Below are 72089 nucleotides of genomic sequence, written 5' to 3' on the forward strand. Positions count from 1 at the left end.
CGTGGCTGTGTGTCAGTGATCAGGGCTATGATTCACAGCCAGGGTGTTCCGCGGCTGTGTTACAATGATCAGGGCTATGATTCACTGCCAGGATGTTCCGTGGCTGTGTGGCAATGATCAGAGCTACGATTCACTGCCAGGGTGTTCCGTGGCTGTGTGTCAGTGATCAGGGCTATGATTCACTGCCAGGGTGTTCCGCGGCTGTGTTACAATGATCAGGGCAATGATTCACTGTAAGGGTGTTCCGCGGCTGTGTTAAAATGAACAGGGCTATGATTCACTGTAAGGGTGTTCCGTGGCTGTGTGGCAGTGATCAGAGCTATCATTCACTGTAAGGGTGGTCCGCGGAGATCATGTAAATAAAGCGACAAAAATTCCGATTATATCATGAGCATAATAATGAATCAATATCAAATAGTGATGATACCAGGTGTTTGCGAAAAGGTGAGCGTATGGCACCGGTGGCACCCGTCACAAACACATACAAAGGCAAGTCAATTGTTCACCTAAAAAAACATGGGAACATATGGCACTAGTCAAAATTTGATGCGTCAAATTTGGAAATGTTCTCCACGACTACCATAAAACATTTTTTTGAAAGCTTTACTGAGGCCTTGAATGGTGTAACCTTGATCTGTGGTATCTGTGCCTTGAAACTACATTACCACCATTGATACCTTACACAGGGATGTCTGCAACTAGCATCACAGAGATAACAGTAGACAGTGGTCATGTATCTGTAGTCTCATGTTAACTTGTTGCCAAGTGATATCGGTATATGAAGCCTTATCGGGACAGCATAATGCAGCATTATCTGCAGCCTCGTCGGGATAACATAATATAGCGTTATCTGCAGCCTCGTCGGGATAACATAATATAGCGTTAACTGCAGCCTCGTCGGGATAACAGAATATAGCGTTATCTGCAGCCTCGTCGGGATAACAGAATATAGCGTTATCTGCATTCTTGTCGGGATTACATAATACAGCGTTATCTGCCGCATAGTCGGGATTACATAATACAGCGTCATCTGCCACATCGTCGGGTTTACATGATACAGCGTTATCTGCCGCCTTGTCGGGACAGCATAATTCAGCATAATCTGCAGAACAAATACACTGAGCAATGTAGGAAATTTATTAGTCGGCCTCCGTTAATCAGAAACCCCTCTTACATGGTGAGTACCACTGGGAACGTTTACATACGGAAATAAGAACGACAAAATTAAACCCTTACCATGTTTATAAGAAACCTCCGACCCCCTCCAAGGCCTTGGGGTAGAGAGCCGCCCGCAGAGCGGAAGGTTCAGTGTTCGATCCCCGGCCGCGTCATACCAAAAGACGTAAAAAGATGGTAGTTGTTGTTACCCTGTCTGGCGCTCGGCATAAGAGGGGCTAAAACAAGGACTGGTGGGTGGTATACAGTGTCTGCAGCATGGTAGCTCAGTGGGCTAGCACTATAAATTTGGCATTATTTCGGACCAGTACAAGCAGCCACACACACACACACACACACACACACACACACACACACACACACACACACACACACACACACACTCACGCCAGTGCATGCACGTCGCTTAATAGTGCAATAATCTTGTACGCGACGTAAAAACCCTTTTCACCTCACCTCACCTCACACAAAGTATCTCCGCCAAAACCAGTGGATTGCACGATTCCGACTATATCACAAACACGAGTTCATGAATCCCTGTCAAATACTCCTTATCCCAAGTGTTCCCGAAAAGATGAGCGTATCCTGTCCCACCGTCACAAACACACGCAAAGGTAAGTCAATTGTTCACCTGAAAAACAAAACAAAACACGGGAACATATGGTACAAATAAAATGTTCCTTAATCCGGATATTCGTTAATCCGGACGTTTTAACGGAAAACGCTATCGCCCTGATTAACAGGGTTCTTCTCTGCAGGTATTACTGCACGGTTTCAGCTGTGCACAGAGCCTCGTAAGACGTGTGCAAATGTACCAGCTATATACAATACAGCGCATACATTCCGTTCTGCTAAATACTCACGGTGTATGATGAGCACAACAGATTGTTCAAGTGTAAATAAAGACAATCTTTTTGCGAAGCTCTTTTTAGATTCATGCGTACATACAGTTCACTGATCGCCTACAGCTGAACAGGGTATTGTGAATCTGTATTGGTTTGTCATCTTGCCATCATGATTTTTATGCATTGCTCAAGGATATCGGCAATACCCACAGGAGAAGGGTCTGTCATATTTGTATGCATTTTACAAAGATACTAATATTGCCGAGGGAAGACGACCTGTCATCAAACTTTCATACTAATTAAACACTCCAGAAATGTCAACCTTTTCAGGGAGAGGTTATATTCTGATATGTTTCCATCCTACTGTGGGCACAACAGAAACTGATAAATCTGAGTTCGAATCCCGGTTCGCCCCGATTGTGTTTGTCATCACCAAACCCAAACTGTGGGTTCCACCAGACCTGCATCACTTCGGGCTTTCTTTCCAGAGTAAGCTGACACGCCGTGATATAACTAAAATAGTGTTCAAAGCGGCGTTAAACCTAACTAGCTCACTCACATTCGAATTTCTAAGTGTGTGAAGAACTGATAGGGGTACGTGAGTTGTATATTCATACATAGAGACATCAACTATGTTCCAATAAAGTTTACACTTTTATGAAGAAAAATAAAAAAAATGTGAAATCAATAATAATTGTTGAATTCAAATCACAAAAAATATTTTTAGCTATCTTTAAATCGAATGTGTGATATCAAACAATCAGTTATCACTTAATGATTTTTCGAAATGTTTTGTTGATATTTAAACATCTAATTTGTGATATCAATTTTGTAAACATAAAGTCTAATTTACCAAAGTAAATAGATCACTTGTCAACAATAGTGTCTGTTTCTTCCATCACGAATTAATGTAGGGACATATTTCTTATGTGTGAATTATTGATAGTAGCTTTAAAGACCTTGTGCCATTTAACAAACTAAACATGACATTCGTAAATTCTCCACTTTTCCGCGCAGTCACGGAATAAGTAGCTATTATTGTCAAAAGGCAATTGATGATATCACAAATTCGATTTATTGGGATTTATAATCATTTAAAGATATCCCAAAATGAATTATTCTTATCCCAATTTCGATTATATCACAAAATGAATTATTGATATCACAAATTCGATTATAAGATTTCACAAAATTGAATTTGTGATATAAACAATTCTTCAGATTTTTTATATCACACATTCAATTTTTTAAATAATATTTATAAAAACTTCACTGTTCAATATCATTATTGTATTGATAGGTGTATCTAAACATCGTCATATTCCAATTTATTAATTTATGAAGTCATGATTTAATTTCTGATTTAATTTCTGATACATTTACTTTGATATCAATGAATGAATTATTGCTATTACAAAATAGGGTGTGGGTAGTAAAATGGCTTTTCATGTACCCGTTTGAAGTTGTGACTGCTGCATGTAATACAGTTTCTTATTCCTACCTATGTTCAACTATCAGTTTTATCCTCTCTAAAACTCGTATGTGTGCTTTAAACACCTTAAGGTGGCAGATCCTTAGCACAATCACTGTACATTAACAGTAAACGACATGTTTGAGGTGTAATTAAACTGCAATGGACAAAGCAGGGTCCAGGGTTTGAATGTATTATGAGACAAACTTCACACTTGCAGCTGCCAACTATTTACTGTTATCACGGCTAAGTAATGGCAACACATGGGGTTGTAAATATCTGACAGGTCGGTTATTTTGCACTTTCCAGCGTGAGAATAATGAGAACCCCCCGAATCCCGCAAAGCTAATCACCATCACCATCCTTTAACTTTCTAGCAGTATACATTTCACTAAAAAACGTCAGACTGCGTTATGTGAAAGTGTTATGATCGAAACAAGGTCATAAATGACAAAAACGTTAACAATGAAAAAGGAAAGAAATACGTGACATATTTTTTAATTCCCCTACATGTTTGCAATGCCAGACATCACGCACACAACACTGTGATGCGCAGCAATACGTTACTCTGCATGGTACGTCGTGGTGAATAACATTGTTCCCACGGAAATGAGCTGGGTATACATATCCTTGGCTTGCAAAAGATAAACATGAAATATGTCTTCAAGAAATGCAACCCAATTAGTCGACAAACCGACTTAGTTCAGGACATTTGGTTCAACAGCCTCCATGTGAAGTAAACAAGTAAACAAGCTCCATCAACTAAAGACAAATTTGAGTTAACACTTTCATACCTTGGAGACGACACTGACATGTAAGAAGAAGGTTTTCAAGGGTTTTTGGTGCCCTTATGGCTTCTGAGAAGAAAAAGAAACAAACTTCAACAACGCTTCCATATATTGTCAGTAGACGACATATGCCATACAGCAATGCGTTCATTGCATGTCTTTTTAGAGCAGATAAATTATCATATATGGTATCTGAAAACAATTAGCCTAAACTAATACTAATATATCTGTGATATCAAACAAGCTCAGAGGCCAGTATGATTGTTACACTTCGATTAACACAATCCATATAACATGCATTAATTTGATATCTGAGGAACATTAATAATAATATTGTACAATATATTCAGGGATGCATTAAGGACACAGAGAACGTTCTGACTACACTTGGAATGATTGCGCGTATCTGGTATTTGTGCCCGCGAATCCATATTATATTTGAATCACTAGTTTCACTAGCACACGTGGCTAGCACACCATACAAATAATTTAGCGGAACCTTACTACATTCTTCTTCGATATCAAATTATATCCCAAATTTCTATAAACCATAACAAAATATGTTTCTAAAAGTCATGCGTCATGTTGCACCGACCCTAAGCGGCGGCATCTGCGTTACCGGAACGACAGTGATCTCATGCAATGTCACTACTCCATTAATCCGGGTTAGAAAAGGTCTTCGGCAACCCATGAACCCATGTCATCGTGTCCTCATTTCGTGGATCGATACACATCATGTCAATCACAGGATTGTCTGGTTCAGACTAGATTATTTACTGTCCCCCGTCATAGAGCCGGAATATTGCTGAGTGCAGCGTAAAACAACAAATAAATGTCCATTACATCCCTCACTATTATGAAGATAACGGAATACGCCATGTAGACCTGAATGACCTTACTTCAGCCACAGGGCATGACTAGACATTGGCCAACACCTGACTTGCCCATGATTATAACATAGCCGTACACTGTAATTACACTGGTATACCCCAATCATTCACCGTGAAGTCATTAAAGTTTCAGGCTTTGATCTAAGATATTCACGATAAAAAGGAAGAAAGAAACGCTTCCACCCACATGGGATCTCGAATCAAACACTGTGTTTCATTGCTCGCCGGCGCTGCAGGGGTCTCTGTTTTATAATGCATACGAGAAAGAATGAAAAGTTTACCTTTGTTTATTTGTCTGTTGTTAACGCCACACCATTCTAGCTACATGGCGACGGCCTGTAAATAATCTTGGCAAGAAAAGCCAGTGATTGATACAATGATACGATGACATTCTGTCAACCAAGCCTTTTACGACAATCCCAAGTTAAGTGGGACGTATTCTACACCTGTATACCGACGCTATAACCTGACCAAGTTATATTGAATACCGCTTAAAGCAAGTCAGCGACATTACAACATTGTTGCCCAGTAAAAATCCAACTTTGCTGCTCAAGTAGCTCAGAGTTAAACGCTGTAAAACATGAATTTCAAGCATCACTGTTATAACTGATTCGTATTCTGCATGAATTGTATACAAGGTCAGTTTAATCTTCACACGCATCCTCAAACCTCACTTCTTCATCATTGAGTCGTCCATTCTGAATCCCAGTCGATGGTAGTTGTTGACATTACGTCTCCGATGCAGACAGTCTGGGGACCCACATGATCGAAATGGGGTGAAATTGTATATCTTATCACATTGAACACAATCGATAAGATTGTCATATAAGTAGGATTCGCTTGTAAAAATAATGTACATTGTCTCTCGGAACATGGTGTGTCTTGAATTTATCGTTTAACTTAAAGTAGGTCTCTCTGGAACAGAACGCAGAGGGAAGCGACGTTCCTCTTTCTCATTGATCGTGAATTGGTCTCGTGAGATTTTGTGTGACTTTACACGCGGGTCGGTAGTCTCGTATCATCTTATGACACAGTCAGAATAAGGGCAGATAACTCTAGCATGTTCACATGCATTTTTACGGAATGCCCTATAATTTCGGATCTGTATTGATATATTATTTCAAGTTCCCAAACGTCCTGATTATTTAGCCGTGATCGCCTCGTAAGCCAACACTTTAAGCTACATTCTTACAGGAAATAAACGAATCTTGTTATATTGTATCAAAAGTGTGTCGTCTCCTCATAAATAGTCATAATCTCAGATCAAATGGTCATATTAATGTGCTCATTTATAGCTTTTCCTAGGTTATCTAGTGGAGTTGGGAGCTTCTCCTTTTTGTGGTCACATTATATCGATTACCTTCGTCGACAACATATTAGGTATAAATGATTGCCTAAAACAAGGAAAGTCCCTCAGAGTGAGTTCCTTGCTTCAATCATGGTGTTGAGAAAGGACGCCTCCACACTCGATTACAGGATAACAGGGATGACGTATGTGTTATATCATTTAACATTCCCTTGGTGTCAAGCAATATACCAAAGCGTAATAAGTTACTTTCACGGAAGAAGAGGAACTTCAAAGCACGTTACTTTAATGATAATATCAATAAATGTCAACATCTTGATTGTTTGCCAATCAGTCGTATGAAATCACGCGAATTATCAAAGGTTCAAAACATTTTATGGTAAACACTCAAACCGTGTTTCTGGAGCTCCATGTTTGTTGAAAATGTGTCTTACGCAACACCCTGCTTTAGCCTTTGTAAAGAATCTCATTTGCTTACTGAGGCGGAATTTGACTGTCTAAAGGATTTTTCAGTCTCCAACGGTTCATCACATTGATGCATTTGTTATTTCCATCGTTCGCATTCATCACGACAACTGTAGAGGGTCAGTTTATCTTTCGGTTCTCTTATAATGGGCGTCCGACGTGTTTCCAAGAATTTCAACCCTTTTTCCACATATCGGTCTGGGTTTAGAACTACTTTTTATCACCCACGACCCAAAGGTATTGCCATCAATCAGTTTTAGGGACACGCCGTGCGTTGAGCATGGTAACCGCGTCCTCAACCATACGAAGTATTTCTTTCCCGTCGAAGACAGGCATTTTGCTTGGTTAATAAATAGCTGAAGGATGTTCGCCATAAGCTCAAACTGGCGAGTTGAGACTGTGTCATCCATTCGATTTGTGTGTTGACATGTGACACACATATTGTGGTTAAAATCATAACGATAACAGCCCCCGGGCAAAGAATTAAACTTTAGCATTTTTCCAATCAGGGTAATGTTCCATTGTTCCAAAAGCTGAAATTCACTTTGATCTAGACTTTCTTGCTGGACCTGTAGTTATTTTCAAAGAGTTGAATCTTTTACCATATTTCTTGTATATATAAGTACAGACAGTATACAGATTATCAGAGATTAAAACAATACAGTGATGCCAAACGCAATATTTGTCAGTGGCGTTTAGAAGCTGCAGTACGTGAACATCATTTAACTGAAATTTTGGAATTAGCTGTATCTCCACACTTGGAACCAATGGAATGAATGCATATTGCACGTTCTTCTCAAGCCTAGCTGCAAGCTATTCTTGCCGTTGAGAGTCCCATCCCAAGATGCTACGAGGATTACTCTCCTTAAAACACCGTCATACAACGACCGGAGGTCTTGTTGATAGAACAAACGCTGGAGAGGCGGCAACGCCAGCTGCAGCGATGAAGATAATGGCTTATATCTCAATATAAAGTCTTGTTTATAGAGAAGGTAGCCCATCAAAAGACGGGCGTAGAGAGCAGACAACATAAATCTCAATTAAGAATGTTTACGAGCAGGACCTACCTATGTAGGAAGTGTGTAACTCCTGGAAGGTCTCACTCTGGTGTCAAGATATCTCAAAGAAAGAATGTTCTCCCATATTATGTTCAATAATATTATCTTCAAATAAACTAGTTGACATTTATGACATAAAACACCTTTCTGATACTTTAGCTGTACGCTATGAACATATTTACAATGGGTTTAAGGAAATCGATCGTGATGGTACACTTCAGACAAACAGAGATTGGGGGAGACATTTCCACTTTCATCAGAACAAAGTTGTATAAAGTAATTATGATAAAATACATATAATAACAAGTACATATTTATTAGGAAATTACATAATTTGCTATGTGTGCATACGCAAGTTATCTAAACAGAATGATTGAAAACACACCTGTATATGTAGATTAGGTATGGCTTTCAGTTGTAGATATATGTGCAACTGATTAAGACATTGTTGATGTATCTGTGTAGAGAGAGAGAGAGAGAGAGAGAGAGAGAGAGAGAGAGAGAGAGAGAGAGAGAGAGAGAGAGAGAGAGAGAGAGAGAGAGAGAGACCTAATAGGGGCTAGCCGGGATTCGAACCTACAATCTGCGCCTTACTCAACTCGCTCCTCGTGCTCCCCCAACAGTATGTTAGGGATGCGATGTGAATGTAACGTCCCTTTGGACAGTATTTCAGTATATATATATTCTGTCCGTGAAATGTGACGCAAACTGTAGATGTTTTCCACTTTGCTGCTATTCCCGAGCACATGCTAGGTGCTAACAAGCCGACCATCCCTTTCAGCACGAGACTCAAACCCGAATCAGCTGATCCAACGGAACCATTAAGGCACCAGTGCATCAAGGCATGAGATTGTCATGACGCTTGGATGTATATTAGAAGCTATGACTAAAAATATCAATGTTGCTGTGTTACACGGAAGTGTATACAAAGAAATAATGACAGTTGTATCTACCCTGGTGATCAGATCCCAGCTTCAGTTAATGGAGTTGATGAACACAGACCCAGAACAGATAATGCAGAAAGCAAATTCCAGCTTAAATCGCACGATCTACCCAGCAAGTGGAGTTTACATTAGAACATTACTCAACATACTCTACAGGGTTAAAATTGTATTTTCGGTTGGAAGGTCCTTATCTAATCCTCGTACACATCGTGCCAAATTTTGGGTTATTTTTGCGAGTACAAATCTGTTTCTTCTTGTAATTATTTTGCAGCCATGAAACCTTCTTGTCCATGCTCGTTCAACGAACACATGAAAAGATACACTAACATAGCATATGTACACAACGCATTGCGCCAGCACAAAATGATGGGATATTGTCTAACATTGAATCGTGCTTTCTAGATTCAGAATTTACCCATACGTAACTCACTGGAAACGAACTTTGAAGACACATTAATTGTTTTTTATCAAACTGTCTAAAAATAGTTTAGTGGGCTTGTGGCTCAAACATCTACGTGATTTTGTCTACTCTTCTGAAGAGGAAACCCTGTGTGAAAGGAAGTATACTACAGTTGCTAACCAAACTATCTATATAACTATTCCCTCACGGCAATAAACTGCACTATGCTGTCCACATGCAACCATCTTAGTCTTGACACTGTGGTGGTTGAAGAGATTTCGTTCTCTGTGGTAGTCATCATCGACTGGAACTTTTATATAAACACTTTCATTAACGTGATAATCACATAGACAGGATGAGCATAAGTGCTACTTCAGACATAGATGAAGAGAACATGAAGATTAATTGAGCTTTGAGCTCTACATCTGGACGCTTCTTTCCACTTGCTAACACATCACATGCACATAATCTTTATCATTACCATCATCGTCATCATAATCATCTTCATCATCGTAATACTTATCATCGTTATCATCATCCTGGTCGGGCATTGGGTAGCTCGTCACGTCGACAACTCGGCCTCGATTCCCCAACGAGTACAATTTTTGAAGCCCGTTTCTGATGTCCTCCGTCCTGATATTGCTGAAATATTGCTACTCATCATCATCATATCTATCGCGACTACATTCAGTATTGTACGAGCGCTTCCAGCGATAGCGGCGTATGCACTCATAGAATGATCACCGTTCATGGACTTCAACAAAAAAAATTAACACTAAACGTAAGAATTGAGCCTTACACAGCCTGTTATAAGATAACACTGGTGTTTGATTGTGCTGTACATCTTGATATCTATGGCATCTCACCCTCAACACGAGTTGATAAAAGTGGAAAATTTCCGAGGCTTGCCGAGGGGTGTCCCCACTTTTATCAATGAGTGTTGATATACTATTTGATATCAAAAGACACGAGGGGGAGATTTTATTTATCATCCAACATCATTCTTCCAACTTTTTCAGTTTGCAGACAGTAAAAAGCAGTGTCCAAAGTGTAAAAAGTGCTGCTAACAGCTTCAGCTGTTGGCAGAGCCATTAGAGATATCATCTGATTGTGACGTCATGGTGACCAATGGTGTCCCAATGCTCTGCAAAGCATTGTAATGCAATTTCATTGCAGCGATATCTACATGTAGATATCGCTTGGTCTCACCCAAGCGATATCTCCTGTGGGAGCCAGTTTTGAATGATAAATTTAAATATGATATTAAATGTCACACAGCGGTGTGAACATAGGTGAGTTGTCAGCACACATTTCAACACTGAACGGCATTCCGAAGACGTCCAGCAGGACCACGTGTTTGTCATTTGTTTGTCTGATGGCGTAGATCTGTCTCATCAGGGGCCTATTGATGTTGGCTACTTTTGGAGGAAAAGACACAACTGCAAGAGACACACATCGATTAAGACGTATATCTAATTTGATCTCTTTGACAGCTCCTAACATCATTATCATCACGTGTTTCTGATCACAGACCAGTTATTCAATATACACCCATCTTAGTGTTTGTATCCAGGGAAAAGCCCTGCTTAATGGTCTCTACCCGACATTTATCAATAAGAGGTTTAACTGTGATGTTGACTTCTTGGTCCTGAACTGCCTGGCTATCTACACGTGTGCATCCTTAGCTTCACACCACGTCAATTCTCAAAGAAGAACAATAGGCAGTGTGGGGGTAATTATTGCACCTTTGGGATATTTTCATGTGCGTAATATCGCAAAAAGATATGCTAGACTGGAATACAAGATTGTCCCAATTGCGACACAAGTCTGTCAGCACTGTAGACATTCGTCTGTATCAACAAACACAGTTCAGGTTTTTCCTCACATAAATTAAAGCGACAAGAACCTTTCAATATTCATATGAAATGTCGAATCATTGAACGATTCCGACTATATCATGAGTATGAGTTAATGAATCACTATCAAACTAATAACGATGATACAAAGTGAGCATCATGTTTGTCCCTGATGGGTGAAATTATGAAACATGTCCTCCACATTTCTACCATAAACGTTTTGAAGGCTTGAATGTTGTTGCCTTGATCAAACAGCTTCTAAGCAAGAGTCGTATGACGCTCATGGAGAAATCTCCGCAGAAAGAGCAGGCTCGACTTGAATATTGCTCGACATAAAGCTGCCTCTTAAATAAAACTGTAGTGACTCCTCTTGTCATAGTCTCGTGAAGAGTGTTTTGTCTCTCTGAATGTTAATGACTGGATTTAAATATGAAACTGATGAGGCGCTTTCACTAGTCTCCTTTATTTCTAGTTCAGGTGGGTAAATCAGGGGAAGGCGACTGACTATTTGATGGCTATTGAACGATGTAAGATCGTCGATATACATGAAGCTTAAGTTAAACTTCTTGGCCAAATTACCTTGTTTTGACTATGTCAATCCGAGTAGAAATTCCGATTCATATGCACAAAGAAACAAATTACAAGAAGGGAAGTACAATTGGTGCCCATGGGGGTGCCTACTTCGGTTGACATCGGGATTTGACTGACGCAGTACCCAAAGCGACCATAAACTAAATAAAAAACCTTTCTATACTCACTTACTCGCCCATACTCTGTCAGCAACGATCTAACGCTCGTCTATGACCAACCCTTTCTTTATCATCTTTGTTTATAAAGAATACATCATATACATTAAGTGCTCCTTTAGGAATCACACGGTGTATTTTAAAACGGAAATGACAATTTTAATACAAATACCGACATATACAAATCACTATGACCATTTTGACCAGGCGCGTAGCCGACTTATGATAGATGTGGATGTGAATGCTTTGATTAGCACTTCACGATTACATGAGTACGATATGAGGTTGGGGCATGCAATAGTAGGATATTATTTTTTTCATTCCTTCAGTTAGTTATTTTAAAGATAAACCACATCAGTGTAAATTGCATATCTTCCGCTGTGCTACTGCACCACCCTCTGTGGCGTGTCACGTTTCAGCGACGTGAATTTCGGTCTGCACGTACCCTATAGCCGCTCCGACGAGAAGCTGATAACGAAAGCAGCGTCCTTAGCCTCGTTAAAACTGTAGGGCAGGCACGTATATAGGCCTTGGTATGTTGGATGTAAATTCAGAAGTTTGACATGCAATTCACGAATTTGATTGCTTTTGGGCGCAAATGTATTAGCAACTTATAACTTTATTTTCATTTTTTCACGTAGAAACAAATTGGATTCGTTTACGTACCTGTGTTATAGTCAACTTCGCGGCTATAAACTGCACGACGTCTTCGTGGCCACCCCGTACTTGCGGCCGCCATGAGCGAGGTCGCACTCGACACAAACAGCATCTGAATGGTTCTGTTCATTGAAAGACAGTGTTCTAAATAACTCAAACATGTAGTAATGGGTCCGACGGACCAGCAGCTTTCCAAAAATACCAATCTCGTAGCTAAGATCTCCCAACAATGAGAGGCCTTGCATACACATACTCTCGCTGTGTGGGTAAAAGAGGAAGATTTTGGGAACGCATGACCTGACACGAAAATGCCGAAACCAGTATTTTACAAAGACTATTATCTTCATGATGAAGTAGGTGCGTCGCCCATTATTCAAATGTCAATTGTGAACATTTGAATTAAAATTCGGAGAAGTTTCCAAGTATGGTAATACACGTTGTGAAATACGTTTGAAAAATAATTCTTAACCAGAAGGGAGAGTGCGACTGCACTGGTATGATTAGTGGCCTGCCTGGTGTAAGTCTGACGAAGTGGTGAGGCGGCTATTCCGAACACTGTGAATGAATAGTAATATCGAAAATGAATTCTACCATGACATTTAAGAGTTTGTGATTGGTCCGCGAGCGCTATCGACTGGACGATTCATAGTGTCGTGTTAGTGGCCGCTTCACTGGCAGTGATTTCCATATGCACTCGGTGGCATTTTGTTTGTAATCGCCATCAAGGATGGATTCTGCCGCTAATCTCGTGTCGATCTATTATGTTATGGGAGTTATGACGACGCAGTAATAACGATGTTGTCTTAATCACTCACGTTCACAGAAGTTTACGTTCATAAAGTGAGTGAGTGAGTGAGTAGCGTTTAACTACGCCATTAGAAACCTGCCAGCTATGGAACGACCGGGAAGACAAAGCATGAGTTCACACACACTGTGCAGAGTTGTACCCTTTAGGCACACCAGACACCCATGAGTGAGCGAGTGAGTGAGTTGGGTCTAACGCCGCTTTTAACAGTATTCCAGTATATCGCGGCGTGTCAGCTTAATGTGGGAGGAAAGCCCGAAGTGATGCAGATCTCAGACGTTTACCACTTCGGTGAAACCCACGAGCACGGGTATGGTGCTGACAAACCTAGAAACATAATCGGGGCGAACCGGGATTCGAACCCACAATCATAGGTTTCTGGCGTGCCCAAGGGACGCAACTCTGCACAGCGAATCGCGGCGCCTTAGACGACTGGGCCACCCGTGCCCCCCAGACACCTATGATTATGGGTTCGAATCGCGATTCACCCCAATTATGTTTCTAGGTTTGTCCGCACCATAGCCGTGCTCGTGGGTTTCACCAAAGAGGCAAACGTCTGAGACCTGCATAACTTCAGCTTTCCTCTCACATTAAGCTGACACGCCGCGATATAACTGGAATACTGTTAAAAGCGGCGTTAAACAATCATTACTTAATTTGAAAAAAAGTGTTCGTGTGCAAAGCAAAATAATATGTGGAGTTGTGTTGTAAGAAACAGCTGACGAAAGATCTGTCGGGAAAGATGAACGAAAAGATTAATATTCGCAGCTAAGTCAATCTCCAACCTAATCAATCTTCTGGGTTGAGACGGAGAGCTGTGGTCTGTATCAGTTTAACGACATCACACCAGGAACAAATGATACAGCGGGTTTCATGGTTGATGTAAAGGAGTTAGCTCCCTTGTTAGCTTGTGTTTGATGGTTGCAATGACTATTATTTAACCTGTCATGTTAATCGATAAACAACCAACTGGTATTTCAGAGTGATTATAATATCACGTAGAGAGACGGCGTTTGTATTTTGGAACTAATCTGCATTATGATGAAACGTATGATAAAATGTACTGGTCCGTGTGCAAGTGCGTGTGCTTGTGTGTGTGCGTGTACATGTCTGCTTGTGCTCTGATTTATTATGTCATAGTCTAACTGGTTATACGTGGATGTCGTCGTTAAGTAATTCTACAGATGACCATTGTAAAGAAAAGGCGGTGATTAACAGTCTGAAGATATGTGAAGACATTGTGAACACAAGCATGTACCTGATGGTGACAGTGTGGAGACAGACATGTATCTGTTGGTGACAGTGTAGAGGCAAACGTGTACCTGATGGTGACAGTGTGAAGACAGACATGTACCTGATGGTGACAGTGTGAAGACAGATATGTACCTGATGGTGACAGTGTGAAGACAGACATGTACCTGTTGGTGACAGTGTGAAGACAGACATGTACCTGATGGTGACAGTGTGAAGACAGACATGTACCTGATGGTGACAGTGTGAAGACAGATATGTACCTGATGTTGACTGTGTGGAGACAGACATGTATCTGATGTTGACTGTGTAGAGACAGACATGTACCTGATGGTGACAGTGTGAAGACAGACATGTACCTGTTGGTGACAATCTGAAGACAGACATGTACCTTATGGTGACAGTGTGAAGACAGACATGTACCTGTTGGTGACAGTGTGAAGACAGATATGTACCTGTTGGTGACATTGTGAAGACAGATATGTACCTGATGGTGACAGTGTGAAGACAGACATGTACCTGTTGGTGACATTGTGAAGACAGATATGTACCGGATGGTGACAGTGTGGAGACAGACATGTACCTGATGGTGACAGTGTGAAGACAGACATGTACCTGATTGTGACAGCGTGGAGACAGATATATATCTGATGTTGACAGTGTGAAGACAGATATGTATCTGGTGTTGACAGTGTGAAGACAGATATGTACCGGATGGTGACAGTGTGAAGACAGCCATGTACCTGTTGGTGACAGTGTGGAGACAGACATGTACCTGATGGTGACAGTGTGAAGACAGACATGTACCTGTTGGTGACATTGTGAAGACTGACATGTACCGGATGGTGACAGTGTGAAGACAGCCATGTACCTGTTGGTGACAGTGTGGAGACAGACATGTACCTGATGGTGACAGCGTGGAGACAGATATATATCTGATGTTGACAGTGTGAAGACAGATATATATCTGGTGTTGACAGTGTGAAGACAGATATGTACCGGATGGTGACAGTGTGAAGACAGCCATGTACCTGTTGGTGACAGTGTGGAGACAGACATGTACCTGTTGGTGACAGTGTGGAGACAGACATGTACCTGATGGTGACAGTGTGAAGACAGACATGTACCTGATGGTGACAGTGTGAAGACAGATATGTATCTGATGTTGACAGTGTGGAGACAGATATGTACCTGTTGGTGACAGTGTGGAGACAGATATGTATCTGATGTTGACAGTGTGAAGACAGACATGTACCTGATGGTGACAGTGTGAAGACACACATGTACCTGATGGTGACAGTGTAGAGACAGACATGTACCTGATGGTGACAGTGTAGAGACAGACATGTACCTGATGGTGACAGTGTGGAGACAAACCTGTACCTGTTGGTGACAGTGTAGAGACAGACATGTACCTGATGGTGACAGTGTAGAGACAGACATGTACCTGTTGGTGACAGTGTAGAGACAGACATGTACCTGATGGTTGCAGTGTGAAGACAGACATGTACCTTTTGGTGACAGTGTGAAGACAAACATTTACCTTTTGGTGACAGTGTTAAGACACACATGGACCTGTTGGTGACAGTGTGAAGACAAACAAGTACCATCTGTTGGTGACAGCGTGAAGACAGACATGTACCTTTTGGTGACAGTGTGAAGACAAACATGTACCTGTTAGTGACAATGTGGAGACAGACATGTACCTGATGGTGACAGTGTGAAGACAAACGTGTACCTGGTGGTGACAGTGTGGAGACAGACATGTACCTGATGGTGACAATGTGAAGACAGACATGTACCTGATGGTGACATTGTGAAGACAGACATGTACATGTTAGTGACAGTGTGAAGACATATATGTATCTGATGGTGACAGTGTGGAGACAGACATGTACCTGATGGTGACAGTGTGAAGACTGACATGTACATGTTAGTGACAGTGTGAAGACAGACATGTACCTGATGGTGACAGTGTGGAGACAGACATGTACCTGATGGTGACATTGTGAAGACAGACATGTACATGTTAGTGACAGTGTGAAGACAGACATGTACCTGATGGTGACAGTGTGGAGACAGACATGTACCTGATGGTGACATTGTGAAGACAGACATGTACCTGATGGGGACAGTGTGAAGACAGACATGTACCTGATGGTGACAGTGTGAAGACTGACATGTACCTGATGGTGACAGTTTTCAGACAAACATGTACCTGGTGGTGACAGTTTTCAGACAAACATGTACCTGATGGTGACAAGGTGAAGACAAACATGTACCTGATGGTGACATCGTGAAGACTGACATGTACCTGTTAGTGACAATGTAAAGACACACATGTACCTGTTTGTGACAGTGTAAAGACAAACATGTACCTGATGGTGACAGTGTAGAGACAAACATGTACCTGTTGGTGACATTGGGAAGACAGACATGTACCTGTTGGTGATAGTGTGAAGACAAACAAGTACCACCTGGTGGTGACAGTGTTAAGACAGACATGTACCTGTTGGTGACAGTATAGAGACAAACATGTACCTGTCGGTGACATTGTGAAGATTGACATGAACCTGATGGTTACAGTTTGAAGGCAGACATGCACCTGTCGGTGACAGTGTGATGATTGACATGCACCTGTTGCACCTGGTGACAGTGTAGAGACACACATGTACCTGTTTGTGATAGTGTAGAGACAAACATGTACCTATTGGTGACAGTGTGAAGACAGACATGCACACACGCACACACGCACGCACACGCACACACACACATACACACACACCCACACCCACACACACACACACAGAGTATAATTCGCTATAGAAATGTAATAATCTCGACGTTAACACCTTTTCACCTCACCTGCCAGGTTACTTTGTGTTGTCTTTTCAACATGTTCGTCCTATAGTCATATATAAAAGCGTCGTCTACCACAAATGTACGCAGCGTTGCTGGGCTCCATTCACACGTCGTTCACGACGTCAGGTGTAACACTGCTTGTGTAAAGTCGATGTTGAAAGAGGCATTATACGAGCCCATGTTTATGTCCATGCTTATCCTGGAAGACCTAGGATTTCATCAATACCCTTCCCAAGCTCCCAAGCCCATTACACTGAGCGCACCTCTTCTCCGCCAGAAAAGGATCACTTTCTCCATATACACAAACGCCGGGCGTTGTTTAGTAAACACTGACACGCGCTGCACCTGGTGGGCCTCGGAGGTCACCACGTGTTTATTGCGATTAATAATACGACTATTTATTTTCAGTTTATCTCTTCATAAGAAGCGAATTAATGTCCTGATATATACACGCTGGCTGGCAGGGCACTATAAATCGGAGTGTTGACGCGCAGGTCTAACATACTGACGAGGTATCACTTGTACGTCAATTGAAGTAGATCAGCTGATTTGATATAATAGCTTAAGAAGGTGGAGCACCCTGCTTCTTCTGAAGTGCTTTGTTCCAACTCCGAAGCCAAAGTGAGAGAGCCGCCTGTAGATCACTGAATAATCTAGTCTGAAGCTCTGTAGTATATAGTCTCCATGCTCTGTATCTATGCGGTATCTCGTAGCATGCTTTGTAGTATCTAGCCCATGTGCCCTTAAGCATTCAGTCTACGACGCTCTGTAGTATCAAGTATATAAGTCAGGCTTATACGTCTCTAGCTGCCCTAAAAGTAGGGGATATTATTCAGAAAAAAACTGAATGTATGGCGATTTGGTGACACTTAAAGACGCAGGTAACGGGCAGGGGTAGGGTGCATTTAGGAATTTAACACTTTTGTGCCAAAATGAATGATTCATTTTCGTGATTGAGTGAGTGAGTTGGACTCAACGCCACTTTTAACATTATTCCAGTTACATCACGGCGTGTCAGCTTAATGTGGGAGGAAAGCCCAAAATGATGCAGATCTCAGACGTTTACCACTTCGGTGAAACCCACGAGCACAGCTCAGGTGATGACAAACCTAGAAACATAATCGGGGCGAACCGGGATTCGAACCCATAATCATAGGTTTCTGGCGTGCCCAAGGGACGCAACTCTCGCAATGAAGCAAGATGCACAATGTGATAAGGTGAAATTGGTAATCGTATAAAGGCACTTCGTACAAGGTTAGATCATTAGACTTAATTTATGTGTATGTTTATCATATACTGGGAAGGTTTCTCGGCAGGATAAATCCAACGGCGTGCCTAAGGGACGCAACTCTGTACAGTAAATCGCGGCACCTTAGACGACTGGGCCCCTTCATTTTCGTGAAAACAGTCGAGTTTTAAATAATGACAATATACAGGCCTTCTTTTGGTGTTCAGTTAACAGCGCAACGCCTGAAACATGGCGGACGTCTTTGGGATTCCGTAAAGATTCTCTATGTCAGTTTGATATTATTTATTATATTTGCTTGGGCCTAAGAGTTTAGGTAACTGGTCTCACACTGTGAGTATGGTTTAAGTGTTTTGCAATACTCTGGTCGTATCGCGGCGAGGGTCACCAATAATGTGTTGCATCACTTAGTTTACTGATGTGTGGCGCTATCTAGAAGACTTCATTGACAATGTTTGCTTGACTCACTCCTGTTGTGGCGGTTGTACGTTACTGATACAACAGTTACCGTTTAAGAATGACCGCCATTGACAAATCCTTATGACGAACAAATAGTTTGCAAATCAAAATAGATCACTGCTTGTAAAACACGTACCATAACATTGCATTCATAATCGTGGTAGTCTACAAGCTACATATCCTCACTGAAACACTGATCTCTTATTCATGGTAGACTTGAAACTTTGTATCCCAATTGAAACACTGATCTCTTATTCCTGGAAGACTGCAAGCTATGTATTCCAATTGGAACACTGATTTCGTATTCCTGGTAGACTACAAACTATATATCCCTACTGAAACCCTGATCTCGTATTCCTGGTAGACCACAAGCTTTGTGTCCCAATTGAAACACTGATCTCGTATTCCTGGTAGACCACAAGCTTTGTGTCCCAGTTGAAACACTGATCTCGTATTCCTGGTAGACTACACGCTACATGTCAGTATTGAAACACTGATCTCGTATTCCTGGTACACCACACGCTATATGTCCGTATTGAAACACTCAACCCTCTATTCCTGAATGACTAAAAAGTAACATCTCCGTATTGAAACGCTTATCACTCTATTGTTGAATGACAATAAATTATATCTCCGTATTGAAACACCTAGCTCCCTATTCTTCATAAAATATAAAATATATCTCTGTATTGAAACGCTTACCTCCCTATACCAGATAGACTATACACTATGTCTCTATATCTCAGTATTGAAACACGTATCTCCCTATTCCTGATAGACTATGAACTATATCACACTACTGAAACGCTGGTCCCTTATTCCCCACGGATTGAAAGCAGAATCTATCTACGCGAACACTGGTACCCTATTCCCGATAAACTAATAGCTACATCCGTCTATTCTCCAGAGACTACTGGCTATATCTCGATATGAACCAAGCTATATCAACTATAAATGGCTTCTTGTGTCAAAACAGAGGTTCCCTGTATATGCAAGCGAGTTTCTTTCAATAATCAATGGAGCATATGAAAGTTGGATATATTTGCTGGGAACACTGTCGGGACGGTCGAAAAGTTACTTTTGAAACATTTTTTAGCAAACACGTTGGCAGTATGCATTTGTTTGGAACACTAATGTGACTTCTTTTGTGAGGAAAAGTTAGCGTTATATGTTTCCGAAGAACACTGAACAAATAAGTTTGAATGATACATGATGCGCCTAAAGAGCAAACTGAATTGATCAAATTGTCACGATGTGTTACACTACTGTTGTTGCTCACATTATCAATCATTCGTTTGTGTGACCCAAACCCGATTATTTTAAGGCCACTGTAAAATAAGTGATATACGTGATATAAGAGAAATGTCTCGTTGAGGTGAAAACAATCACTCACTCACTCAATATCCAAATATGTTGGCATGGTATATTTGCTCTGGAACACGTTCATAGGTCACGCGTGATATACGTTTGCTGTTATACAGGTATGTTGACCTGATATATTTGCTGGGAATACTTTAATGCAGGTGAGTAGGTGGGTTATACATTTACCAGGAACACTTTAATTCAGGCAAGTCGGCATGGCAACTATGTACAGGTTGACATTATATACAATGTCATGTACTGGAACACGGTCATGCGGTATCGCGTTAATGCAAGGCTCTGGTGAATTCAGAGTTATGTTGTCATAATACATTGGATGGAGGAGAAGTATCACATTTTAACTGTGGTAAAGCACACACGTTATATGTTATGAATAGCACATCAGTTACCTGGCTAAAATGAAACGTTGGGTGTCCAGTCGATCAGCGCCACCTGGTTGACGGTAATCAGTGGAGGTGTGATTCTACAGATTCTTTGTATATGCATCTTTTGGAGTTATTAACATAAGGCATTGACCTCATATTGACAAGGGCGGTCGTGTAGAAAGGTGGTTAAAGCGTTTGCTCGTCACGCCGAAGACCCGGGTTCGGTTCCCGACATGGGTACAATGTGAAGCCACTTTCTGGTGTCCCCCGCCGTGATATTGTTGGAATATTGCTAAAAGCGGCGTAAAACCATACCACACATTGTACCCATGTCGGGAATCGAACCCAGGTCTTCGGCGTGACGAGCGAACGCTTTAACCACTAGGCTACCCGACCGCCCCTCTCGCAATGAGTGAGTGAGTGAGTGAGTTGGGTTTTACGCCGCTTTTAACAGTTATCCAGTTATATCAAGGGGTGTCAGCTTAATGTGGGAGGAAAGCCCGAAGTGATGCAGGTGTCAGACGTTTACCACTTCGGTGAAACCCACGAGCACGGGTATGGTGTTGACAAACCTAGAAACATAATCGAGGCGAACCGGGATTCGAACCCACAATCATAGGTTTCTGGCGTGCCCAAGGGACGCAACTCTCGCAATGAAGCAAGATGCACAATGTGATAAGGTGAAATTGGTAATCGTATAAAGGCACTTCGTACAAGGTTAGATCATTAGACTTAATTTATGTGTATGTTTATCATATAATGGGTAGGTTTCTCGGCAGGATAAATCCAACGGATAAAAAACTATATCAGTTGGGGTCATATGCGGATAGAGATGCAAATATCAAAGGTCAAGTATGGATTACTTTCAGTGTTTACAAACAAACCAGACGTCTTCCTTGTCAATCTGCGATCCCGTCAGAATTAACCATCGGGAATCTGGAGAAACTACTGGGAAAACTGCTATCATTATTTAAAGAATTGTCTGACAGACAGAAAGTCAGTGTCTAACTATTACGTAGCTAAGACATTATACACGTTTTGGCATTTTGGGAGACATAAATTACGAACCAATTTAGAGGACACTAGACTAGCGGGATCAGTTTCTGTATCTGTGCTTGTAGACCTCGGGGGCTTAGAACCTTTTCCCCAAATTGAAACAGTTGGATTTAGCAGAAATATATTACCTTGTTTCGTTTTGTCGCTATGTGTACATCTGACTGCACTTCGGAACCTTATGACGGGACAGGCAGACTCTAAACAAACCTGACGTCTCATAGACTAGGTTTAGAGTAGCTTCCCTTTGATAAAGGGCAGTTACTCTAGCGGACAGATCGATGGATTGCCGCGAAAGACAAGCAGAAACAATTTGTGTAGCCAATTGTTGATTTGCCTATATGTAGTTACGCCGCTGTATAAGAAACAGGTTTCAGTTGGAACTATATTGACTGTAATGACATTCCAGGGACAAATGCAATGTTCAGGTAATGTTTATGAAAGATAGGAAGAGATTTTTCGAGCACAGAATTAAAGAATGATATATGATAAAGAGGTTATCGCGCGTATGTGTTTGGGGATGGTACATATCCTGTATTAGGAATAAACGCTATGTATTTAGCTCGCCAATATCCTAATACAGGATACTTACCGTCCCAAAACAGACTCGCGTGATAACCTCTATATACACGCTAACTGAAGGTGAGTCTGGTAATCTTCATAGAGGTGAATGTACGCTAACAATATGCACATAGCGGAGATCGATAGTCCCTAGAGACATAAAGATACTAATTATAGGTGAGATGGGCAATGAGTGAATTAGTGAGTTTGCCTTTACGCCACTTTGAACAATATATCAGTTAAAACATGGTTGTCAGCTTAACGTGTGAGGAAAGCCCGAAGTGATGTAGGACGTTTAAAAACTTTGATGAAACCCACAAGCACGGGTATGGTGCTGACAACAAGAAAGCATAATCAAGGCGATCCGGGATTCGAACCAGCCGTGACAGGTTTCTGGCACGCCCAAGGGACGCAACTCTGTACCGCGAATTGCGGTGCTATATCCGACTGGGCCATCTGTGCTCCCATTGATTTGTGTTAGATATATACTGATTCTAACTAGAGGTGAGATGGGTTGTTTTTGTATGTATATATACTGATGCTAACTAAAGGTGAGATTGGTTGTTTTTGTATGAACGTATCCACATACAGGTATACGCATATGTGCTGATAAATGGTGAGCTTTGTAGTCAATACAGAGATAAACAAACTAGCCTTGGGTTATTTTTTCATAGAGATACACACGCTGGCTATAGGTGCGGCCGGTGAACGTTATACAGATATGCATATTAGATGTGGTCTGTAGTTCTTATAGAGCCACACGTGGTGAAGAACATCGAGAGTCTGTATAGAGACACACGTGCCAGGTGAGATCGTTATGGTGATTAATGTGACTCGGAAGTGATTGCAGAATTCACATGGTCAATTAAACAATGCCGACCTTCAGCCGAAAGTCACATGACAGTCACGTGAAGCATTCGTTAGTGGCGCCAGATTAGGACTGTAATTAATCGATACCACTCTAGTCAAGACGCCGGCTTCAGGACAGTCCAGGTTCGAGAGCCTTGATCTGGGAATAAATAGATAGTTGAGTAGTCTGATTGGATATAAATATGTGATAGAGGTAATGATTGTAGTGCTGTGCAGTGGCGTGTTGGCGTAGCCGGACAGCACGATAGCGCCACTGACAGCGCAGGTGTGGGCCGCGTGCTCCCGGGGACTGAGCACTCAAACAGCCTGTGCGTGTGAGGGAGGCCAGGAACGCGGCTGCTAACTCGGGAAATCTCAAGCCCCCATGCAGACGAGGAAGTCACACCCTTGCGCTGGATGTAGTGTCGTACCCGAGGGACGGACTCTTACGTTTCCACATCTTCTGGCCACCTCAAGCACGTGTCTGCCTCCATCCTCCTCCAGGACCTGTCCTCTTCGATGGACGTCATCTCTTCAATTTGCTCACTTTGGGTGCGTACATTTATTGTATGTCATTACATGTGTTTCCTGCAGCAAGGGGTGGCAGCTGAAAGGCGCCACCAGTGATTTCCCTCACAATGTTAACGCCGTGCGCATTGTCCACCCAACGTCTGTTGTAGAGGGCAGGTAATGCTTGTGTAAAGAGTATTGATTTCCAAGCTTTGGGAAGAGACAGGCGAAAGGGCACAGAGGATTCCTCGCTCGCTGACACATCATTCTGCGATGGTATGCACACTCAACGAGAGTTATTGCAATTCATAATACAAACACATTGTATGGGCTTTGTGGTACTCGATACTAAGCGGTTGTATCTCCATACTATCTGGTTCCCGCCCCCTTTACACTAATCTCCTCGTGTACTAACCAGTGTACCAGGTATTCTATATGTTCATGCCGCACCTTAGAATGATCAATGGGACTCATAACAACAGTCAAACCCCCGCATACATTGTCAATTACAATAGTTACTCCTTAAACACATTTCCAATATGTTCCAGGGAAATATTTTTTCCATACCAAATGAACCCCTAGATGACATTTGATAGGGTTTTGCTGCAAGTGCTGTTGGAAGTGCTGTTGGAAGAGTTATAAATAGGAATCGAGACGCTGTCAGTGCCTCGCCGGTGGGAGGGTGTACATGGTGGTAAGTGTCTCGTTCTGCCGTCACTGACGAGGTGATCACTGTGTATGTAGTTGATGTTGCACCCGAGTATGTAGCTACAATGTACCAGGACAAACCTTAATGCCGTACGTAGGCGCAGGCTTGTTGCGATCACTGGCTAGATTGTGCGTACGTTGTAGTACTGCTCACAATATTTCATTGTCTTGCTAACCGTTTGGTTAAGCTAACGCCGTACCTTTTTGTGATAAGTTACACCTTTTGACAACTTGGTAGATGGTGCTTACTTCGTATGTTGTTTCACAATGTCTGGATAGCCTTGTAATGGTTGTTACGTTGGACGTATTGTTAATAGTGTCCCTATGTACGACTGGCCGTTAGATTTTGTGTCGGTCGTACGTATATGTACTGCTTATACTCTTACTCTGTCGGTAGCCGTTAGATGTTGCGTACGTCGGCCGTACTGCCCACAGCGTCACTATGTCTATCTGTTATATGTTGTGTAAGTCGTACGTATTGCTAATACTGTTACTCTGTGTGGCTAGCCGTGAGACGAGCGTACGTCGTACGTATTGTTCAAAATTGTACACTGTCTGGCTAGCCCGTACGTGGCGCACCCCTGTGCGATATGCCGCTTTACCTCGTAAAGCACCGTTGTCTTCTGACTCTGACTTCACGACATTGTCTGTGTACGTTTCTTCTGGTCGTTTAAAACATCGTCTTGATTTTCAAATTCAAATGTAGGCCCAAAATGTGTGAGTGAGGTAGCAATGTGGCGTCGTTATCAGGCGTAAGTCCAAATGAATAAATGTTGTTGGAAACCAATCATTTGACTGACAATTATAAGACTGACATTTTGTCTGGCAATTCCTTGCAAACCAAGGTGATTGGATTTGTATATGTAGCTGAAATCCTCATCTATACCTGTCTGCCATACATAAATCTGTCATTGTGTTCTTAAACCATCGTATGAGAAACCGCCATGACAGCTGGTTTGAAACTATGTTGATTGACAAAAACAGTTTGAAATGTGTTAAGTGATCCTCGTCAGTAAGCTACCATTTACCAACCACCACACTGCGACAAGCCGCTCTGCTAAGAGCATCACTGTAGGTCAGATGATGGTTGATTTGTATGAAGCCATGAAAAAAAACCCACTTCACATATGCATGTGGGCGATACGTACTCTCCTGAAAAAAATGTGTTCAGGTATAAAAACAACATGTTTGACAAGTTAAGCTCCGAGCGTGTATGGTATTGCGGTTAAATCCTGAACGGAACAAAGGTTGTGCGCGATTTATCTAAACACGTTTAGGATCTCAGCACATGAAAGGAGTTAGGATTTCACTAAATTCCCCAAACATCCACAAACGGTTCGCCTGTAGAAGACTAAATATTATATATCCTAAACGTATTTAAGTTATGAACATACAAACGTTTCATACAAATCTACTGTCATTTTAATCGGTATATCACACGTATGAATAGTCCTGGGAAAGTAGGAGAGTGGGTGTAACGGCGCTGGGAACGTATTCCAGTTAAGAGGAACCTTGAGAAATTCCATCACATGACAATTAAATCAGAAAATTTATGTTTTCATATAATTTTCAAGTCTGAAGGTAATATTCTAAGTAATCAAACAAATAATAATATTTTTATAATACCATCGGATCCAAATATATTTAAACGTTCTCTGTATATACTATTGGTTTTTGTTTTGCTTTGGTAAATATAGCACCGTGCAAGAGTCAGGCATTGTAGAAAGGTACTTATTAAAACCGACATCTTGAATTCTCCGTTGATGCTATCGTATTGTACCTTTTTTGCCTTCTTAACCACCCAAGAGCAACTATTCCAGTTAAACTTCTTGCCAAAACTGCTTCACGTTTAAATCAGAAATCTACCTATTCTTAGCAGCGTTTGGTTCTCAACACGCTTAGATTACGAAAACATTTATATAATAAACAAAAGTATAAACATGTTTAGGCCTCTGAACGCGGTTACGGTACTTGTACTACAAGGAGCGCCATGTGGTTTGTGTTCAGGATCTGAAGACATTTTTACAGTGTATGCAAAATGTCGCACCCCTTAACAAGATCGTTTGCATTGTGTGCAGACGGCTCCAAAATTCGCATATCCCAGATTTAAATTTGTTTTCCCCCTAACAAAGGTGTTGAGTGGTTAAGCGTTTTCTCGTCACGACGATTCACCACATGGATACGCGGCATAAAGCCATGTTTTCGTGTGTCGTGTCGTAAATAAAGTCATAGTGAAACAATACTCTTTCAATAAATTTCCATACAAGTCATATGGGATTTGCATCGCCGAGGTCGTCGGCTCCAGTTTCATAATTGAAGACCCCCATTAACATCCGGGTTAAAGCTGGTCTTCATCAACCTATGCTTGTCGTAAGAGCCGACTAACGTGATCGGGAGGGCAGGCTTGCTGACATTGTTGGTGCACGCCACCATATTCCAATTGCGTGGATAAAACAAACAAACAAGCAAACAAATAAACAAACAGAAGCTAATAACCACGTTCATATTTTTATCAAGTATGCATTTATTTTATACAATACACAGTAAATACCCTTCGCGGCCATGTCATGAAGTATAGCTGACAGGGCGATACAATGGTACCGACAACCATTGTGCCTTTGAACATTATTACAAATTATTTGCTAGCTGCTTATTTCGATTCACTACGGTAATTATTATGAAAATATTAGTTTTGGAATTCTCAGAGCAACACAGACTGTGATTGTTTGGGAAGAATATATTGTTTCATACGCTTATGTTTTATCACGCTGGAAACTTTGCAATAATCTGGAGGGCAACCGAAAAACGTGCCCAGCACTGTTAAATTCTGAACCCACACGCTGTAGTGTATTCTAACAAAGCGTCTCGTACCTGTAGATGCTTTAGATCTACACGATAAGCACGTGCATAGTTCGTCATGCCTACCATCCACTGTTATATAATGCGCTCCAGATCTGTTGAAGTCATCTGGATATCTGACTGTACTGCTTTGTAGAACGACAAGACTGAAGGGAAAGAACAACATTTGCAACAATAATGCTGGTATCTCAAGTAGAAGAAAGTCTGTTGTTGAATCAATGATAATTGCTTTCGTTTTTTTTATTCTATCTAACCGTCTCACCGTTACCGAACGAGACACGTCTGTGGACAAGATCATATGCAAATTGTTGCTCGCAAGGGTTTTCCAAAGAAGTGCTCGTCTCTCGAGTCTGGCTCCCGGAACTTATGGAGTGCCTCACGCGACAAAAGCGCGGTGTCTGTGCGGGGGATATTAGACGCAGTCGGAATCCCCATACATTTAATTGACGGACATTTTTGTTTGTAAAAGGCAGAGTAAAACAATAAACCCAAGCCCGAGGTGATGAATAAAGCATATGTGCCATTCAATAACACACCATGAACTGCATTTTAGAAAACATCCATTCGTGTTGCAACGATGTGCAACAGGAACACGCGCCCAGTGAATTCAGATTGAAAAATTCCGACCTAATGTTGGTAATTTTGAGCGAACAGATTTTGGGCGGTGTATAATTTTGTGACTGCAATAGAACTGAAGACGTGGTTTAAACATCAATGTAGCTTTTGGTATAACATTCTTTTATGCTTGATCTTGATGGATTGTAATCTTTGAGAAGCTCACTCAGGTCTTCTGGCACTATGCCATTCATAGACTGGTGTCAGAGACAAGATGCTATACTCAAGTCTTCCTGCCAAAGGCAATCAGTAAAAGGACATCCGTGTGACTGGAGCAGCAAGACGGTCTAGAGACAACACCAGGAGCTCTGACCTCTGCCTTCTCACCAGCTACATGGTGTCATCACTGTACGCTGATTCGTGAGAGTAGCTGGTTCATGATTTTTATCCTTAATTTTGTTCCCTTAGTATTTTTTCATTGTAAGAGAGATGCGAATACGATTCCTCCGAAGGCCATGGTGTTTAATTAACTCCTCACACGTTCAGTGTGAGATCTAAAAAAACCCACATTAAGCAACGGTCATGGTATATCAGGACAATAGACTTCAGCTGTTCTTGTTTTCTGCGTATGGAAGTCAAGTGTATCAGTTTTGTGATTTTTGCTCAGGAGCACTGAACATTACTAACGAGAAAATGGACATGCTTTCTGTTTTATTTGCTGTTTGAGTTGATAATATATCGTTGTTTCACTGCTCAATTAAGCTCTTAGAATAAATACAATGTACATGTTTTTCTGATCATATTTGACCTAGAATGTCACGAAACGTTTTGCGAACTACAAAATGGGATATGTCCATATTTGTGATGAATATATTTTATTACTCACAAAATAGGGCAAAATATTTATGAGCACTGAGATAGGGGATGGCAATGTTTTCATATGACATGATCATATGTTTCAACTACCAGACTGTTCACATATAGACCATTACGTTATGTATGGACATTTAGAATACAGTATGACCATGTGTGGATCCTCTATAGTGTCAGTTGCAATATTTATGTATCTCCCAGATGAGGTATGACCATATTTTCGAACGCTCAAATAAGAAATGGAAATGGAGTTTCTGACGTCTTCATAGATCATGGTCCTGTTTGTGCTGATCCCCTGATAGGTTATGACTATTTAAGTACAAGCTCAAAGAATAAATATAATGTATGCACATGTATGTGTTTATGACGGGGGGCGGCCATGCATTTTGTCAGTGTATTAGAAGGTACGTGACAAGCCATCTGACATCAGGTCAGGAGATAGTATGTATCTTGGCACAATCATCTTCACTTCCGGTTTTCCCCCATATATAGCTGACTCGCCGTGATATATCTGAAATACTGTAAACCCAACTCACTAACTCGTTGCACATATATGGGAAACCATTTTAACATAAAACGTCAACACCACAGAATAACCAGTCTCGGTTATCTGCCGAAACATATTCCACTGGGCGTGAATGCAAAATAGTGGTGAACGTTATATGAATGGATCACTGGAGATCAGCGATGACATCAGATGTTCGCGAAAAGGGTGAGCATTTCTTGTGAGTAAATGGAGGGTTGGACGTATTTCAGTAGGCGTGGTCTGTATATTTAAACCAGCTTATGCAAATACATGGTATATATGATATTATATATAACACATCATGGGTTAGCGGGATCGGCATCACTTATCTTTTCAAACAGAGAACATCAAAGAATCTTAACGAATATATTTGCAGTTGTTAAGTTATGTTCTTGTCATGGCCTTTGCAATCTAACATATTTCCACACGTCTGTTGGCAAGTTCTCTCACCACGACGGTACGTGTAGCATGTATGAGAACGTCCTCCACATGACAACCAGGCTCGTCACCGATGATGTCGCTGCTACTGCTCCGGGCCTCTCAACACATTGCTGTCGCATCACGTTCGATGGCGTAAAAGGAATGCTTGAGGTATTCTCTGTCACTTTGCCACTGCGAATTAAGCAAAGTACTGCTGCCGGGAAAAAGCTTGTTACGAAGTCTCTTCCGTGGTGCCCTACATGCAGCTCATATCGTTTAAGAGTAACATCCTCCACTCTGTGTTGTCTGGCACTGGAGCCCCGCAAAGCTCCGGCATCTCTGGCCCGATATTGCCATGGCATAGCGCTGCTATCCCTCTCCATTGCACCATCACCAAAGCGGTTCTTGTTGACGTGTCTCGTGTAGCCAAACCGACAAGATTCAATCTTGTCCATCACTGATCCTGTGTTCTACCCATCGTGATCATATCTCCCTCATAGTACACAAAATAGGTGATCCCATAGTCTTATAATGCAACATTCGAGCGTCTTGTATAGAGTACATGGTCTGAGATTCCTTGAACACTACCCTCCAACATTGACACAATACAATATTGCACCACACCGACCCACTCTTCAGGATTCTATGGTTGATATGCCAAAAAAGTGCACAGTCATCATATATCCGTCTTGGCTTACGTGTTTATCTTTGACATATACTTGGTGAAGCATTTAACGTTTTTTTGCGAGAACAATTGATTTACTTGACACAACTCTGTCCCTTTTGCCACTCGAAGAGGGTAAGGAATTAGGATTATAATACACCTGGTGATATCTTCCAGTTCCAAGTGATGACGTTTCTTTTCGTTTCACATGCCTTTGATATTTTCCTATACTGGGGCTTGATATTGTTTGACGCCGATGCTGGTAACACATGACAGACGAGACAAGGAGATATTGCATGTTTATAGTTGAGGCTGTCAGAGACATGGGTTGTGTTGAAATGGAACTGACAAGATAGGTTCTGAATGTATATTCGCATATTATTCCACGGCTATCCGCCAGTTAGAGGTCGACATTGTCTCCGCACGATCTGAATCTGGCACCATTGTGTTGTTACTTGAACACAGCTGCCTAGCAACGCCATTGTTTTGCTGTTACCATAACAACCTGAAAAGGGGTGATAATGTGATTACTGTGGCAATTTTGGTTGCTAATTGAACAACCATAACCCGACAATAAGAAGGAGTTACTGGGACCTAAAACCGATGATGTTCATGTCCTTGGGCAATTTGACAACACAAAATACAAATGCGAGGCGAGTATTGTTAATTGCTGGTGACACTGCTTGACTTTTTCTGGTTCGCTTTACACGCCATTAATTTGTGATATTGGGATCTGTAGAGTTAAAAAGTAATGAGATACAAAAATCGTTATTCACATGGTATTTATATGGTAATATATGTATTGCAGTAGGAACTTTATGATAGCTCGTTTGTTATCCGTTTGTTTGGCATATCCGTTATGGACATGTTCTATGTTGTATGTGACACGAATGTGTGATGAACGGTGTCACTTGTCTGTTGCGGTTTCTTTCAAAATCTTACACTCCTTAAGTGAACATAATGCCCTGACTTTGTTCCTGGAAGACCACGTGTAGAGTGAGTGGTTTAACGCCGCTTTTTTAAACAGTATTCCAGTTATATCACGGCGTGTCAGCTTAATGTGGGAGGAAAGTCCCAAGTGATGCAGGCCTCAGACGTTTACCACTTCGGTGAAACCTACAAGCACGGGTATGGTGCTGACAAACCTAGAAACATAATCGAGGCGAACCGGGATTCGAACCCACAATCATAGGTTTCTGGGGTACCCACGGGACGCAACTCCTTAGGCGACTGGCCACCCGTGCCCCCGACCACGTATGGAGTGTACTCTGTTCGAATACATACTAGTTAACAGCTAGTAGACAGTAAACGTCAAGTTAACAACATTTTCTTTTGTAGGACTGAGGACATTCCTCTTTTAGCGGACCACTGACGAGATGTTTGTGTACGGATTCCTGACAACGTTGCTGTTCTTTCTTAGCTTATGTGGTAAGTAATAAGGAAATAACATACGAATATATAGACAATAACATACACAATAATATGATCATCGTTCTTGCACGAAGACGCCCACACGCTTCTACACTCGACAAATACCACATTTGTATTCGCCATCACATTTCTCTGACATACGGACAATAATCCTGTATGGTTTTCCTTCAACGGGTCAGGAGGGCCTCGATCATGACTTCTTGTATGTGGTTTTGTCAATGTATATTGCTAAGTACATAATAGCTCATATATCCACCACCTAGTGTAACATAGCATGCATTGTTACCACCTAGTTCACCCGTGAAGATCCGGTGTAGAATAGCTCTTCAGCAACCCATGCTTGCCGTAAGAGGCGACTGTGTTTGTCGTAAGAGGCGACAGACAGGATCATGGTCAGGCTCGCTGACTTGGTTGATGCATGTCATCGTGTCCCAATTGCGTGGATCGATGCTCATGGTGTCAGGTACAGGTCCAGGGCCCACTTGCACAAAGCGATCTTAGCGTTAAGATGATCATAACTCCCATACTTGAACATAGGCTTACAATAGTTGTAGCGCTAAGATCGCTTTGTGCAAGTGGGCCCAGGTCTCATTGTCTGGTCCAGATTCGATTATTTACAGACCGCCGACATAAAGCTGGACTATTTGTTGCGTGCGGCATTAAACAACAAACAAACGAACCACCTCGTGTAACGTGGCATGTAATACACATTTTCACCACCTAGTGTATAATGTCTTGTGAAGACACATTTTCGCCACCTTGTGTAAAAATCCACCGCCTTGTGTAACACATAGTACATGAATAATTGTTATTAATATGACATGTACAACGTGTTATGAATTATATATTAGTATGATCAACTATTCACCACCAACAGCAACCTTACTATATTTACATTGATATATTTTTCAGATTCAAAACGTCCAATGCCTTCACTTTCCTATGAAGATCAGCTTGTGAAAGAAATCCTACACAAATACCGCGTGCGAGGCAAATATGGCCGTCCAGTCCGGCGTTTCAATGACACCCTGAAGGTTGCTTTTGGAATACAATTGATACAGATCATGGATTTGAATGAGAAAGACCAGATACTGACTTTGAACGTATGGGATCAGTATGTAAGTATATATAAAAAAACATCTCAGGCTGTCATTGTCTGGTACCACTGCGAAAGCACATATATGTATTCACGAGGCATGGGCACTGTATTTGATCAGTTATTACCATATATCTTTACTAAGCTGGCAAACCACTGGCACCAGTAAACATCTGTAAAAACTGTTCAAGTACATATCTCAAGAAATCACTTCCTGGAACCATTATGTAGGCACGTGTTCAGGGTCCTAATGAGTATCTGGTATTATTTATCCCACATCATTTAAGCACATGTCAGATGTACGAATGAGTATCTAAGACAGCTGGGACCACTGTGCTGGACCATGTCTTTAGGGATCAGATACAATGATATTTCAGTCATCTCAACTGACAGATACTTTATAAAACACACCGAATGTATAGTTTTATTGGACGATATTCAACACTCAGGTGGTGGTGTTAATATGTGCATTCATTAGAATCAAATCGCACGGACGCTCAGAATCATCGTCCTCTTTAACGTGCGTGTGTATGCGTATGATTTTGCGGTTGAGTGTGCGTGTGTATGGTGTGTCTTAAACTAGATAGTCACTGTGAACTTGTGTCAGGTGTTTGTCCGTCCATACAAAGTGTGTACAAAGACGGTTTCTGTACTATTATTTGGTTTCATAATGCACAATCTGAAGTATACTAATTTCCTTCACAGCCTAACAAGGTTGTTTGACCCAGGTTACAACATTCAAGGTCTCAGAGAAGCTTTCAAAAGGTTTCATGATAGACATGTGGGGAACATTTCCAAATTTGACGCATCAGTGACAAAATGATGTCCGATGACATTCCCCATGTACCATGTGTTCCCGTAATTTTAAGGTGAACTTTTGACATGCCTTTGCATGTGTTTGTGACGGGTGTCACCGATGGGGCAGGATACACTCACCTTTTCGCTAACACCTGGTATCATCACTATGTGATAGTGATTCATGCTTTATGCAGATATTTCTATGGAAAGGGATTTGTCGCTTTATTTATGGTTGGAACCCTGTAACGATTCCTGTCGTCAGAGGGGACATAATTTGGCATCAAGGGGCCAGGCTCGGTGACTTGGCTGATCGTGTATCATCGGACCCCGAGTATTTGGATCCTTACTGACTCAGATTAGAATATCTTCCGGCTGCCCTGATATAACTGGAATAATACTGACTGCAGCGTAAACCCATCATTATACTTGGTTATTATTTGACAGCAGCAGCATGAGTAACTGAGACATTATTGATGCGACTTTAAACATTATTCACTTTCTCATTAATTGATCCCAATCCATGCACAACGTGTTAGCTCCCCACAATCATATAGTCAGATATAAAATAAAATTCTCCCACCTCCCCGCCATCATATAGTCAGATATAAAATATAATTCTCCCACCCCCCACCATCATATAGTCAGATATAAAATAAAATTCCCCCCCCACCATCATATAGTCAGATATAAAATACAATTCCCCCCCCCCCCCCAACCATCATATATAGTCAGATATAAAATAAGATTCCCCCCCCCCCCCAACCATCATATAGTCAGATATAAAATAAAATTCACCCACCTCCCAACCATCATATAGTCAGATATAAAATAAGTTCCCCCCCCCCCCCCCCCAACCATCATATAGTCAGATATAAAATACAATTCTCCCACCCCCCACCATCATATAGTCAGATATAAAATACAATTCTCCCAGCTTCCCACCATCTTTTAGTCAGATATAAAAAAAATTTCTTCCACTTTGCCTAGCTGGTCATCCTACATTTACTAGCTCAATGGGAATGATTTCGAATGACTATTACTTCCTGGCTTCATTTTGTTATTGAGTGGTGATATTTTTTGTTTCTCAGAAATCACAACCTCTCACTTCAATCCGAATGGTGTCAGTTTTAGGTCAGCTTTTTCCGTTGCTTTCGAATAAACCCATGAGAGAAAGGCAACACTGCATTAATTGTTATGGTTAATAATTATCTGAAGGTCTAAACGTTATGTCGTAATCATATTAACTTGCGATATGTGTTTATACATGATTAATCTATTTGAGACATAAAGAGCTAAGATATTTAAGAGTTGTTTATCGTACAATCAAACAAGAAGCTTAAAAACTATTTACCCGTATTTGAATAATGATAAATCCCTGAATTTAAAACGATCTCGGCAATGTCGGACAAGTCTGTTTTATAAACCGGGGCTTAAGTTTCGTATTTCCCGAATATGTTTACAATTTCCACTTCAATTTTCTATACCTTTTCTCCTAATACCTATTTTCATGTCTCTTCCACTCTTTTATGCCATCGTTCGGGGCTTATCTGCGTTGCCCAGCTACATGCATGGGGAACAATTGGACACAAGACACTTCCCTTTGAAATATAACGTCGTCCAATACACGACGTCATCATGTTGCAAGCGCAGAAAATGATGTCATAATAGAATGTTTTGTCGCGAAATAAACCACGCTTCGTTCTTCATTGCTCTTTGCAATTTATCGCGTAGCTATCTTATATATGGTAAATAGCTGTGAGGTGAGGTGAGGTGAGGTGAGGAGAAATAGGATTTAACGTCGCGTTCATGATTATTGCACATAAAGTGCAAGCTGCATGCACGTGTGTATCTATATGCATGTGCGAGCGCGCGCGCGTGTGTGTGCATGCATGTCAGCATACGGATTTATAATGGCTCTTTAATAGTGCTAGCCCACTTGAATACCATACCGCAGTTGAACATGGATACTGACATCAGACACAGTATACAAGCCGACCAGTTTTATCCAATTCATACTGAACTGTTTGCAGGGTAAAACAAGTACCATAATGTAACTTTTGATAAAACGCGGCCGGGGATCGAACCGTTATATGTATGAACATAACACGAAAACTTTTAACCTGTTCATAATTAGTAATTAGGCGTATTGGCGGGGTGAACAAATTCAATCTTTGAAGAGAATGATTCAAAAGATTTATAGTTCTAAAATAAGTATGAACACGTATTCTTACAACCATTATCACGTATCCATCGATAAAGAGTGATCGTTACAAGTGGTACTCTGATTTGTATTTTAAGTTATTGTAAAGATCGAAGAACAGACAAAAATTGGAATAAATTTTGTGCCCCGCTATTTAAATGTTAGAATTGAGGAGGTCGATAACATTTGTAATTGAGTAGGGTGATAACATTTGTAATTGAGTGGGGTGATAACGTTAGTAATTGAGTGGGGTGATAACACGAGTAATTTAATAGGATCGCGGAAGAAATAATTGAGTAGGATGACACTATGGGAAACTAAGTGGAACATCGTTTCTTACCATTTCAGACTCTTTAGACAATCTGCAATATGAACGAACTTTATTAGATTATTAACAACTGATGAGGACTAATAATAAGCCACGTAGAAATACCATCATCACAGCAGAAAATATCAATTTGTATAACTTAGTTATGCGTCATTCATTTGACTTACCTAAATGGTCAAAGAGATCAAGGAGTAATGATCGTACCCCAATCACAGACGATTGCTTGCCAAAGTGTTTCTTAAAATGGAATCTCTTTGGAAAACATGTTATTCCATACAGGAAATGTACAATTATTAGACTTCAGTACTGATTTCTCAAACCTAATGAATATTTACAATGAAAAGATTGTTTGTGGAGAATTTTGTGAATAAGCCCTTTCGCTGAAAAGTTGCTACAAATGATCGCATATCTTTTGAATCCATATACGAGGACGTTTGGGAACTTTACACAATAGTAAACAATGTACACGTTGGAACTGTAAATCAGCTCATCGTGAGAAAATAGACCGGTTCATGAATATCAGATCTCAGAATCAGAATATGAATGCTATAGGCATAAACAGGAAATAGGAGTGATTTAACAACAAGAGTAGGATGAAATATGAGTACAACAACATAGACAACATCAGTAACTGAGAGAACGAAAACATTAACAACCATTAGAAAGATAACTTTAACAACCGGCAGAAGGACAACAATAGCAACAAATAGAAAGATAACTTAAACAACCGCCAGAACGACAACATTAGCAACAAATAGAAAGATAACTTTAAGAACTGGCAGAATGACAACATTAGCAACAAATAGAAAGATTACTTTAACAACTGGCAGAATGACAACATTAGCAACTGAAAGAATCACAACATTAGCAACTGATAGAATGACAACATTAGCAACTGAAAGAATGACAACATTAGCAACTGATACAGTGACAACATTAGCAACTGAAAGAATGACAACATTAGCAACTGATAGAATGACAACATTAGCAACTGAAAGAATGACAACTTTAGCAACTGATACATTGACAACATTAGCAACTGATACAGTGACAACATTAGTAACTGAAAGAATGACAACATTAGCAACTGATACATTGACAACATTAGCAACTGATACAGTGACAACATTAGCAACTGAAAGAATGACAACATTAGCAACTGATAGAATGACAACATTAGCAACTGATACATTGACAACATTAGCAACTGATACAGTGACAACATTAGCAACTGAGAGAATTACAACATTAGCAACTGATAGAATGACAACATTAGTAACTGAAAGAATGACAACATTAGCAACTGATACATTGACAAGATTAGCAACTGATACAGTGACAACATTAGTTACTGAAAGAATTACAACATTAGCAACTGATACATTGACAATATTCAGAACTGGTAGAATGACAACATTAGCAACTGAGAGAATTACAACATTAGCAACTGATAGAATTACAACATTAGTAACTGATACGAAGACAACATTAGAAACTGAAAGAATTACAACATTAGCAACTGATAGAATTACAACATTAGCAACTGATACATTGACAATATTCAGAACTGGTAGAATGACAACATTAGCAACTGAGAGAATTACAACATTAGCAACTGATACATTGACAACATTAGTAACTGATACGATGACAACATTAGAAACTGAAAGAATTACAACATTAGTAACTGATACATTGACAACATTAGGAACTGCTAGAATGACAACATTAGCAACTGATAGAATTAAAACATTAGCAACTGATACATTGACAATATTCAGAACTGGTAGAATGACAACATTAGCAACTGATAGAATTACAACATTAGCAACTGATACATTGACAATATTCGGAACTGGTAGAATGACAACATTAGCAACTGATAGAATTACAACATTAGCAACTGATACATTGACAATATTCGGAACTGGTAGAATGACAACATTAGCAACTGATAGAATTACAACATTAGCAACTGATACATTGACAATATTCGGAACTGGTAGAATGACAACATTTGCAACTGATAGAATTACAACATTAGCAACTGATAGAATTACAACATTAGCAACTGATACATTGACAATATTCGGAACTGGTAGAATGACAACATTAGCAACTGATAGAATTACAACATTAGCAACTGATAGGATGTCAATATGATCAGCTGGTAAAAAGGTAACATTAGCTACAGGCAGGATAACAACAGGGGTTATTCAGTAGTAATACAATGTTAGCAGCTGACAGTTTTAACAACTGATACAATGACAGTTTTATCAACAGGAGTACTTCAAGAGCATGACAACATTAGCAAGCGAGCAGAATGGAAAATATGAGTAATTGAAATGGTTTACAGCACTGAATAAGCTTGTTTTATTTTCAGGGATGGAGAGATGACGATGTTGAATGGAACATGACAAAATATGGAGGCGTGGATAAAGTCCGCATTCCCTGGAGCAAGGTTTGGTTGCCCGACATCAAACTGTACAACTAGTGAGTGTTTGTTGTTGTTTGCGGTAGAAATTGCACACCGCTAGAGTCATTCCTGCATGAAACAGATAAGGAATGTTCTTTACCCACTTTTTATATGTCGGCGCTGATGGAAATTACAAAGCAATACGTGTGCCAACTGAATGTTTTTTCTCGAGGCAGGCTGTGAGCCATCATCATTTACCGCCTCTAATTGAAAATAAAATATTAGAACTGGCTAACAGTATACACGTCACTCTGTCTTTCTTCCCACTAGATCATTGACCTTGAAACGGTACTTACCTATGTGGATATAACCTTTTATCTCCACGAGTAGCACTTGCTTTTAAACAAACTACATATCAATTCTGCAAGTTGGGCAATTCTACTGACGGCGATACCCCCCTGTATGTATATCATTGTATATCTCCACGGGAAAAGATTGGGCCTATTCTGTATTTATTTCAACCCAGAGTAGGTGGAGTAGACCATTTGGTAACTTGTTCGCTAGGCTCGCCGACAATCCAGGTTCGATTCCCCATATGGGTACAATGTGTAAATCCCATTGCTTGGTTTTCCCGCAGCGATATTGCTGGAATATTGCTAAAAACAACCATACTCACTCAGCGTTCTCAAACGGAGGTGTGTATATCATGAACTTACATTTTTGGCGAAGAGTATCATTTTTTCACTGGTATTTCAAATATAAAAATGTAGCAAACAATCGGAGTAAATTTGACTTTTCACTGAATCTTTGCTTCGAGTGATACATGTACAGAGGGAGATGTTGACGCTTTCTTTATCAAGACCATTTGTGCACCAGTCTTTTTGGTGGATTTCATTTTCGGTTTAATTTTTATTGATATCATGTTTGTCTGCAATGAACCTTCTATATTGATGCTGTCAATAATTCTCTACAATATGTTTTCGGCAGATAGTTTGTTGCCCTTTAAAGATAAAGTCAAAGGTTATCTCGTTCCTGTGCTGATTTAATGTTTTTAAATAGATGGAGCATAATGTTTAGAGTACCCAAATGTTGCTAGAAGGCGATGTCTTGTGGAATAGTGAGTGGTGAATATGCCCTACTTGAGTTGCAAGAAGGCGTTGTCTTGTGGAATAGTGAGTGGTGAATGTGCTCTATTTGAGTTGCAAGAAGGCGTTGTCTTGTGGAATGGTGAGTGGTGAATGTGCTCTATTTGAGTTGCAGGAAGGCGTTGCTTTGTGGAATAGTGAATGGTGAATGTGCTCCATTTGAGTTGCAAGAAGGCGTAATCATGTGGAATAGTTAGTAGTGAATGCGGCCCTTGTCATGGATCGGGGTTTCCACCATGAATTATGATGTCATCTTTCCGCGTGCATGTGTACCCGAGCTGATAATACTGGAGAATATTAGCGTGTAAGCGTGGTAGCAGTCAACTTATACATAGACTCTTATATGTTATCCGGGTTGATTAAGTTAGTGACTTTTGTCGATAGGTGTTTATGTTATTAAATTCTATCCAATATCATTCTCCTCAACTAGAAAACAATATTACAAATTCGATAATAATTTGATGTACAGAATCTATGTGAAATCAATACCTACATGCTGTACTTGCGCGTTGTTCTAAAATCATGGAACGAGATGTCCTGCGTTTACAGACAATGCAAACTGATCAGGAATATCATTTAAGTATTACCACCAATAAGCGGCGTCAGATTGTAGCGTTGCTATGCAGTGACGTATTTCGAACGATTTGATCTCATGCTCAATCAATTCCTCAATAACCAATGCGTTCGGTATTTCTTACGGCTATTTCATCCCAATGTTACACTAAAAATGTGTTTTTGAGTTTAAAATAGAAAAACTAGTGTTAAATTCGAACATTCAAACCTCCCGCTAATGTTCATGGCCACAAACCAATTGGTGATGAGGAAGCAATATCTTCCCTGGATAGCGTGTGTGGTGCCAGAATTAGATAATAAATATCCGCAGATAGCAAGCTTTGGAACTAACATGTATGTATCTACACATATCCACAGGAAGCGAGCCAGCATACTCCACTTGAAGTGCAACACGAATATGTGGCGCTATCACATTATCACTGTGGATGTATCAGTACCAGGGTTTCTTGGCGAATATATCTGTAGGGGTGGAGGTTGACCAGCATGTCAGTTGAATCGTTCAGTAGTTGTGTGACCTGACTGCCACACAGCTGGCTTTCTAGTTTATTTCCACTTCAGCTTACAATTATTTTTGGAAGCAAGGAATGCCAGTTTTTTATATAGCTTTGGTTGTTGAAACGGGAGCCTGTTTCTCTCCGAAGTTAAAGATGGATTCTACTTTAACAAACTGGTATATTGTGGTTGAAGCAACCAACTCATTTGCATGCAAGTACCGGACATGGTAAAATACTACGGATCAATATGGTCCTATCAAGTGACTACTGGCTGTCAGTTTTCATCCAACAGTCTACAACATTAAGTACATCAAGCAAGCCATTACAGGCCACCATGGTCCCTGTGCTCACAGAGCCGTCATCCCAGACCCAGCTTGGTGCCTTATCTGTATGTTGTAGACTGGTGACTGGGTGACATGACTTTGTCTCGACTAGCAAATATGTTGGAGAAAAAAGACTGGGTGGTATGCAATTTCTAATCGATCTGCAACTTGTTTTAGAATTATGACTGTGTAATATGTTACTGTCTCGACTGGCAACTCGTTTGTTGGATAGTGACTTTATGACATGCAACGTCCATTCGACTAGTATTATGTTGTAGAATAGTGACTGCATTACATACAAAGTCTACTCGACTGGTACTGTTGTGTACAATAGTGTCTGTATGACATGCGACTTTTGCACACTAGTATCATGTTATTGAATAGTGAATGTATGGCATACAACGTCTACACTACTGGTATTGTTTGCAGAATTTTGATTGTATGACATACGACTTCTATAAAACTAGTTTTATGTTGTGGCATAGTGAATGTGTGTCATCATGTGTTTTAGCCCCTTAATGACGAGCACCAGGCAAGGTAACAACAAGTACCATCTTTGAATGTCTTTTGGTATGGTGTCAATAAAATGTGCTTACATACTTTCGATCAAAATTTTCAAGTCTGAAATGTACCTTGTCCCTGTCAATGTATACAGCGCCAACTTGAGTAAATGTTGTTGACCACTTAAAATGTCCTTTGTATTCCCAAACCGTTTTGATAGTATGAACTATTCGTGTGTGTTTATTGTTTAACCCAGTATTCAGCAATATTCAATCTATATGTCGGCGGTCTGTAAATAATCGAGTTTGGACCAGTTTATCAAATGACTGACATCATAAACATCGATAAGGATGCGATGGCATTCATCAACCAAATCAGCGAGCCTGACCAAGCATAGGTGGCTGAAGACCAGTTCTATCTCAGTTCTAACGCATAGCATAACATGTCGTTGCCATAGGTGATGACCCATCATAGTCTTATCCATTCCCAGCCGCCATTGTGCCCAATCGATCACAGTTTTAATGATCTTGAACCTGTTCTCTCTGATCGCAATACAGAGATTGGCCAACGAAGCATTGAGGTACAAACCAATACATTGCGTAACAATCGAAGGGGTGGCTATCAAAGTTAGTGCTTAGCTATCAATCCTGTATATATCTGGTGGTCTGGACGCGTTGCGTGATGCAAGACAGTGATGGCATCCTGTCTTCAGTCACATGGTAACTCAGACGCCACTCACCAACCATAACGGGGAATCGACACAAGGTGAAGCTGGTGCGAGTAAACAGCATTCTCCTGCCTTCGGAGTCGTAGCTGGCTGTAAGTGACTTCCTCAATGATGCTTCTCACTAATGGATGTTCTTGCCAGCTGGAGACTTTATGATAGAGAATGCTACTGATCCGGACCCAGGGGCGAATGCCTGATTGGAGCACCAATATCTTGTGTCCAGGTGCTCTGAGGGAAGTAATGACGTATAGCCTTCAATTCAGATTCAGCTGACTTCATAACGCTGCGTTAAAGGACATTGTTTGACCAGTCATAAAGACTACCAGATCTTTCTGAGCGGCAACCAGATATAGAGAATCTATTACATAGCTGTTCGCATGGTTAATCACTCTCGCTGAAAAGTCAGTTTATCATGTTAACTGTACCATAATATTCCAGTGCAATACGATCTACAGACGCACTAAAAATGCATCACAGACGCATTAGAGACGCACTACAGAAATACCACAAGAACACCGCAGCATACACATCTGAACACTACAGCAGCGGCTCCTGTTGCGTAGGTCGTTGCTTGTGCTTTCGGTCACTGTTTTGCATACTCATGCTTTTACAGAAAGTCGTGGTACAGCTGTATATATGTTACAGCCAAATTGTGAAACCAGTCATTTCGTAAAATGTCAAAACTTTTCAGTCATTTCCTGAAGTGCCTGAAAGTGTCAGTCGTTTCATAAAATGACTGAGTAAGTGAGTGAGTATGGTTTCACGCCGCTTTTAACAATATTCCAGCAATATCACGGCAGGGGACACCAGAAATGGGCTTCACACATTGTACCCATGTCGGGAATCGAACCCGGGTCTTCGGCGTGACAAGCGAACGCTTTAACCACTAGGCTACCCGACCGCCCCCATAAAATGACTGAACATTAAAGGCATACATTTCATGATATGACTAAGCTATTATCTAGAACTAACATGTGGAGCAATTATAAGGAGATAAGTAACTTCTTTTATTAGAGTTATGGCGGCCAAGTTTGAGTGAATAGAATATGGGATATTTAACTAATCAGGTGCCAGCGTTCCTAAAGTACTGGACTTCATTTCTGTACCATCTCGTTTGGGAAATTTTGATTAGCAAATGAAATCTTCGATGGTATTTTCTTTAGTCTGTAGATGCCATGACACTCAGAAACGAGAGGATGTATAATCTCACCGATATAATGGCGAGGCCTTCCCTTTCTGCATTAGGAACTCGTCGTTTTATTTCGTTTTCGAGAGACAGATATTTAGATATGCTGCACCCTCTCGTACCGTCAATTTGGAAACATCGACGCTTATTGACTAATTGGACTAAATTCCCCTTCCGCGACGTCCTATGGAGGTGTCCTCATACCTGTTTCGAAGTAACATATCTGATTTGAATGAAATTGTAAAATAGCACCACATAACTCGTAACAAGCTAAAAATATATGAGGCAATAAATGTCTAAATGTCGAGGTTATTATAAATCAGTGAGTGTCGACGACTTCAGCTGTCCGTTTCTTCAATGAACCAAATACAAAGTATCTTCAGCTTCAGATATACAACTTCATCAAGTGGTGCTGGAGATAAGCTTCTGTTCAATGAATGAAGGCGTTTATTGAAGTGTCTACTGAAATAATTGAAGCGTTGTAATGCATACATTTAGTGTCTTTATTGTTATTCCAACTTAAACTCTCGGGATTGACTAGGTCCCCGCTACACCCAACTTCCGAGATTGACTCGGTCCCCAATACCCCCAACTTCCGGGATGGACTGGGTCCCCACTACCCCCAACTTCAGGGATGAACTAGGTCCCCACAACCTCCAACTTCCGGGATGGACCAGGTCCCCATTACAGCCAACTTCCGGGTTTACTAGGTCCCCACTACCCCCAACTTCCTTGATTGACTAGGTCCCCACTACCCCAAACTTCCGGGATTGACTAGCTCCCCACTAAAGCCAATTTCCGGGATGGACTAGGTCCCTACTCCCCCTATCTTCCGGGATAGACCAGGTGTGCAGTATCCCCAACATCAAGGATAGACAAGGTCCCCACTACCCCCAATTTCAGGGAAGGATTAGTTCTTGTGTATTCCAAACTTCAGGGATGGACTAAATCCCCAGTACCCCCAAAATTCGAGAAGAAAATGGGCCCCAGTACCCCCATTGTCCGTGATGGGCAAGATCCCAAGTACCCCAAGCAACTAACTAACGAGGAAGTTGTGGTTTCAATGTATGGTGCCATCTTGCCTCGACGGTGTTGCTGACTCTTCTATCTTCTAATTACCAATCAAACATTATTTGATAATCAACAAAATGTTAGAAAAGAGAAACTGGGTTTTATACAAGTGCACTTAAGAACAAAGACATCACATCATTATGTTGGAGATTAAAACAGAAACTTTAAAGTGTGCATGGCTATATTATTAACAAAGTTTCCCACTCCTCGTGGCTTCTATTAACTGTAGACTAATGACGTCAGTCACCTCAGCCTACTATCCCATACATGCCTAACTAATTTATCTCTGTGGCCCAATGCATATAAGTTTTAATTTAAGGGGCAAAACCAATCATCATGATTGTTTTTGATGTCACAGCGACAACGTTTACAACATGGCGACGGCTAAGTTTATTTGTTTCAAACGGAAACATGTTTTCCTGTTTACAATTTTCATGATACATGAAATGTTCTGTGGTAAAACGGTTCAAAGGCGTAATTTGTGTCCAGATAAGGCAAATCGATTTGTAAATAGGTTTGAAAGTAGGTAAATGCCAATGTTGGTACACTCTTCAGCTGCACAAGAGTGTTATTGCGAGACTGTTTGGAAAAGATTCCACTAAACAAAGAGTATTCCTTCACACCCAGCCATTAGCCATCCGAGGGGGCGACAAGTATCTAGTAGCGAAACGCTTTGATGCCGCCACTTGTCGAGTACGTGCGTACCATGGTTCAAATAACAGTTGTAGACGTTGAAGTATCCGAATGTGTTTTAATATACAAATATAGACTCGCTAAGGGTTGTCAGTTGTTTGAAGATGTTGACAGACAGGTATAAGGAAACGATAAACACATGTTTTTCAGAACATCCAACCCGTCCACAGAATTATATTTTGTCAGGAACACATTTTTAGGGATCTACATCCTTCGATAAACACTGTATACATATACACTGCCACTTGTACATGCTTGTGTGAACGCTCTGTGGTAACACCTGTGGCATGATCGGATAGTCCCTTATGAAGTTTTGTATCACAAAGGTGAACATTGGTAAAATCATTGGATCCGTTTCCTGGGTTGATTAATGTCATACTGACCATATGAGATTCATACAATTGACTCATTCTTCGAAACCATTGCAGCTATGCAGATGTATATGTATTCAGTTATTTATTGTCGATCCTTGAGCCAATGCAACTACAACATTAGTCATTGTGTACTTCCTGAATGAAGACTTCCTGGTTACGTTAGAAATATAGCTTACAATGGAAGAGAATATATGGATGCCTCATGCCATTCATTCACCTGATGAAGGAGCAAGCATATGCTCCAAAACGTTGTGTTCCTCATAATAAAGAAGTTGACATCCATATATTCTCATCCTTAAGTGTATCACTTCTAAATGCCTTTCAAAGACCTAATATAGCTTACGTGTTAAGGCAAATTGTGTTCCTGCAAATTGTGTTTTTCTTGACAGTAAACGTTTCTTTAACATAAAAAATAAATTAACCGGGGATTAAAATCGAAGATATTGTTACCAAAATACCAAGGAAGCTGACACTTTTATTAATGATTGATTATGACAATACTTAGTTTACGTTCGTAAGAGGCATCATGATTGGCCATTAACTATGATCTATGTAGATGACTTGAAGACATTTATAAATCCGGTAACTTCATCATGAATGGAATTTTTCCAAAGTGTTAAAATGTAAAGCCATAGAAGACTGGGGTATATATTTTTATAGCTGGAAGTTCTGAATTCACAAAGTATTCTTTTGGACATACTGATTGTGAAAGAAGAAAATGAAGCGCTCTGCTTAAAAAAGTTTATATATTTTTATGAAAGGAGTAAATTTAAATCCTCTGAAAATACATATGTAGGTGATTATGTTGTTATCAGTGTGTACACGAGTCTGCTAAAGTTGCTTGCATATAAATTAAATTGCCTGATTTCTGCTGTCCCAGATTTCCCTTCCACACTGCTTTCTCAGTATATACCTACAAGAACTGTCAGATCAGAAAACCAGATGTTCCTTCAAGTCCCAAGACCCAAACTCAAATCCATTGGTCACAGGGCGTCCAACTTCACTTGTTCTATTCTCTGTAACTCTTCTTCTTCTTCCGAAGGGCAAATGAACTATTTTGAATGTGACTTCATTCCACAGTATGCTTAAGTTATCTCAGCAAAATTCATGTATATGATGTATAACAGTCACGTAGTGTTCGCACAAGAAGGCATCTGAAAAATAACAATATAGGTCGTGTAAGGTGAGCTACAAATTCCCTGGCTCCATAGGCGTTTGGAAGGTTTGTGCTGACACTGACATTATTAGCACTGATACATGTTGGCAGATTTATACATATGTATGGAGATCCGACCTACATCTCGTTTCCAGCCGATAGAGTAACCAGTTTTCAAAACTAGCGAATATCCAAACTGCATATTATTACTACCTTTACCTGACTAGTAGCAAACACTGAAAATATATATTATTCCATTTGGATTATTGCAGTAAATAGATAAAATAATGTCATTATTGTCCAAACTGTTCAGTGCAGTACCTAACATCTGATGTTTCTATTCCCAGTGCTGACCATCGCCTGGACGAGCAGCGCAAGTCCCTGTGTGTGTTCCACCACGATGGCCAGATACTGTGGATGCCCCAGGCTGTGTACCGCAGTTCCTGCCAAATTGACGTGACCAAATTTCCATTCGATGTACAATCTTGTCATTTGAAATTTGGGTCGTGGACCTACAATGGACATAAGATAGATGTGGTTTTCTTTGCCAATAAAGACTACATAGATCTCACTGAGTACGTGACTAGTAACGCCTGGAAGATCATCGATGTGCCTGCTAATAAAAACATCAAGTACTACAGCTGCTGCCCTGAGCCTTATGTGGACCTGACCTTCAGTTTGATCTTCCAGAGACGAGCCACCCTGTATAACTACATCCTGATCCTGCCGTGTGTCCTTCTCACCTCCATCACCCTCATCCTCTTCTGGATTCCCCCAGAATCACCCGCAAAGATGCAACTTGGTAATGCCATATTTTATACATTATTATGCTACTATTTTCACGTACGTTAAATGCACGATAAGCCACAGTTTTATAATCTTCTTACATCGTAAACCAAATAGGTGTGATTCGTTAAACATATTTTCATGCTTTTTCTTATTGTTGTTATTTACCCATGTATTGTACCATACTCACTCACTAACTCAATAGGGAAATAAGTAACAGAACAAAGGATAGTACTGTCGGACAATACTGTAGTACTTGATATGTATTTAGCTATATACTGTCGTATAGAAGCATCTGTACAATTCGGTATGTGCGTCTCTTTTTTTTCAACATGCTTCTTCCTGAAAGGTTTATCCTTTCATTGCACCAGATGTAGAGAGTAATCGTTGCCTTCCTTCACACGTGCATGATAGTGATACTTCAAATACAACATTGTCCAATATTCTATCATATTTCGATTAATGTAAATGTATATTACATACCCATTCACTCACTGTCACGTTTGATTGATGGTAGTATTTTGACCACATGCATGTCTGCAGTCAATGGAATAATTCATCTAATACACCTGGGTATATTACGAGCCTAATATCATTTGACACTTTAGACATTTTTGATAAATGCAACTAATCTACAAATTTAACTACCACCCCATGTTCACGGGAATCTCGCTGTACAGGCATCCTAATTGAGGTGGTGGATGCGAATATTGGAACGAAACAACACTGAAATATAAAACACATTACTTTAATGCGAATGCCTTCTTTATTCTTGGACGCTATATTCTCCTTTTCATCATAACATATTATCATTACATACATAGTCATAATGTTGGCAAGTTCAGCAAAGCTAAGGAGGCCATGTGCTTCTTGAATTCAGATTCACGGTGAACTCACATCGCTACATAGCTCCTTTGTAAGTGCATAAATAGCATATAAATATATCTTAGCATTAATGTTTTGGAACGGAAATCGAAAGTGAGAATAACTAATATAAAAGAAAATCCTTGTTAATTCTGACATGGTAATAGTTATCACCATGTGGATCTGTAACTGAACTGAAGAGAAAATGACATATTTGATGAGGTCGATAAACAGCGCACAGTGTCATGAAAAATACAGATCAGTGTAGCAAAGTTTCTTTATTGATGTCTTCTGTGATGATTAAACTGGTTTTCCCTGACGAAGCCTCTCAATAAACATTAACTTGAAAGAGATGTAAACATGAAAATTCACTTTCGCAAATGAATGTAGTGTCGTGTTATTTTGCCATCGATAACGTCTACGAGGCCATGTGTTATGTGTTTTTTATGGAATGTATAATGTACCATTTAATTAGGGGATATTCAGCTTCATATACGAAGGGATTAAACAGAAGGAAATCAGCTATAGGGAACAAATGCTTGCCCGTTATGAGGTGTTGGAAGGAGTTTACCTGTCGCTGTATAATGTTCTTTGTGGATATTGCCTTTTTAAGGACGCCATTGCAAAATATTTGGAAATAACTTTGTATTCTCGAGCTGTTTCTTCTCGCTAGAGGAGAAATATCATCTGTGACGCATACGCCCAAGTAGCAGCATGTGTATGTTTGTACAAATGAAATACCCGTAGAACAGGCAAATAACCATGATGTCATCAAAACAGCAACAGAAAAAACACAAACATTATCACTTTCTTTAAGTTTGAAGTTTTGAATGATGATCTGAACAGCCGTTTTGTTTATATGTCCTGAAACTGTGTCTAGGCTTCCTTTTGTCTAAGACAGATGTGAACACCAATCTAAATGATGTGTTGATATAATTATGTTTTCTACTCAGTGGGATGTGTAAATATGCTTCTGTCCATTATTGATGTATATAAACATATACACTTCGGACTGAATGGTGTGTGTATTAAAACCTCTTTCTGAATGGTGTGTATATAAACGTCTGTCTGAATGGTGTGTATATATATTTCTATCAGAATGGTGTGTATATATAGTTTTGTCCGAATGATGTCTATATACATACTTCTGTCTGACTGATGTTTTTGTGTATACTTCTGTCTGAATGATGAGTATATACAGACTTCTATCTGAATGATGTCAATATATACTTATGTCTAAATGATGTGTGTATATACTTCTGTCTGAATGATGTCTATATCTACTTCTGTCTGAATGATGTCTATATCTACTTCTGTCTGAATGATGTCTATATCTACTTATATCTGAATGATGTCTATATCTACTTCTGTCTGAATGATGTCTATATCTACTTCTGTCTGAATGATGTCTATATCTACTTCTGTCTGAATGATGTGAAAATATACTTCTGTCTGAATGATGAATGGTGTGTGTATACATTATGATATACTTCTGTCTGAATAGTATGTACATATACTTCTGTCTGAATGATGTACATGATGTGTAAAGAAATTCACAAAATAATAACACGACAAGGATTGTTCTCCTGCATGTTTCACCTTTATCTTCAGGGAGAAGTCACATGGAAAGACATGTAGCAGAGGAATCCGTATATATATACACTTCTGTCTGAATGGTGTATACCTGTCTGAATGATGTGGATATGAAGACTTCTGTCTGAATTTTCTGAATTCTGAATAATATATGACTGATGTGTACAAGTACCTTGGTCTGCATGATGCCTATACTTGCTTCGTCTGAGTAATGTGCATATCTACTTCTGTCTGCATATGCTTCTGTATCTAACGGGGAGTGTATATGCTTCAGTCTCTCTGAAATGATATGTATGTAACATTCTATGTTCAAGGGATTTGTATTTATGCGCCTGCCAGTGAGTGATGTGTACATATGTTTCTGCCTGTCAGGATTTTTGTATTTGATGCTGTCTCTAACAGATAACTTGCCGCCATTTCTTTTAGAAGTTCCCCCAGACATTTCGACATATCAGTTTTTATCAGCTCACCTTGCGCGAAGGCAACGTGAGCTTATGTCCCTTTACATTTGTGTACATTTTTCTTTGACCCTCTTCTTCACCTATGAACGTGAAGCAATGTATGATACGGAAGTTTGTATCATTTTGCATTTTCATTCTGATAAGCTGGATCTCTTTTGCACAACATCAGTTATACTCGATTTCATAAACTGAACCTCTCCCCAAAACAGTGCAGCAATAGTTTGAATCTTTGAAGAGACGTTACGGTTCTTGGCCGCACTTTTGATTGTGATTTTTGCGCCCTTTCGTAATCCAAATTAAACGCCGAGGAAGCCAAATTAGATGTCATCACCTTCATCCCCGGCACTGCTCCAGCAGCAGAGCGGAAACTGTGCAGGGATGTTGAACCTATGGTCTTTCTTCCGTTTGGGAACACGTGTACTATCCGTCATCAGACATGGCGGCCACGATCGCCCTTCGTTAAGATAAAAATAACCAATAAATTTAGTAATGTTTGAGGCTCTTCTCCATCACTGCCCATACATCTAAAAACAGTGTGTGAATGATAACTTACCATAAGTAGTTCAGGCATAGCTAAGGCATCAGCATCGTCATTCAACTTCAATCGTTGTAACCGATATTGGGAAAACACCATTATCGACGTCTTCCCTCGAACCGTGTAATGAATTTGGTTGAAACATGTGCTGGGTGCTCATGATCATAAATGGACTCAATGTTTCAAGGTTATCCAGATTAGGAGAATTAGTGCTTGATTTTCGAAGAAGGCATAACAACAGAAATTTCATGTTAACAAAATCACATGAAGTGCGTTTACATCACGAAATGATATATCTAATATATATAATGTTTACGAGTATTTCAAATAATAGTGTTGACTTTGGGAATTATACGTTGCACTACTGGCAAGGTTCTACATGACGAAGGTCGGTAAAGTATTCGCCGATAAATGAATCTTCATTGATGCATATCTGTGGCACTAATTATAAACATACCTGTAATATTATATGCAGTGGTTTTGGTTCACTAAGACCTTCGGCTATGAACACATTCATAGATGCACACAAACGCAAATAACGTCCATTTTTCCCTGATTTGAAGTCATTTTTCAAACAGATCAAAGTTAGTCCTTAAATTATGAGACCACTGGATTCTTTATGCTTGTGTGCATATAAAAAAAGTTGATAGGAAACCTAATTGGTGTGAAGCCAGTATTTCAACAGATATAGCATGCGCGAGACCGGTTAGTGTTTCCTCAGAATGCTTGCTTCAGTTTACAAATATAGATTTAGTCAGGTGAGCTACAAATCATTTTTTCTACTGTGTTCAGTGTGCAACAGTTTATATTCCTTTTCTATGCAGGTCTTACCATCTTCATAGCCTTTTTCATCCTGCTGAAACTTTTGGAGAAAAATTTGCCACCCGGTACAACGAAAATGCCGGTACTAGGTAATGTTTTTCATTTAAAATAGTGCAAGGTGCATGGTTGGTAATGTGAGCATGACATATATTACTTTTACGAATTACTGCAAAATACTTACTATAGATATTATTAATGTGTTACTGTAAACCATTTTCATAAAACTTATAATTTTTCCGGCATATGCATTGAGGAACGTGAAAATATGTGTATGCCTTTTTAAGATGATTGTATTGGAGAACTGTAATATTTCTCCTGGAACGTGTCAAGGAATCCCGTACCATTTCCCTTCAGAGGGTTGTGACGGTATTTCACAATATGTGATCATGTATGTGTCGTTGTAGGTATCTACTACTGCCTCAACATGGTGATCATTACTCTGTCCTCCTTCCTCAACGTTCTGGTGGTCAACCTTGCAGCATATGGTCAGCGTGCTAACCTTCCCGCCCCTGCAAAATCTGTAAGTCGTAATCCACATACCACCTCACTGTATAAGTATACCTCATGCCATCTGAATAGAAGTATATCACATGCCATCGGACTGTATAAGTATACCACATGCCACCTGACTGTATAAGTATATCACATGCCATCGGACTGTATAAGTATACCACATGCCACCTGACTGTATAAGTATACCACATGCCATCTGACTGTATAAGTATACCACATGCCATCTGACTGTATAAGTATATCACATGCCATCGGACTGTATAAGTATACCACATGCCACCTGACTGTATAAGTATACCACATGCCATCTGACTGTATAAGTATACCACATGCCATCTGACTGTATAAGTATATCACATGCCATCGGACTGTATAGGTACACCACATGCCACCTCACTGAATACGTATACCACATGCCATCTGACTATCACTAATCCACATGCCATCTGACCGTATCACTAATCCACATGCCATCTGACTGTATAAGTACACCACATGCTATCTGACGGTATAAGTACACCACATGCCATCTGACTCTGTCGCTATATGGCTGAAATATTGCCGATGTAAAATAGAATTGAAATTAACGTCATCTGACTCACTAATCCACATTAACTTTGACTATATAAGTATACCACATTACACCTGACTGTGTAACCAATCCACATGCCATCTGACTGCATAAGTCTACATGCCATTTGTTTATATATGTGCACCTCATACTAGTTTACTGTACCTGTTCACTACATGTGATCTACTTCTTACACTGGATACTACATAGTATCGCGCCCTATCAATATACCACATGTCCAATTTCTCAACACGTGTTATCTTGTCCTTTTGAATCACATATCATGTTGCACTATTCTAATGCAAAAGTCGATATGGTATATGTTCTATGGGTAAAAACCTCTTCCCTGTGTTGCAGGTACTGTTTGACGTGTGTGCAAAGGTCCTCCTGATGAACGATCTAGTGCGGCCCTTCAAACCGGATTCCTCCAAACCAGCGACAATCGTGAAAGACAAACTGGGAGAAATTGACAACAAGTGGAGCGATGATCCAATGGCGTCGACGGAGGTTCTCGTGCACCTGCAGAAAGAATCCAATCTAGCTCCGCCCCCGGGGCCACCCGTGGACAACACGTTACGTCAATCAACGGGACTCTTGGTCGCCATTGACACAAAACTATCGGACTTGCGCGACTTCATACAGGGGCACAAGCAGCGCCTTTCCGACAAGGACAAGCGGGAGCGCCTCGTGAAAGAATGGAAGGCTATTGCCCTCATTCTGGACAGAATCTTCTTTGTTATATACTTTGGCATTATCGTTGCATCACTTGCTGTCATCATTCCAATCATCACCTTCAGTGGCCAGTACACGAACACGACACTGGCAGAGGCTTTGCCACATACGTGAGAATCGTTGTCTCTGAATTCTTTCTGAAAACATTTCCACCAGATGCCAAATTGCTTCATGGTTTTGTCTAAAATGTTAAGGTGGATAACATGATGTTTACGAACTCTTCCAAACATAATGACAATAGTTAGATATGCATATATATTTATGTAGCGGTATCATTATGTAAAAGATCGTTTATGCATAAAAATAACTCATGCATCATTGAAACATCTTTATATACACCAGTGCGTTCGTTATGTATTGTCTTTAAGCAAGCAAACGCTTGAGAATGAGGTGATAAAAGTTGACATTTTAAGGTAAGGTGATACGTTGATCCACAATGTATAGAGAGACATGTATTTAAAAATGGTGCACAAGAACATTGGTTTTGAAGAAATTCATAAATAGGTATCCAAGATGTGCCTACCATTGTGCCAGTCTTAACGTCAGGCAACTGGAAGGACATAGTCACTTGATTCGATCCTAAGATTCTATTTAAGCATGATCAAAGATAACCACAGGCACAGACAGATGGACACAACTGCATATGTGACATAGCTGGTAACTATACAACCTATATGACAACACCACACGGCCAGGCACGCGCACAGGCACAGGAAGATGGACGAACCAATATCTCCGATACGTTGTGTTGTGATCTCGACAAGCTATATGACAACACCACACGCCCAGGAACAGGAAGATGGACGAAGCAATGTCCCTTCTATGTTGTGTTGCGATCTCTACAAGTTCTATGACAACACCACACTCACAGGCACAGGAAGATGGACGAAGCAATGTCCCTTCTATGTTGTGTTGTGATCACTACAAGCTCTACGACAACACCACACTCACAGGCACAGGAAGATGGACGAATAAATATCCCTTCTATGTTGTGTTGTGATCACTACAAGCTCTACGACAACACCACACTCACAGGCACAGGAAGATGGACGAATAAATATCCCTTCTATGTTGTGTTGTGATCTCTACAAGTTCTATGACAACACCACACTCACAGGCACAGGAAGATGGACGAAGCAATGTCCCTTCTATGTTGTGTTGTGATCACTACAAGCTCTACGACAACACCACACTCACAGGCACAGGAAGATGGACGAATAAATATCCCTTCTATGTTGTGTTGTGATCTCTACAAGTTCTACGACAACACCACACTCACAGGCACTGGACGATGGACGAATAAATATCCCTTCTATGTTGTGTTGCGATCACTACAAGCTCTATTACAACACCACACTCACAGGCACAGGAAGATGGACGAATAAATATCCCTTCTATGTTGTGTTGTGATCACTACAAGCTCTACGACAACACCACACTCACAGGCACAGGACGATGGACGAAGCAATGTCCCTTCTATGTTGTGTTGTGATCACTACAAGCTCTACGACAACACCACACTCACAGGCACAGGACGATGGACGAAGCAATGTCCCTTCTATGTTGTGTTGCGATCTCTACAAGTTCTATGACAACACCACACTCACAGGCACAGGACGATGGACGAATAAATATCCCTTCTATGTTGTGTTGTGATCTCTACAAGTTCTATGACAACACCACACTCACAGGCACAGGAAGATGGACGAAGCAATGTCCCTTCTATGTTGTGTTGTGATCACTACAAGCTCTACGACAACACCACACTCACAGGCACAGGAAGATGGACGAAGCAATGTCCCTTCTATGTTGTGTTGTGATCACTACAAGCTCTACGACAACACCACACTCACAGGCACGGGAAGATGGACGAATAAATATCCCTTCTATGTTGTGTTGTGATCTCTACAAGTTCTACGACAACACCACACTCACAGGCACAGGACGATGGACGAATAAATATCCCTTCTATGTTGTGTTGCGATCACTACAAGCTCTATTACAACACCACACTCACAGGCACAGGAAGATGGACGAATAAATATCCCTTCTATGTTGTGTTGTGATCACTACAAGCTCTACGACAACACCACACTCACAGGCACAGGACGATGGACGAAGCAATGTCCCTTCTATGTTGTGTTGTGATCACTACAAGCTCTACGACAACACCACACTCACAGGCACAGGACGATGGACGAAGCAATGTCCCTTCTATGTTGTGTTGCGATCTCTACAAGTTCTATGACAACACCACACTCACAGGCACAGGACGATGGACGAAGCAATGTCCCTTCTATGTTGTGTTGTGATCACTACAAGCTCTACGACAACACCACACTCACAGGCACAGGACGATGGACGAAGCAATGTCCCTTCTATGTTGTGTTGCGATCTCTACAAGTTCTATGACAACACCACACTCACAGGCACAGGACGATGGACGAAGCAGTGTCCCTTCTGTGTTGTGTTGCGATCACTACAAGCTCTACGACAACACCACACTCACAGGCACAGGACGATGGACGAAGCAGTATTCTCAAAACGTGTGTTGTGATCTCTACAAGCTCTATGACAAAAGCACACACCCAGACACAGGAAGATTGACTTACCTATATCCCCGATACGCTGCGTTGTGATCTACACAAGCCAACACCACAGGCACAGACATATGGACACACCCACATCTACGAACAATGTACTGTTGTCTGTACATTCAAACTACATGCGACAGGCACAGGCAGATGGAGTTATAGACCTCGGCACCTATACAATACAGGCTTTTTGATAACTGATGGACACCCTGCAGTATCTACCGTAACCAATGTGCATTATCCAGAACCGAAGCTGAAAGGGTTGGGAAGGGATATGGGTCCTTCCCTCTTCTAATCGCAAGACCGGGTATAATACGGGGCCTGCTACTTCTACTGATCAACTTTTTATAAGTGAATTATAATAACATTTTTTTACAAATGACGTTTTTCCATTTTAGTTAGCCATATTCTTGTCATCAAATTGATTGTGTGCCATAACTTTTCCGTGGAGTCTTTTACATATTCTAGCAACTAGATAAAGAACATTACGTTTACTAATTCTTTCTTCGGACACTCTTACATATTACTTATAACTTAGTGGGTGATGTAGATAAATCTAACATTATAACACTTTATAGCTTAATGTGAAACGCCCTAAATCTGGACAGTAGCATTCTCAGGGAGTCGTCCAGTTAAATAATTGTTCGAGTTTGTCCGAATCATGGCAATCAGTGTATACATGTAAGCGCACCAAGTAGTTACCATCCGGGGTGTGGGGTTTTGGTATCGACAGGGTCCAGATTACTGAGGTTTATGGTGATAGAAGTAGCCCAAGGGTAATGATTTCAATGGGTACAATATCAATTCTGATGTTAGCGTTGATACAACGCTGTAGATGTATTATTGCCTGACATTGATGTAAGTGTTTATACAAGGATGTAGATGTGTTATCGCTTGACACTGATATGTGTATTTCATAGGGAGGGGCCATCTGATGTTGGCCTTGACATCATATATTACACGGGGGATGGAAATAACATGGCACTTTGATGTAGTATACGGTATTTTGTGTTCATAGAACATTAATAATCAGTTTATCATTTAAGCACCTATATAAGTCACATGGACCCAGGGCACTTTGCCCCTGAGGATATGAATAAAACAAGGCCCTGCACACAGTAATTGGTCAGCTCTAGAACAATAAGACAAACACTCTGTAAACTTGACAATTGCAGATCTTGGGGCTCTGTGTATATTAACTGGTCAGCTCTAGATCACAAGTCAAACATACTGGACAAATCTGAGCCGTGTAATTCTTCGGACAGTCTTCGGACAGTCTTCGGACAGTTTTCGGACAATCTTCGGACAGAGAACTGTCACCCTGACATTTGTTCAAGGAGACGGGACCGGTCAGCAGATGGTTCCGATGTGTAAACACAGTTCAGTTGCGATTCCATATCTACGACGAGGCCGTGTTTCTTATTATGGAACTGTGTATATTGATGGTATAACCTCTCTCTAAGCTGCTATTCAGTTATTCAACATTCTACGTTAAATGTCTGTATGTACGCTTTATTCCTTGGAGACAAGCAATTGAGATATACAGCGCGAAATTCTTTGTTTCCGCTAGAACAGTAAATCATGTGCTTCAACATTCCTAGATTTCTTTCCGATAAGTTCCGATGTTTTAGTTATTCATTTGCCGAGCATACCGTATTGCAGTCTGTCATACTTAGCTGCCACTGTGCCTCAACGCCCACCCACACCACCTCCACCCACCCCTTCTCCACGCACCCACAACGCCCACCATCCCCTCTCAACGCACCCACACCACCCAGTCAGCCCGGTCAGTCTTTCTCAGTAACAATTTTATGATGCGGTCGTTCTTATCCGTTGCCATATCTTACATCACTCTTAGCGACGTTAGGGTCCTTATCACACATATCTCTGTCCGACCTCTTTGGGTCCTCATCACACATCACTCTGTCCGACATCTGTGAATCCTTATCACACATCACTCTGTCCGACATCTGTGAGTCCTTATCACACATCACTCTGTCCGACATCTGCGGTATCTGTGACACATCAGCGGGTTCATGTCACACATCACTTAGTCCAACATCTGCGGGTTTATATCACACATCACTCTGACCGACATGTGTTGGTTCATTTCATACATTACTTTACCTGACAACTGAGGGTTACAATTACACATCACGTTTCCAAACATCTGCGGTTCAAATCATACATTACACTCTCCGTCATTTGCGGATTCATATCAAACATCAATTTACCCGACATCTGCGGGGTTCATAACACACATTGCTTTACCCGACATCTGCGGGTGCATATCACACATTGCTTTATCCGACATCTTCGGGTTCAGATCACACATTACTTTACCCGACATCTGCGGGTGCATATCTCACATTACTTTACCCATTATCTGCGGGTTCATATGACACATCGCTTTACCCGACATCTGCGGGTTCATATCACACATTGCTTTACCCGACATCGGCGGATTCATATCCTACATTGCTTTACCCGACATCTGTGGGTTTATATCACACATCGCTTTACCCGACATCGGCGGGTTCATATCACACATTACGTTACCCATTATCTGCGGGTTCATATCCTACATTGCTTTAACCGACATCTGCGGGTTCATATCCTACATTGCTTTAACCGACATCTGCGGGTTCATATCACACATTGCTTTAACCGACATCTGCGGGTTCATATCACACATTGCTTTTACCGACATCTGTGGGTTTATTTCACACATTGCTTTACCCGACATCTCAGGGTTTATTTCACATATTGCTCTACCCGACATCTGCGGGTTCATATCACACATTGCTTTACCCGACATCTGCGGGTTCATATAACACATTGCTTTACCCATCATCTGCGGGTTCATATCACACATTGCTTTACCCGACAACTGCGGGTTCATATCACATATTGCTTTACCCGACCTATGTGGGTTCATATCACAAGTAACTCTGTCCGTCATCTGCGGGTTCATATCACACCCGTCCTTCGTTACCATGTCATACAAATCTTCATTATCCGTCCTTTTCAGCATAATATCGCAATACAATATCACGCATATCACACAATCCACTATCACACATCCCACACATTAAGATATCACACATCCCACACGTTACAATATCCCACATCCCACACAAAACAATGTCACACATCACACTCAGTACAATATCACATATATCACACAATACACGTTACCATGTGAAAGATTAAACACAATACCACGACGACGAGATATGTTAGCCCGTGGATATTTCAACTGTTAATACAAATAGTACTCCAACACAATTCCCCCCATCATCAAATCTGTATCACGTAAAACTCCGCAGTATACCTGACATTTACCACGACACCATATCCTGACCCATGACACCCTGTCGTATGATATAATTTGGACGCCAGACAACCTGTACTCTACTACCATATGTCACAACACAATGCGCCGTGTGCAATGTAAAACCCAAGACACCCTGTGTTGAACTGCCGAACACCACAACACACCCTGCTTTATGCAATATTTAGTCTCAAGACAACCTATTTTACACACGGACCCCTGTCGTACACTATTATCCGGACAATGCGCCCTTTCCTACACCATCCTTATGGCAGACACTATTGTATGCTGTCATATGTCACAAGTCACCCGGTCATCACCATTGCAAGACATCCTGCCCAATACTACCATGTGCCTCAAAACGCCATGTCCTATACTTTGCTGTATACTATCATTTAACTGAAGACACCCTGTCCTGATCTGTCTTGTGTCACAACACACCCTGTCCTACTCGACTATGTGGCTCGATTCACTTTGTCCTATAACCCATGTCTGTATGCATGTCACTCGGAGCACTTTACCACCAACACTTGCCAAAGATCACATTATTGCTGATTATGTATCATACTTGCAAAACAGTTATTAAATGGTGCTAGATCTACTCCATGTATTTGTCCTTCCTCTGTAGTGTGCTACAGGTATAATCCGTGGGTTAGACTTGGTCCCCAGTAATCTATGCTAGTCGTCATACGGGAATAGGTTGGTCAGGCTCGGTGGCTTGGTTGAAGGCTTGTCAGCGTACCCAAGCGATGTGGACCATTGCTTATAATATAAATCACTGGATTCAGATTCGATTATTCACAGGCTGCCGTCATATACCTGGGATATATGAGTGCGGTATTAAACACCAATCTGGTGTTATCAGCAGTTACGTCAGGATACTACTGCTATGTCGTAAACTACATGACAGATAATGGCAGTCGACACGCTGAAGAGATTTAGATACAGAATGTCAATACAGGCAAATACAGCACAGAAGGATAGTAGACAGGGGGCATTAAGGCCCGGTAAAAGCGAAAGTAGACAGGTACAGCATATCAACGCGTTAGAGAGTGGGTGAAGACAGGTCCAGTAGACCAAAACGTTACAGAGTGAGTGAATACATATGCAGTAGACCAACACGTTACAGAGTGAGTGAAGACAGATGCAGTAGACCAACACGTTACAGAGTGAGTGAAGACAGATGCAGTAGACCAACACGTTATAGAGTGAGTGAAGACAGATGCAGTAGACCAACACGTTATAGAGTGAGTGAAGACAGATGCAGTAGACCAACACGTTACAGAGTGAGCGAAGACAGATGCAGTAGACCAACACGTTACAGAGTGAGTGAAGACAGATGCAGTAGACCAGCACGTTACAGAGTGAGTGAAGACAGATGCAGTAGACCAACACGTTACAGAGTGAGTGAATACATATGCAGTAGACCAACACGTTACAGAGTGAGTGAATACATATGCAGTAGACCAACACGTTACAGAGTGAGTGAATACATATGCAGTAGACCAACACGTTACCGAGTGGGTGAAGACAGATACAGTAGACTAACACGTTACAGAGGAACTGTAGACAGTGGTATTATATCAACACGTCACAGAGTGAACGTAGACAGGTACAGTAGACCAATACGTTACAGAATGAACGAAGACAGTTACATTATTCCAACATTTCATGGAGTGAGTGAAGACATATGCAGTATACCAACACGTTACAGAGGGAACGTAGACAGGTACAGTGTACCAACACATTACAGAGTGAGCGTACACAGCTTATTATATAAGTAGACCAACATGTTACAGAGGGAACGTAGACAGATACAATGTACCAACACATTACAGAGGGAACGTAGACAGGTACAGTGTACCAACACATTACAGAGTGAGCGTACACAGCTTAAGTAGACCAACACGTTACAGAGGGAACGTAGACAGATACAATGTACCAACACATTACAGAGTGAACGTACAAAGGTAAAGTAGACCAACACGTTACAGAGGGAACGTAGACACTCACAGTAGACCAACACGTTACAGCGTAAACGTAGACAGATACAATGTACCAACATGTTACAGAGGGAACGTAGACAGGTAAAGTAGTCCAACACGTCACAGCGTAAACGTAGACAGATACAGTATACTGACATGTTAGACAGTGAAAGGAAACATGTACAGTAGATCAACACGTTTGGGAGTCAAAGTAGGCAGGTACAGTTGACCAACATGTGACAAGATTGTTTTCAACGCATTTCTTAAATAAAACAACTTTCATTTCAAAAAGTGTGTGTTTTAATGTAAGAAACATTCCTTGACTTTATAGGTTAGGCAAAAAAAATAAACTCGTAAATAAAAAGTGACAAAATTAATTTCCATAATCATAAGAAATCTCAACTGAAAGCACAACCCATGGTACGATTCCGACAATATCATAAGCATGAGTTTATAAATCACTGTCCAAGAGTGATGATACCAGGTGTTCGCGAATAGGTGAGCGTATCCTGCCCCACTGGTGTCACCCGTCACAAACACATGTAAAAGCAGCTAATTGTTCAACTGAAAAAAAATAAATGATGATAAAAAAGTAATTTAAAGGATACGGATTAGGGACGTTTGACCTATTTTAGAAGAGTCTCTTGTCCTGTGGAAAGTGTAAAGCCGCTCACCCCATCAGTCTTACCAATGACAATAGTTCAGCACGTTGCTTCCACATGATCGAGCGTGTGTTGGAAAACCCGAGTCTCAAGCAGAGCCGAAGTGTCAATATGATATTGCTCAAGGTGTTTATGTGTTGGCCAGACCTCGGAGAGGGGATATTCTGACACATATTAGGTTTGACACTAATGCCAATTACATGTGCTTTCCTATCAAAAGAGGGATCTGGAACATTAGATTCAACTAAAGGGGGCTGACTTTCCAGCAAGTCAATACCATTCACTGGGTTCCACCAGAACGACGTAAGACCTTCTAATAGAGCATCATTTTTGTGCTGACAAAGCCCACATTGATGTTGATATTGTTGTTACTGGTTGTGCATCTTTGCAATGGTCAAAGATTCCGCTTTGTATAGATACAGGACATAGTTTGGGCCAGTACTGAACGCCCCGATAACCAGAATCAGGTAGACTATGTATATGACAAATTCTGCAAACCGAATAAGAATGCCCAGTGTTTGGGATGTCAATCCAGCAGCCAATATATGTTATGTACACGCCCTTTTCTTGCTCAAAACTTGATATCTGATGATTCCCTATTTTGACTTGTACCAGTTCCTGTGTTTGTTCAGGTGAATATTTGACTTGCCTTTGCATGTGTTTGTGACGAGTGCCGGGTGTGGCAGGATATACTTACCCTTTCGCGAACACCTGGCATCATCACTGTGTGACAGTGATAAACACATGATTCTTTTATCGTCGGAATCATACAATGAAGTTTTAGTGGAGATTTCTTTTGATTATAGAACTGGTGTTTGTCACTTTCTATTTAAGAATGTTGACTGTTATGCATTGATCAGCTTCATTCAAACCATAAAGTCAAGGTGTGTTTCATACATTACATTGAAGGCTTTTGAAATTAAAGTCGTTTTATTTTAGAAATAAGTTGAAACAATCGTGTTAGAATACTGTGTCTGTTCAACACCGCTTTGAACAGTATTTCAGTTATACCACGGCCTGCTGTAGGAGGAAAGCCCGGAGTGATACATGTCCTAGACGCTTACTGCTTTGGTGAAACTCACTATCAGGGTTATGGTGCTGGCAAACCTAGAAACATAATCAGGACAAAACGGAATTCGGAGTTACGATCGCAGGATTCTTGCACCGTGTTCGCTTAAGGTTATAAATCTGTTAGCAGCAGTGAAAACTGAGGGTATAGTTCACATTAACTTGTATCCTGTCATGACATGTGGAAAACAGTAGAAATGTTACATTGTGACACTTATCAAGAGAGGAGAACGGTATCCCAGAAACAGGATTAGATACACGGCTGGCCAAGTCGTCCAATTGCAGATTTGCATCCGCGAGTTGTAGCTGTCTTGGGTTTAAATCGCCTTGATTATGATTCCACACTAGCTAGCACTCGTGATAATACTGAAATACTGCTCAGAGCATTGTAAAACTCAACTCACTCACTCACAGTGTACGTGATTATATAAAATATGTTGTAGTTGTCGTAGATCAGCTTCCGAGAAATCAATATGTGACCCTGACCCCACAGCATGGGGGAAATATAGTGGATACTGAGTCAACACTGTTGAACGTAGAATAATATACCACCAATAAAGTTTAAAGGCTAAGAAAGCTCCTGAAGTTGATATCGCAAATAACCCAATGGTCAAAGGAAGAGATGCCCTGCAGATAAATGTAGTACATACGTCACAGATGTATGGAGATGGAATATGGGGGCTAATGTAGTGCATACGTCACAGATGTACGGAGATGGAATATGGGGGCTAATGTAGTGCATTCGTCACAGATGTAGGGAGATGGAATATGGGGGCTAATGTAGTGCATACGTCACAGATGTAGGGAGATGGAATATGGGGGCTAATGTAGTGCATACGTCACAGATGTACGGAGATGGAATATGGGGGCTAATGTAGTGCATACGTCACAGATGTGAGGAAGATGGAATATGGGGGCTAATGTAGTACATACGTCACAGATGTAGGGAGATGGACTATGGTGGCTAATGTAGTGCATACGTCACAGATGTAGGGAGATGGAATATGGGGGCTAATGTAGTGCATACGTCACAGATGTAGGGAGATGGAATATGGGGGCTAATGTGGTACATACGTCACAGATGTAGGGAGATAGAATATGGGGGCTAATGTAGTGCATACGTCACAGATGTAGGGAGATGGAATATGGGGGCTAATGTAGTGCATGGGTCACAGATGTAGGGAGATGGAATATGGGGGCTAATGTAGTGCATTCGTCACAGATGTAGGGAGATGGAATATGGGGGCTAATGTAGTGCATACGTCACAGATGTAGGGAGATGGAATATGGGGTCTAATGTAGTGCATGGGTCACAGATGTAAGGAAGATGGAATATGGGGGCTAATGTGGTACATACATCACAGATGTAAGGAAGATGGAATATGGGGGCTAATGTAGTGCATACGTCACAGATGTAGGGAGATGGACTATGGGGGCTAATGTAGTGCATACGTCACAGATATAGGGAAATGGAATATGGGGGCTAATGTAGTGCATGGGTCACAGATGTAGGGAGATGGAATATGGGGGCTAATGTAGTGCATACGTCACAGATGTAGGGAGATGGAATATGGGGGCTAATGTAGTGCATACGTCACAGATGTAGGGAGATGGAATATGGGGTCTAATGTAGTGCATGGGTCACAGATGTAAGGAAGATGGAATATGGGGGCTAATGTGGTACATACATCACAGATGTAAGGAAGATGGAATATGGGGGCTAATGTAGTGCATACGTCACAGATGTAGGGAGATGGACTATGGGGGCTAATGTAGTGCATACGTCACAGATATAGGGAAATGGAATATGGGGGCTAATGTGGTACATACACCACAGATGTAAGGAAGATGGAATATGGGGGCTAATGTAGTACATACTTCTCATATGTATGCAGATGGAATATGGAAGTTAATGCAGTACATACACTACACATGTAAGGAGAATGAATATGGAGGTTAATGTCGTACACATGTCACAGATGTAAGGAGTTTGGATATGGAGGTAAATGCAGTTCATACATCACACATGTAAGGAGAATGAATATGGATGTTAATGTAGTACATACGTCACAGATGTAAGGAGGTGCGATATGGAGGTTAATGTAGTTCGTACGTCACAGATGTAAGGAGAATGAATATGGAGGTTAATGTAGTACATGCGTCACAGATGTAAGGAGGTGCGACATGGAGGTTAATGTAGTACATACGTCACAGATGTAAGGAGATGGAATATGGAGGTTAATGTAGTACATACGTCACAGATGTAAGGAGATGGAATATGGAGGTTTATGTAGTACATACGTCACAGATGTAAGGAGGTGCGATATGGACGTTAATGTAGTACGTACGCCACAGATGTTAGGAGAATGAATATGGACTTTAATGTACTACATACGTCACAGATGTAATATAAAACGTATCAGCCAGTGAGTGGACGAGTGAGTATTGTTTTAGCACTGGGGACACCAGTGATAGGCTTCACACATTGTACCCATGTCGGGAATCGAACCCGGGTCTTCGGTGTGACGAGCGAACGCTTTAACCACTAGGCTACCCGACCGCCCCCGTAACCGCCAGAGAATAACCAATCTCGAGTATCCGACGAAACAGATTCCATTGGGCGTAATTATCAATAGGCAAAATAGCGGTGAAACCTATATGAGTAGATCACTGAAAATCAGTAATGACAGGTGTTCGCGGAGGGGGGCAGTGGAAGTCAATGTGGAACATACATCAAAGTTGTAAGGAGGGAGACGATGGAGGTTAATGTAGTATATACGTCACAGTTGTAATGAAGGTGGTATATGAGGTCAATGTAGCATTTATATGTTCTCAAGAAAGTCCCGCTAATTATGTCGATAAGTCGTTCTTGTGCGAGCGAGGCGCTCATAGGGGCAGGTGGCTGTTGTCAGTAAAGCGATTTAGTGTTCTGTTTCGCAGTGGATTTCGCCAAAATATTGGATCCTATTTAAAGCAGAGAACAGACACAGCAGCTTATTTGTATATGAAGATCGCATTCTAAAACAGAACGATGCATGTTTCATGGTCATGGGCAGTCTTGGCACACCACGCACTGATGTCTGTCCGGGAGCTGTTGGTTGTTCTCGGATGTGCGTGAGGTGTAGACTCCACTGCAGTGTCATTGGTCATGAATGATGGATCTGTGACGTCAACCTCCTCGCCGGCCCATCCATATTACAGTGGCGATGTGTGGGGGAGATGACAGCCAGCGACAACACATCCCCGTCCTCACGGACGCCTGGCTTCCACGCTCAGACTCCATGTGTTAATCTTTCATCATATGATATCATGGTAAATAAGTTAGAAGGGTGTTGTTGCCGAACGCCAGATATAACTGTCGAGGTGTTACGTAAGGAGCGTTCTTTGTACCTGTTTTGGTCACGTGACTCTGCGGCCGCTCCTCGTCTCCCGTACAGAACCAAGCTGGACACCGTCTCTCCACTCCTCTCTGTGTTGCCCCAATCATCAGCAAAATAGATTAGGAGACAATTAAAGCACCTCCCATCCCGACTGTGTCGGGTGGTCACGAATACATACGACATTCTCAGCGTTAATAATTAAGTAAAGTAGTCTGCACCCTGACTGACTCGTCATTGCCACGTGCGCGCACGTTAATTACACATAGAAAGACTCCCAATTAAAGAAATACATATTAGTAATGAATTAATGATCTGGTTCAGTCACGGTTGGTATATGTGAGAGAACACCGTCTAGAGTTACCCCCCTTTGATGAATCCCATGTGTGTCGGTTACTGTTTCTAAATGTCAGCTCTCAGGCACGACATCTCTATGACAACTCGCTGACACACGAAGGAAAGAGTTCAGGAAAGGGCCAATGAGCGTTGCGTCAGGAGCCTCGTCATAGCGAATGCCACTCCTCTTCCATTCCACGACTCGTGTGGACTCAACACGGAGCCGAAGACGCTGCCAACAGGTAATGATCACAGGTGTTTTACTTATAAACATCACTGTTAAACTAAAAAGTGAAAATTCCCACATCTCGGCTAAGAAAGCAAACCATTGCATATTTAACATTACATGTAACAGAATTCTCACAATAAACATACGAGCACCGTTCAATGTTCTCCTCCTTGATCTACCTCCATGGAGTAGGAGGTTGTGCTCAAGCCTTCTCTGCGGCAATACTGGTATGTCCGCCACCAGAAAAAAACATAGTGTACAACGACTTAGCCATCGGTTAACGTTTTCACTTTAACTAAACGAAACTGTTATGCAGCGAACGAGTAACTGCGTAGTTTGATGCGAGACTGTTGCGCAACAGATCCGGCAGTGTTCATCATCACCATTGTCACTGGTTTGTACGCCCCTCTTGAGTGCTTATCATCATCATTGACATCAGACGCACCAGTGAACACCAATTTAGACTATGTTTATTCTTCACCTTTGCCACTAGACAATTGTTATGTAATATACAACGGTCCCGTTAATGTTTCCTGTCATCACTTCAACCACAAGCCAATGCTCGCCCCGGTCAATACTAGTACATTGACACAAGAACTCTTCAACAATCTAGTCAATGCGTATCGATATCGCAACCATCAAAAGATACTCGCGTACAACGCTGTCATCAATGCTTATCGTCATTGCTCGCTAATAACAGGAGACACTACTCAGTACTGTACAACGATGTCATCAAATCTTATTGTCATCATCGCTAACGGGAGATGCTACTGAATAACGATCTCATCAATGCATATCGTCATCACCGCAAACGAGAAAGTCTACTGTACAACGATCTCACCAATGCTAGTCGTCATCATCGCTAACGCAAGACGCTACTGTACAACGATCTCACTAACGCTTGTCGTCATCATCGCTAACGCAAGACGCTACTGTACAACGATCTCACTAACGCTTGTCGTCATCACCGCTGACGGGAAGGGCTACTGTTCAATGATCTCACCAATGCCTATCGTCATCACCGCTAACGCAAACGCTAATGTACAACGATCTCATCAATTCTTTTCGTCATCACCGCTAGTACTAGACCAGTACAACGCCCACTACCCAGCCATATCCTCTTTGCTGCCACCAGAAGCTTATGCGCATGAACCAAACCAATGAATGCAATGCTGTAAACGTTACAGTCATTGCTTGTCGGTATCAACAGAAGTTTTGCAATGAAATTGTCAAGGTGTATCATCACCACTGCTACCAAAAACAATTATTGTGCTAAAGCTGATCGCCGTCACTGCCACAGAGGGCGTCATTCGCCCAAAGAGCAAGCCAGTGTATATCGTCATCCTTCCCACCAGAAGACATTGCCCAACGAACAAGCCAATGCTTATAATGCTCACTGCCAACAGAAATAACATTTTGTGGGACGATCTAACTAATGTTTATAGTCATTACCGCCATTAGAAGCAGGTGTTATACAAAGAGCAAGCTACACAACAAACCATTACGCTCCTTCAATTTAAATAAATGGATTCCAAATGGTTGGGGGCAATAAACTGTCTCCACCTTCAATTCCAGAAGCTAATTAATAATTTGGCAGCAGAGTTTCGAAAGCGAAATACACAAAGTGGTTATTTTGAGGGGACCATGCTTCTATACAAGAAGGCAATGGTTATCTGTATACGTCATACCATTTGAGTTCGCAGACGCACCCACTGTAGCTTATGTGACATGAAATACAGTCGGTCTTTGACTCCAGGTCTAGATAGTATCTCACGTGTCCTTTGTGAAACTGTGTTACGGGGTAATCCTTAAACGTAAAATTAATTTACATTTGTAGCTTGTGTGAGTTGCGGGTGCTGCCGGTAGAGCAGGACACTTACTCTCTTCCCGGACACCTGGTGTCATCACTGATTTTTAGTGATGCTTTGATAAGTTTTTAATCACTATTTTGCATTTTACTTCCAATGGAATCTGTTTCAGCGGAATCGTGTTAGTGACATATTCTAAAATAAAGATATCATATACGTAGAAGATACTTTCATCTACGTGGAAGCTGATATTTTGCTTTTAGAATGTGGGACTGTGCGCTTCGATATGTATCAGTGGATAGTCGACACTGATTAGATCGGTGGTGGCTAAAACTGAAACAAAAACGAAATGGTTATTCGACGATGGTGCACTTGAAACAGGTATCATAGTTAAGATTTAGACCATACATTAGCAGTCTTGCGGCGACTGTTGTGAGATTAGTAACGTTTTGATACCGTATGCAGTTTGGTCAGATACAATTCTCAAAAGTAAACCTTCGTCCGCCCGGCAGTTCATATTGTGCGACTAAAATTACATTTGCTTGGACTACCAATGTGCACGAACCCAGTCCTCTCTCAGGGTCCGGTCAACCGCCGTTTTAAAGCCAATATGTCAAGCGAAGAAAAGTCAGCTAACTAACATGACCCACCAGACAGTCACAGTACCCGATAATATATATTACTAACAAGCTTAGATAATCTGGGCACGCCTACTTCTCCACATATGACTGTCTGTGAGGCCAACGGCTCCATACACGATTATCTGGGATACCTATTTCTCTATATGTGGCAATTTTGAAGGCCAACCTCTCCACATATGATTTTCTGATATACCTACTTTTCCGTACATGATTGTCTGGGGGGCCTTCTTCTCCATATATAGTGATCCATGAGTTGTCAATATATGACTTCTTTGCGATAGAGGTTGATAGCGTTTTCCATCTGTTGCTATATGAAAGTCCGATTGCTTCGAATATGATTTTCTTAGAGGATGTTGCTCTCTCAGGCGCAATATTTCCACATATTGTCACCCATGAGGCCAACGTATCCATATACTGCTGAAGGAGAGATCGACTTAGAAATCAAATTGTCGTTATCTGATACTTTTCACATATGAGTTTCTGAAAAGTTGAGAAGCCGATTTATGCCAACGGGTCTGCGAGCCTATCTTAAAAGCCGACAAACCCACGCCTAAACACCCAGGCAATTAATTTTGATCGCAATGCTTAAATCAATCCGTCAGCAGCATACAATTCAGATCCAACTGATGAAACACCACCAAATCTACGAATGTCGTTATCTTGCCACATGCTGGGACGTTAATACGTCATAATCGTACCGTGAGTAAAACACTAAACTATTCGCATCCAGCATACGGACTATGAGGTGAGGTGAAATTGGGTTCAACGTCGCGTCCAAGATTATTACACTTATATAGCGACGTGCATGTACGTGTGTGTTTGTGAGGATGCTTGTACTGGTCCGGACTGATGCCGATTCATAGTGCTAGCTCACTGAGATACCATACCACAGTTTTACATGAATACCCCACTCAGACACAGTATACTGACTCCGAGACAACCAGTACTTGTTTTAGCCCCTTAATGCCGAGCGCCAGACAGGGTAACAACAAGTACCATCTTTTAACGTCTTTTGGTATGACGCGGCCGGGATCGAATCCCGGACCTTCTCCAGGCGGACGCTCTACCACGAGACCACGGAGGTGGTGCATACGGCATAATTAATTCGGAACGTTGTGGACCTTTCAACAAAACACTAGAACAGATTCAGAATGTGTAGATTGGTAGACCAGATCTCAGTTAAGTGTGCTTTTAGTGCGTTCCCTTTAATATGACTTCGAAGGACTTCAAGGCTTCACACACTATACCCATGTGTACTTCTCGGCCAACCCACAACCCCAACATCGCCCATGTGGTGGTGGTGGTAGTTGTGGTGGTGATGGTTGTTGCTGTGGTGGTGTTAATTGTGCTTGTGGTTGTGATGGTGCTAACAGTGGTCGTATAGACATGCTAACAGATATAGTTTCAGATCTCCTGACCTCGGAGCTCAAAAATAATTTTGCCTCAAATGATGTGTTTTAAGTCCCGCAAATTCTGAGTTGTTTCCCTTCCTTCAAAGACATGATGGCGGGAAATTCTTCGTTACCGGGGCTTGACCTGTAATGTGCGCAAACGCAGGCTGTAAATAAGCTTTTCATCTGCTGATCATGTGACATAAATCCACAACTGGCTTCCGCCTGGCGGCCAGCAATGAGCTCTGCTTATCTATAACACACCAGACAGATTCACCAATTACCCAGGGCAGTAAACACATGCCATTAATAACTCTCAAGACATGCGTCAGCATATGGCTGTCTTGGTTCATCATCCATTTCATTATTTCACAACTGAGTCATATTAATCCTCTAAACAGCTCACTAACCGATCCTCTCTTGCATTATATTAAACCATAACAAACAAAACCTAGCATCACAAACCCGTGCTATGCCAAGTATGAAAGATAAATTGATGAAGAGTATTTGTTGTACGTTGAATTACGAAGTAATATGAACTGTTTGTAAAACATGCTCATGCAAGATGGTTTAGCTAGGAGACTGATGACAGGCAGTGAGATGTATATTTTCGACATCAGGATTGAATATGTCAAAGTTTTGAATACATGGCACGATATTTTTAGGGCTCTGATTGAAGCTACAGCTGGCATATGTTTTATCGTTATTGAAGACTAACCATCCCCAA

At 41.1% G+C, this 72089-nt stretch overlaps 1 protein-coding gene across 3 annotated transcripts; it reads left to right on the forward strand.

The window, feature by feature from the left end:
• Positions 1-23596: 23596 nt before the first annotated feature.
• On the forward strand, positions 23597-60466 carry LOC124142707 (neuronal acetylcholine receptor subunit alpha-10-like). Of its 3 annotated transcripts, XR_007222512.1 has the most exons (9): positions 23597-23985; positions 31887-31976; positions 32892-33097; positions 38785-38894; positions 47408-47862; positions 52124-52210; positions 52526-52641; positions 53563-56483; positions 56519-60466. XR_007222512.1 is itself a non-coding variant. In XM_046511295.2 (8 exons), exons 2-8 carry the CDS (start codon positions 31925-31927, stop codon positions 54049-54051), a joined length of 1515 nt encoding a protein of 504 aa, XP_046367251.2. In that variant the 5' UTR covers positions 23597-23985; positions 31887-31924; the 3' UTR covers positions 54052-60466. The 3 variants fall into 3 exon arrangements, 2 of the variants coding, with proteins under 2 accessions (XP_046367251.2, XP_046367252.2); XM_046511295.2 differs by having other exon boundaries at positions 53563-60466; XM_046511296.2 differs by lacking the exon at positions 23597-23985 and adding an exon at positions 24535-24637 and having other exon boundaries at positions 53563-60466.
• The last annotated feature ends 11623 nt before the right edge of the window (positions 60467-72089 follow it).

This window comes from Haliotis rufescens, unplaced genomic scaffold (genome assembly GCF_023055435.1).
Source record: "Haliotis rufescens isolate VD_foot unplaced genomic scaffold, xgHalRufe1.0.p SCAF_20, whole genome shotgun sequence".
NCBI classification, from domain to species: Eukaryota; Metazoa; Mollusca; class Gastropoda; order Lepetellida; family Haliotidae; genus Haliotis; species Haliotis rufescens.

What these genes read in the sequence shown, in the direction of transcription:
- LOC124142707 (XM_046511295.2), top strand. Translation starts at nt 31,925, where the DNA reads ATGTTTGTGTACGGATTCCTGACAACGTTGCTGTTCTTTCTTAGCTTA. An exon ending in ACCCGCAAAGATGCAACTTG is followed by an intron (nt 47,863 to 52,123) that starts GTAATGCCATAT and finishes TTTTCTATGCAG; the next exon opens with GTCTTACCATCTTCATAGCC. An exon ending in AACGAAAATGCCGGTACTAG is followed by an intron (nt 52,211 to 52,525) that starts GTAATGTTTTTC and finishes GTGTCGTTGTAG; the next exon opens with GTATCTACTACTGCCTCAAC.